At 42.9% G+C, this 63627-nt stretch overlaps 6 protein-coding genes, 1 long non-coding RNA gene and 1 pseudogene across 9 annotated transcripts; 4 read left to right on the top strand and 4 right to left on the bottom strand.

Annotated features, from left to right (window-relative positions):
• Positions 1-11771: 11771 nt before the first annotated feature.
• cdk9 (cyclin dependent kinase 9) lies at positions 11772-14858 on the bottom strand. The gene is made up of 8 exons (XM_089020805.1): positions 14556-14858; positions 14322-14435; positions 13943-14024; positions 13720-13810; positions 13399-13565; positions 13116-13287; positions 12838-12986; positions 11772-12601 (listed from the first exon to the last, which is right to left on the bottom strand). Exons 1-8 carry the CDS (start codon positions 14594-14596, stop codon positions 12236-12238), a joined length of 1182 nt encoding a protein of 393 aa, XP_088876931.1. The 5' UTR covers positions 14597-14858; the 3' UTR covers positions 11772-12235.
• A 124-nt stretch (positions 14859-14982) lies between these two features.
• fpgs (folylpolyglutamate synthase) lies at positions 14983-22508 on the top strand. Its single transcript, XM_089020804.1, has 15 exons — positions 14983-15150; positions 15993-16121; positions 16254-16307; positions 16606-16670; positions 16809-16923; positions 18212-18289; positions 18423-18484; positions 18779-18881; positions 18966-19043; positions 19216-19363; positions 19435-19518; positions 20638-20788; positions 20857-20932; positions 21590-21656; positions 21807-22508. The coding sequence occupies exons 1-15, from the start codon at positions 15007-15009 to the stop codon at positions 22184-22186; spliced, it is 1734 nt and encodes a 577-aa protein (XP_088876930.1). The 5' UTR covers positions 14983-15006; the 3' UTR covers positions 22187-22508.
• A 559-nt stretch (positions 22509-23067) lies between these two features.
• On the top strand, positions 23068-28071 carry skp2 (S-phase kinase-associated protein 2, E3 ubiquitin protein ligase). The gene is given in 11 exon segments (XM_089020763.1): positions 23068-23227; positions 23778-24019; positions 24783-24894; positions 25658-25801; positions 25920-26054; positions 26223-26321; positions 27014-27141; positions 27324-27375; positions 27452-27559; positions 27646-27692; positions 27695-28071. Coding segments are annotated over 11 exon segments (1245 nt in total). The 5' UTR covers positions 23068-23213; the 3' UTR covers positions 27859-28071.
• A 136-nt stretch (positions 28072-28207) lies between these two features.
• nadk2 (NAD kinase 2, mitochondrial) lies at positions 28208-34913 on the bottom strand. Of its 2 annotated transcripts, XM_089020762.1 has the most exons (12): positions 34181-34913; positions 33517-33605; positions 33351-33439; positions 33144-33225; positions 32905-32988; positions 32348-32487; positions 32182-32275; positions 31997-32092; positions 30065-30120; positions 29947-30000; positions 29748-29871; positions 28208-29666 (listed from the first exon to the last, which is right to left on the bottom strand). In XM_089020762.1, the coding sequence occupies exons 1-12, from the start codon at positions 34487-34489 to the stop codon at positions 29528-29530; spliced, it is 1356 nt and encodes a 451-aa protein (XP_088876888.1). In that variant the 5' UTR covers positions 34490-34913; the 3' UTR covers positions 28208-29527. The 2 variants fall into 2 exon arrangements, with proteins under 2 accessions (XP_088876888.1, XP_088876887.1); XM_089020761.1 differs by having other exon boundaries at positions 28208-29871.
• A 369-nt stretch (positions 34914-35282) lies between these two features.
• On the top strand, positions 35283-49008 carry LOC148884299 (excitatory amino acid transporter 1-like). 2 transcript variants are annotated; one of them, XM_089019779.1, is made up of 11 exons: positions 35283-35363; positions 36634-36681; positions 37745-37887; positions 37958-38095; positions 39573-39777; positions 39865-39907; positions 39987-40273; positions 40349-40582; positions 40659-40853; positions 40939-41073; positions 43424-49008. In XM_089019779.1, exons 3-11 carry the CDS (start codon positions 37749-37751, stop codon positions 43632-43634), a joined length of 1587 nt encoding a protein of 528 aa, XP_088875905.1. In that variant the 5' UTR covers positions 35283-35363; positions 36634-36681; positions 37745-37748; the 3' UTR covers positions 43635-49008. The 2 variants fall into 2 exon arrangements, with proteins under 2 accessions (XP_088875905.1, XP_088875904.1); XM_089019778.1 differs by having other exon boundaries at positions 35303-35363; positions 36588-36681.
• Positions 40241-43511, bottom strand: LOC148884300 (uncharacterized). Its single transcript, XR_016118197.1, has 3 exons — positions 43374-43511; positions 40493-40689; positions 40241-40373 (listed from the first exon to the last, which is right to left on the bottom strand). It is a non-coding gene; the product is annotated as an uncharacterized LOC148884300 (long non-coding RNA).
• Positions 49009-51469: 2461 nt separating the features above from the next.
• On the bottom strand, positions 51470-54254 carry LOC148884298 (uncharacterized; annotated as a pseudogene).
• Positions 54255-54986: 732 nt separating this feature from the next.
• LOC148884297 (sepiapterin reductase-like) lies at positions 54987-61083 on the top strand. The gene is made up of 3 exons (XM_089019780.1): positions 54987-55415; positions 59987-60277; positions 60389-61083. Exons 1-3 carry the CDS (start codon positions 55124-55126, stop codon positions 60577-60579), a joined length of 774 nt encoding a protein of 257 aa, XP_088875906.1. The 5' UTR covers positions 54987-55123; the 3' UTR covers positions 60580-61083.
• The last annotated feature ends 2544 nt before the right edge of the window (positions 61084-63627 follow it).

Here is a 63627-nt window from a genome sequence, read left to right as displayed (position 1 = left end):
TTAACATGAATGGTTTTCCATTCCTCGTGTTTGGTAAAATTCCAGGAAAACGATCGGAATGAAATTCAATTTGCCGGTCCAGAGGCGAAGTTACTGCTAGCTAGCCTGCACACGGCTCATAAGCTTCCACACTTGCTATCTGCAATCTACTTCTCGCAGAAGTATGTCGATGCTAACGTTAACATGGGGCTTGTTAAAATGTCACTGACATTCGAGTGTTTCATCGATGGTATTGTTTCATTGCAAATTAGAATCAGAACATTTTCTCTCCTCGCCTAGGTCAGTGTCATCCAATCAAAATTGCGCTTTCCGCCAACTGCAGCCCCAACTGGAAAAATGAACGGCGAAAAAAAACCACGAAACGAAAAAGTAAAAACATATTTTAGTATTATCGGCGAGCCATATGCAATCATCAAAATAGCCATAGGTTCCCGACCCCTGTTCTAGAGCAAGGCGAAGACGTCCTGGTGTGACGTCACAAAACTCGCAATTTCCGGGGTAATTTTGAAGTAGTTTTGGGACACTTTAACTCAATTTTATTGGTGTTTTGCATTTGACTACAAATATCAGCCTGCGTGTTTTGGGTATTTTAGATGCTATAAAACGTTTTTCTGATGTCAGTTAGGAAACAAAAAAATGGTGTCGGTTTTCCTTTAAGTCAAAAATCAAGTCAAAGTCAGCTTTATTGTCAAATATGCTAATATGCATGACATACAGCAGACATGAAATGACTTAATTGTGCTCGCTTCTAATCGCCCTCCAACGAAGGCGGCGGACACCAAATTGAATCTTGAGGTTGCATTTTGTTCTCATTAATGCAAATGTTTACCTTCATTTGCTTTGCTTATGAGTGTAATTACACAACCAAAACAGAATTGCTTTTTGTTTAACCTTCGGCTTGGAACCTCGAGCCAAGGACGAAGGATCCATTGATGACGAAAATAAGCAAGCGCGGCTGATCCGGAGAGACGCGATTCACATTCGCAAAAGATAAAGCAACCATCTGTTGAGTCATTAAGCGTTTTCATTGGATGTGGGATAACGCGGCTTCGTTTAACCCGACGCGATTGTCATCTGTGGGAAATTGCTTTGCCTGCATTAAAAGCTATTGAAGCATTTGAAGAGCAAACAGAAGGTTGACCAGATGAGTTTGCGGCGCGGGAAGAGCAATTCCGTTTTGACCGCGTCTTTGCCGACCATCGGGGTGTGAAATTTGAGCCGTATTCTCTTGACATCTCTTCGGTCCACCTTTCCATGACTGTTGGCATTGTTTAGTTTAATAACTTTTTGCGGAAAATCCTCCTGGACCCTCCGCACCCTGCCCACCACCTTTCCCAGCGACTCCCTTCAGGCAGGTGCTACCGATCCATGCGCACCAAATCCAGCAGACATTTAAACAGATTCTTCCTGTCGCCATTAACTCTCTAAAACAGTAACCCAAATTGAACTGTATAGTGCCTCTTTGAAATTTATTATTTTATGATGATACTAGCGCAGCATGTTCTACCGGAGATAAATTCCTTGTGTGTTCTACATACTTGGCAATAAAGATGATTCTGGTTTTGAAGCAGCTCGCTCCAAGTGCGGCATAATTACTTTTTTTCCTGGAGACGACGAGACTCCCTCCCGGCGGTCACATCACGTTGGCTCCTCTGCATCCAGTGAATTGCAAAGCTGCCATTGTGAAACAGAAAAAGGCATTGATTATTTTCACCAAAGCGCCAAATTACCCTTTTCAATTAGCGTTGGGATGTCGGCGTGTCACGCGTGCAAGCTGGCACATTCTCAATGTTCATTAAGTGTTCCGTAAGATGGCGACATCGTCAATGCCGCCTTCTGGAAGACGCCGATGTCACGAGCAGATGGCGAGAGCGGTCTTCTGAGTCGAGCTCAACTTGTACGAACACACAATGATGAGGACAGAAAAAATACATCAGGAATTACAGGAGCTGTTTCACTAAGGTTGATTTGATTTTTTTTTGTGGGACAATGTGAAAATGGACGTTTAAATCCTGGCGAAAAAGCTAAAAGCGAAGGAAATGAAAGGGCAGTGGCCCCGTTGGCAAACCCAGCTGGCCACCACCAAGTCACTTTTTACGCGCTTGCCTGATAGAAATCTGCACTGACATTTTCCTCTCCTTTCGATCTGAAAAGAGCTCTGGACTGACATTAGAGTTAAGCATTTCAAAGGCCCGCTGAAATTGCTCTTTCTTTAAATTTACCCGGGCCAGCTCTCCTGGGACATGTCACATAAAATAAGACAGGAAAAGGTGTTTCGAAACTCATATTTCCCAACAAAGCTTGGATAAAGTGATCATACATGAGGATGAGTGAAACTGGCTCTGAATGCATACACACACACACACACAAACCATCTTGTGTATGTTTTAACTCAACATCCATAATGCCGAAATAATGCCTCACAATCAGGATATCAATAAAGTTGTATTGTATTGCATACAGGGAGGAAGTCAAAGATGGCGGGGGTCAGCAAGTGCTCTCATGGGCCTAGCTTTTTTTGTTGGTTTTGTGTTTACTTTTATCACTTTGTGTTGTTGTGCGTTGTGTGGAATGGATACGGATTGTTTTTCAGCATTTTTGGCAACAACATTCATCAAGGAGGAGACTCTGTGGCACTGTTGCGGTTTGGAATTGAAGCGGATTTCTCTTTTTTCTCAATGGAAGCTACAGCTTTGTGTTTGCTTTCAACATTTAGTTTGTAGCAGACATGCACATTACACCATGACGTCCCTGATCCACTGGTGAAAAAGATGCATTGATCCTTTCCTATTTCATCTAGAACTGCTTCCTGCAACAAAGAGGGTGCAGAAAGTGCTTAAGATTGAATGACTGTCTCTTTGTGTTGTCATATTATTTAGTTTTTTTGTTCTTTTGACTTCAAGTGGCTGCATTTCCAGCAGTTCCTGTATTTTGTTTTTCTACTTCTTTCTTTTCCTCTTCCTATCATTGCTTTGCTGCTGTGAAAGGTGCGTTTCTCCACTGCGAGACTATTAAAGGCTAATCCAATCTAATACATTACTGTACTGGTAAGAGTATTCAAAATTACTCAATGATGCACTCTACTGGTAAATTACTGTAAAGTGTTCTTGAGAGCTTTGAAAGGCGCTTGAAAATAATAATAATAATAATAATACATTTCTAAGTGCCTTTCACAACTCAAGGACACTTTACGATCACAGGATTTTTTTTGTACGGGTGAGCAGCGAAATAAAATGTATTATTATTATATTATAAATTAATAGCATGACTTAAAAACTGTTCTCCTTATTATTGCTTCCGTTTTACCTCTACCGTAAAGATTTCAGGTTTGTTATGAATAAATTGTCATGTCTTTCATCTCACCAAATTTGAGTATACATATATAAAACACACACAGTATTACTTGATGCCACTCACATGTAAGTATGCGTACGAGATTCAAAGCGCAAAGTCTAGCGTTTTTTGTTGATCGTGCCTCTCTGCCTTTGAGCAATGTAAAAAGAAGAAGAGAAGTCAAGAGCGCACACCAGGATTTTGACAGCCCCGGGTGCGTGCCCTTTGATTGATGAACCCCATTGCAAATGTTTTTGCATCCAAGTCAGTGGGAGTTCAAACGCCTCGCGCATGTTAATACCAAACAAAACATTAGCCGCAGTGGTCCCACTGCTAACTCCCTCTCCGATGATTTCATCAGTCATCTCTCTCTGACGCTCGGCATGACTCCGGGAGACAGACAAGGTGGGGGATAAAATGGAAGGGGAATTGGGAACGCCATACTGGCGCTGATTTCCATAAGTGTCGTCATGGTCAATGTATCTAAATTTGAAACAAAAGAAAAATATATCGATGAATGGTTATAAATAAAAACATAGCAAAGAAATCTTAGTGTATGTCAAGAAATCTTGTATGTCAAACAGGAAAGTGAACTCTTGTCTTGTACGGTACTTAAAAGGACAACCGATGCTTCCGGACAAGTTGTGTCTATAATTTGTAAAATCACTTCAAATGACTTCTACTGAGCGTATTTTACAAAGATTCCATCGCATATAGCTATATTTTACGTTTTAAGACTCTCGCTGAACATTCAGGAAGTCTTGTTTTTGAGTTGGTGACGAGTCCTCACGTTACGTCATGAAAGGACCCCCCCCCCCCTGACCGACCAAAAGACACATTGTAGCAGTCCATCACGTCAATGTATTTTGCTGTACTGTTTATCTGAAAACTTGATGTTCCATCCAAAAGCCGCCAGCAGAGGGAGTCCAAGCTCCATGAAAGGAATCTATCAGCCTGTGGAAACGGCTGATTCATTCCTCACGGGAGCTGGTCGCCATTTTTGGGTGAGACAATCTCCCCCTGCCCGTTTGCCTCAAAATGACACGGAATAAATTGTTTAATCAATTGCAAACATGTTTGCTTTCCTCTTCAGAACTATTCAGAATCAGAATCAGAATACCTTTATTCGTCCCACAATGGGGAAATTTGCAGTCCACAGCAGCAATTGAATTTGAATCATATTCATAACTGGATGTGTAACAAGAAAGCATATTATCCGAATCTGAAGCCATTGTTTTTATTCTCCAGCAATGCAAGACGTCTTGGTGTGATGTCACGAACTGGGGGCGGGACTTTCTGAAAATGCCCAATTCGCAGCTCAATTTTTTGCAGATCTTGGACACTTTAAGTCATTTTTATTGGTGTTTTGCATTTGAAAACATACCTGCGTATTTTAGATGCTATAAAACGTTTTTCTGATGTCAGTAAAAAGGGCAAAAAGTGACGTCGGTTGTCCTTTAAATGTAGTGTGTATAAACCTCATAGCACAGTAAGAACTACAAACCAATTTATTAACTGTCTTTCAAATGTGAAAAATATCCCTGATCAGTTAATAAATTTGTCTCAAGGAATATGCAAGATATGGCGTATACATACTATTTCGCAGACACTGGGAGGAGGAAATGGAAATAGATTAAATAACATATGCACTGTGATTTATCAAGATTGCGTCTGTTTTTAAGGTGCAATCAAAGGTGCAAAGTTAAAGAAATCAACATTTATTGAAATTGGAATCACTTTCAACATTCAAAACATATTATTACACAACGAAATATTCAAGCTCAATAATACCTACTTGTGTTAAATTCCGCAAAATCATGGATGGACTGTCCTGACCGCACGCTCTACAAACTCGCCACGGACGCCCTCGCCTTCACGAGCAAACAGTACACGTGTACCATCACCAAGCACACAGACATAGGCTAACTGCAGTTGAAATTTGCATACTCGGCACGGCAGCCAATCAGAAGCCTGCTTCTTTCTTCCAGACTTTCGCAAACGTTATAAGGTCGTGCATTTGCATATATCATTTTCCAAAATAGATGCACAGAACCTCAGCCCAGAAGAAAGATTAAAAAGAAGCTAGCAATATATGTGACGCTACAAACGTAAATTTACATTACACTGTGACTGTAAAGTGTACTTGAGAGTTATGAAAAGGGCTTAGTGGCTTGTAGCAAGCAATGCAAACATTGCATTGTGCACCATGATGACAAAAGACGACTGCAGCAAAATCTACAGCCATACACATTTACCGTAAATTAAGCAAAGTAGCATTTGTGGTAGGTACATCCTTAATTAAAAAAACTTTATACTTTGTGACAATGTTTTTTTTTTATGTGATTAGTCGTCTTATTGTGTTTCAAGTTGTGAAAAATGGGGCAGGCAACTTTTCAGAGTTATCTGCCCTGTTGTCCGCTAACTTTTTGTCATGAGTTTCAGACACTGTTTTTACTATAAATTGGACAAGTTCGGCGGGCCGGATTGAAAAGCCTAACGGCCGTAGTTTACCCATGTCTTCTAGCCCATTTCCAACGGAGCTTGGGCGCCATCTTCTGCATGTTCTGGGTGCTACACATCAGTCCTGACCCCTCAAAATGACCCGGCAGAACCTCTTTAATCAATTGCAAACATTTAGGCTTTCCTCTTCAGAACTATTTGAATCATGTTCATAACTGGATGAGTAACAAGAAAGCATCTTCTCCGAATCTGAAGCCATTGTTTTGATTCTCGAGCAAGGCAAGACGTCTTGGCGTGACTTCACGAACAAGGGGGCGGGACCTTTTGAAAATGAAACTTTCTCAGATCATTTTGAAGTAGTTTTGGGAGACTTTAAGTCAGGCGTGTCAAAGTCATTTTTTGCCGTGGGCCACATTGTAGTTATGGTTTCCTCTCGAGGGCCGTTATGAATTTGTTTTCTTGTTACTCATCCAGATGAATATTATTCAAGTTCTGAAGAGGAAAGCATAAATGTTTGCAATTGAAAGGAGTCCTCCCATATCAATTCGAGCTGCCAATGACAGCAATGTAGCACCCAGAAAATGCCCCCAAGCTCCGTTGGAAATGGGCTGATTTGTCAGCTGGGAATTTGTGTCAGCGAATATCAAATAGTTGTCTTGGTGCAACACACAACGATTCACCATGGCGTTATTTATGAATTTCGCCATCAACACGAAGTTTTCAGACCAAACAAAGTACCCAAAATGCATTGTGTGTCGCTTTCTCGGTCAGGGGCGGTCCAAACGTGACGTCACATGGGCATCGTCATCAACTCGAAAACAAGACTTAGTGAATATTCAGCGCAAGTCTTAGAACGTAAACTATAGCTATATGCTGTGGAATCTTTGTAAAATACGCTCAGCAAAGTCATTTGAAGTGATTTTATTAATTATGGACATAACTTGTCGGGAGGCGTCGGTTGTCCTTTAATTAGGTTTAGTGAATCCCTCTAACTCTTTTTTCAAATCTGAAGTCAAGAATAATAACTTTTATTGTGGTTGACAACCAAAAATATGAAATTTTGGCTCAGATTTTAGCAATCATCATGGAATTTAACAAGTTTGATTTGCTTTCGCGGGCCGAAAAAAATGATGTGGCGGGCCGGATTTGGCCCGCGGGCCTTGACTTTGACACCTGTGCTTTAAGTCATTTTTATTTATGTTTTTCATTTGACTAAAAATATCAGCCTGCGTGTTTTGGGTATTTTAGATGCTATAAAACGTTTTTCTGATGTCAGTTAGGAAACAAAAAAAATTGTGTCAGTTGTCCTTTAAAGCAGACATATTTTGGATCTGGGGAGTGAATTGGAGAAACATTGCAAGTGGCGGCCATCTTGAACGAAAAAGTCTCAACCTACGACTTGATTTATTTCTAGTCAATTTATTTTCTGTCAAGTGATGATGAAACTAATTAATTTCACAATACGAGATTGTTGCCATAGCTTTTCTTGGTCCTTCATGGTTTCACCTGTGAAATAATAAATATGCCGGCAACAAGCCGGCATCTTTCTGAGACTCTTCTCACAGTTGCTACTCTTAAAAGTTTTGCTCGGTTACTTTTCCCTTTGCCTGACTGCTTTTGTAACGTCTACCACTTACTGTAAAATCCCAAACCCCCAGGGGGTCGCATCCGACCAAATTCTATTGTCTCTGCGATTGTAATCATTGCTCAGTCATCAATGTTGAAAGTCTTCATAGTGAAACATTAAAGTTCGAATTTCACCCTCCGCGGAAAGACCTTCCTTCCGCATATTTGGATGATCGAGCGGGAGCCGCTATCATCTCGGCGCAGCTCTTTGCGTCGCGGCATGTAAAAAGTGCCCCGGGAGCCGAGCAAAAGGGCTCGATTCCCTACTAATGACTTAATGTGCCCCCCTGACTGTGTTCATTTGAAAGCAAGCCGAGCTCATCTTCTCCCCACTGGGCACCTAATGCAATTACACCCTTGTATCTGCAGGGGGCTCCCTCTGTCTCCTCCAGCTCCTCGCCTCAGCCTAGCATCAGCCTACCGCTATGACTTTGAGTGTGTGCGCGCTTGGCGTGAAGGAAGAGGCAGAAACCGAGACTGGTAGGTCTCATGCCCACGATACGGTTAATCAATCATCGCGCCGCCTTAATGACACCCTGCTGCTTCCCTAATGTCTTCTGGCAGAGGCAGCCCGCTGCTGGCACCGAGCTCACGCAGGCACACATATGGTTGTCTCAAATTGACTGACAGGACCCTTTTCATGTGCGCTGCCCTGCACGCCGGTTGCCATCAGCCGCGTATAAACGCCGTTGGCTGACTCGGAGGGTTGGCCAAGGAGCGAAGCAAGAAACCAAAGCGAGCGAAGAATGATGGAGTGATGCAGCCGGCAAAAAAAAGAAAAAAGCCATATTTCCCACCCGATTGGCTCGGCCTACGTGGCTCTCCAAAAAGTACATTGTCAGGAACAAAGGAGTCTGCTATACAGTGATGACCGCTATATTCAAATCCCTTCCCCCAATATAATGCAAAATTTGAAGCAATCATTTTGGGTGATTTTCACAAAGTACAAGAAAGTCTGAATTACGGTGCTTTGCCTTCAGTGTCTTACCTTACCACTTGGTGCAGCGTCATGTCAGGAATCGCTGAGCTCTATATTGGAGAAGAGGAATCGCAATTAACAGCAATAAAAAGAGGCAGAGAAGGCCACCAACTGAGCTCTGGTAATTGTCACTTTTTACAGAGCGGAAAGAATAACTGTAAGTATTGTTATATGTTCTTTGGAAGTGTTGTTGCTTTGTGTGTAAGGAAGAGCAGCAATTTAAAGGTTTAGAATGATTTTAAGATCATGCTAATTTCCATGAGTCTGTCTGTAGGGCTATCATTTTGCATGAAAGTAACCCGCCTTTGTTGGATAAAACTAGATGCCTTGGTGGAGCATGGTGGGGAATTAACATCCAAATACTCTTTGACAGTTTTGCAGTAAACTTCAACTACAAGTAAGAAAATTTTCACCTCCTGGGTCACCAACAATGTGGCTTCCTTGTTAGCTCTCTTACGACTAAACATTATACCTCACAGAACACACAACATGGGTAGAAAGTAGTGATGTGTCCTTCGCAAAGAAACCGGTTCTTAGAGCCGGAAGTTAATGAAGGATAAGGAGCCTGAAATGGGAGCCGACTTTTTTTCCCAGCTATTCCCAGTCTTCGGTTAAAGCCGCACGTGATTGGTCAAGATCCGTGGTAGAGGCGGGACGGGAGGATTACAGACATATGAAGCAGTGAGGAGAACGAGGAGTGGTTAGAGAAACAGAAGCACACTGTGAGTAGCACATGAAACAGGAAAGGGCTTTCTGATTCTGAAAAGACTTTCTCAAAGAATCATACCAGAATCATATATGACAAAAAACGTGCTGCAGTCCAAGAACGGGTCAAAAAAGCCATAGCTGTTTGTCTAACAACTGAGTGCTGGACATCTCGAACCACGACATCCTACATGTCAGTTACATGCCACTTTATTGAAAAATTGTGACACGTCTGCTGGATTTATTTGAGTTCAATGAAAGACACATTTCTGAGAATTTAGCAGAGGAGCTGGGGAGGTACTGCAGGACACATGCACTGTTTTGGAGCCATTTGAGCAGGTCACTGGAGATCAGTGTAGACAGGTGCAGTGGACAAATGTTTTCACATTCTTCTTCTTTTCCTTTCGGCTTTTCCCTACAGGGGTCGCCACAGCGAATCAATGTCCTCCATCTATCCCGCTTTTGTGTTGTGTAATGTGATAGCAAATGTTATCACGTTATGCTGATATTATTATTAAATTATCAAATTTACTAGTTTCGGCTTTTCCCTTCAAGGGGTCGCTACAGCGAATCAGTGTCCTCCATCTTCAGCTTTTACGTCAGATGCCCTTCCTGACACAACCCTCTTTATTTATCCGGGCTTGAGACCGGCCCAAGAAGACTTATGTCAACTTGTGGCTACAGAACAAGCAACTCGCTCAGTAAAAGACTCCCTAATTCTTGTTTTTGCTTGAAACTTGGCAGTTGGCATGGAGAAACATATATTCCACCACTTTTATGAGGTAAAAAAATACAACCTACTCACCTTTAGAAACTATAGTGTTAGCAAAAAGAGCGTAAACTTCAATCCTAGCAGTAATATGAAAAGCAAATCAGTGACAGCTGGTTATCAGACCAGACTAACCACAGGGAAAGTGAAAGTTAGCATCGACTAACACTGTGCACATTTAAATAAAGCAATATAAATAAAAATATTTGATATACGTAGTGTATTTTTTACATGGGTAATTCGTTTTTCACATAATTTTCCATGATTTTTGGTAGTTAATTTAAGCAACAACAACAAAAACTGAGGAGCCATTTGGGAGCCAAAAGAGACGGATCTTTTTCGTGAGCCGAGCCAAAAGAACCGGCTCTCTGAAAATCACGAGTGGAAACATCCATCACTCGTGGAAATAATATACAGAAAGAGGGGGAAAGAAAACGTTGACCGTTATTTACATGACGTCTTTAAAGGCGTCACCGGCAGCAAAAACGGCTCCCCATCGAACAATAATGGCGGCCGTTATTATTGTACGCCGCGGCCTCACACCAGTGACACAAGTAATCAAACGAAAGACAATACGAACGACTGTGTACAGTAAAATCGAAAAGAAACTAATCTTACCTGTAACACAATATGGCGGGACGAATAGGTGAAGTGGGTCTCGGACGCAACATGCAACAGACAAGCAATTTCGATCAACTTAACCTGAAAAAACGTTGACTCTTCAAAAAGTCAATTAAATAACAATACAAACAGCAACACGGGTTCAGAAGGAACTAATTAAACACACCGCACAATAGACAAATAAAACCAAAATGAAATAGTTATAAATACGGACCATCAACGACTTACCAATGTTACTTCCTTGTTAGCAAGCTCTACCTGAGCTACGGCGGGAAGCCTCTGCCATACTTCGTACTGTTGCGGCACTTTCGTCATAATTTGATAATCTTAATAATAATACATGTACAATTAATTTCTAAGCGACTTTCAAAACTCTCAAAGACACTTAATGTACCACTTCGTTTGTATAAATATATTGTTGGGTCTTTTTCATTTAAACTTGAGGGGTTTTCTTTTTAGCCTGAATGTCGATGAGGAAACCCGTATCAATGAAAAATAAATGACATTTATCTCAAATTAGCAGACGGCCCCAAGCAAAGCCAAGTGTATCAAAAAATAATTTAAAAAACAACACCAGCCATTTGGACTGATTTCAAAGTTGAAACTCCTGTGGCACAACCTGGCAAAGCTGACAGCATCAGTTTGCTGCAACCTCTCATCTATGCAGATAAATCGTGCGCCCCCTATGACATCGAAGTTGGAATCCATTTGGTATGCAGGATGCTGTCGGAAGCCCATCTGTCCACTGGAGCACTCTGTAATTTATGTTAGTTGTTTGTCGTTGCTGTCAGCTTCTTCCTCTGTGGATGTGACAGTATCGCGGTGCTTGAATTAAAATAGCAATCCATCATTTGAGTAGAGTTTGAGCTTGACACTCCACAACTCAACAGCCAAGGCCCGAACAAAAACCTATGAGTTGCTTTTGATTAAAAAAATACTTCTTAAATGCGAAAATATGAATACATGTGAGTGTATGTGAACTAATACGCAACCAGGTGAATCAATGAGGTATGACACAAAAGAAATCTACTCATTGACTACCAAATAATTCCAAACTTGACATTTATGCTATCATTAAAGCAACTAAATAGATCAAGTGACTGCCCTTGAAGATTACTGATCGGACTGCAGGCAATCGAGCGGGAAGTTTTTTGCAGAGCAATACTGTCACCTAGTGGAATTCTATACAGTTGAAGCCTTCGGACAAATTTAAATTTGGATGTTCACCATCTAAAAAAGGCTGCTGTGACTTTAAAATGAAATTTCAAAACATCTATGTATTCCAGGGTTTTGATTTTATTTAAAATATATATTTCTGTACAGAACAAAACCCATTATCGCCGCAAACCTTTGTTGTCCAAATATATATTTTGTGGGTGTCACAGTTGCCCATGAGTGGGGTGTGGTTTTCCGCACATGAATCCCTCAAAACACCCCCGTGTCCAAAAATCCCGTAGAGTGACAAAATGTTAAAAAAGAAAGAAAACCTGGCCACTCTGAGTGCAGAACACGATCAGGCGTTTCACTTGTAAACCAAGTCCTAAATGTCCCATGTGCAGGTTTCTGGACTGGACTAACCAGCAGTCACGATGACCTGCAAGGCAGCCATCTTGACGAGCAGGAAGGATGATCTTGTGCAGCAAAGCTGGACATGATACCATCAAGGAACATGTCATTTTACTTCAAATCTTTTCAAAATAATTCATTCATCAACTTGTTCTACTTTAAAAAATAATCCTTGTCTAAAACACTCGATCAAACTCAGCCTGGCTGGTGGTGGCAGGGTTTCTGTTCTGGTTGGGAGGCTGTTGGGGCATGTGACCTCTCCGCCGGGGAGGGGCCAGATATTCAAACATGGAGGTGTTATGGGTGGAAAGCATGTTCTTCAGGTCCGACGGCATCGGGTCGGACCAGAAAAAGTCATGGTTGAGCGCGTCGTCGCTGTCCGTGCGCTGGGCCGGGTCCAGGACTAGTAGCTTGTCGATCAGATCCAGAGCATAGGGGTCTTTGACGTAAGCTTTCAGGCGATCTTTCACTTTCCTCTTCTGGCCTTTGGGTAACTCCATTTTCTGGTACAGCTCATACTTTTTGTCCACGCTTGGCCAAACCTTCACAGAGAAAACACAATCAATGGAAAAACTGCGGTACCTTGATTGAAAAATGCCGTCTTTGCGTTCTGCGAGTGGCAAGGCATCACGAAGCTTTTTGTTAAACGGGGGGAAAATACACAACGGGGAAAAAACTCCCGAATTTATTCAGAATTGAAAAGCATGACATGGACCGCCATTACCGAATTTGTTAAGCTTGGCGTGACCTGAAAAGGGGGTTGCACTCCAAGACGTACCTCAGGCGTGATGGAGCCGCAAAGCTGGCTGATGAGAGTGAGCTGGTGCTGCTCGGTGTTCCCTTGCATAATGGGACTTCTTGTCCACATCTCTGCCATGATGCAGCCTGCCCCCCACAAATCAATCGGGGGGCCGTAGTCTCGCTCACCTTGTCCACACAAAAGCAAAACTGTTCAAAACAATCCCATTCCAGCCTGCGATTGGTGGAGAAAAAAAATCGCCGGGAAAAAAAATTCAGGGAAAAACCTCCAATTAGTATCTCGTGTTGTTTTCTTACCAAGCAGCAATTCCGGAGGTCTGTACCACAGTGTAACCACTCTGTTAGTGTAGCGGTTCCCTTGGCTGTTTTTGGCTAGGCTGAAGGCTCGAGCCAAACCAAAGTCAGCCAGTTTCAGGACGCCATCTCTCGTGATGAGCACGTTGGCCGCCTTCATGTCTCTGTGAAGGATCTGACAACAAACAGCACAGTGATTATGTACTACTTATATTAGGAAGGTTGACTTTGTTGGTCCTTTCTGCTTAACAACAAACATTTTTTCCCAAGAGTGAATTTGTCTTACCTTGTTTCTGTGGATGTAATATAATCCATTGAGCAACATTTGCATAACTTTCTTGATCTCTGCCAGGGTAAACTTCACATTCGTGTTACTAAGCAGCCCGGCCAGGTCGTGCTCACAGAAGTCAAACACCAGGTAGATGCTGCCTTTGTATCGATTATACTGGGTAGCTGGAAGAATGATTGCAGACAAACATCATATAAAAAGCATGATACTCTTATTAATTTTTTTAAAGTTGAATTAAACGTCAGATGAAAAAAAGGGCCGAGCGGTTGATTGACATCACACCTTGAAAAAGATAGCAACGACCGTTTTCACACTGACCTTTAGTTCTGCAGATCTCAATTAGATTGACTACATTCTCATGTTTGAGCAGCTGCAGGATCTTTATCTCTCTCAGGGCAGTGATTGGGAACTGAGACAGCAAACCAGAGAGCAAATTTCATCAGTTAAAAGTTAGTTACTTGGACATTCTAACGCTGAGTAGCCTTGTTGTAAGGGAACAAGAGACAGGCGAGCTTTAAAAGTACGGAGGAAAACGTTTTACCCCTTCTTTCTCATTCTCCATTAAAACTTTCTTCAGTGCAACCTTCTTTCCAGTCTGCCTGTGTTTCGCTTTGAACACTTCCCTGTAAAAAAAAAAAAAAACACGTTATATTAGACGAGTTGATCACGGGTAAACTCATTAAAACTAGTGTGGAGTATTTAAAGTTTTTCATAATAATAAACGCAACACGTTGTTGCGTGTTGTTTTTTTTTAAATCAAGTCTCATAGAAGAAGTCATCGTTATTAGTTGGCCGAATAGATATTCCTTAGCCAGGGCTTGTTTTGTTTACAAATCGTTAGCAGCTAGCATGCTAAATCAGGTCGAACGTGGCGAACTCTCTCTCTCTCTCTCTCTCGTGTAGATACATATATTACTCACCCAAACGTCCCTTGTCCTATTTTTGCTAGTTTCTCATATTTGGAGAACTCGTCACAGAAGGGGAATTCAACCCCATCGTAGTATTTGGACATAATGGCGGCTTCCCGGTCAGGCCTGCAGAAGACACATTGCAGTTGATATCAAACTAACAATGCACACGCTAAACAAACCAATATGCACAGCAGAAGCATAAACAGGATTTTTATTGTGCGCGTTTTGTGTGTGCAATCTTACTTTTCAGCCCCGCCGGAGTTATTGTTTTTCTCTCGCTGCATGACTGTTTTCTCAAGTCCGTTGCAGTGTTTGAACGATGTGTGCGGCACATCCTTCTTGTTTCCGGTTTGCAAGCAGCGGTCATGCGCAACGGCGCCACCAACTGGACCGGAGTGCGAAAAAGTCGCTCTTTGGAACACATCGGTGCGACTTCCGGTGTTGCGAAAACCGACCTTTTGTTGACATAGGAACCATGAGCAAAGTGGAAATACCAGCCGTAGCAATTTCAAAGACAAAACAAGACAAAAGAGATTCGTTTTCAAAGGTGTTGCGTATTTTTTTTGGGTGCGAAAATCTCGATGGAGACAATAAATATACAATGCGCAGTCGCCGACTTCCGTAACGTCACGATGACGCCACGTCCCAACACCATATTTGGCTCCAACTTCCCTAGACAGCTCAACGTGCAATAATGGTTTGCCTGTCTCGCGCGTGGAAGCCGTCCGTGTTAGCGGCGAGTCTCAGAAAGCGAGTCTGGCCGTGCAGGTTGGCGGGCTTTTCGGTTCCACACTACAGCACGAAGACTGCTCCTCATATTCCGAGGATGGATTACCAAGTGAGCGTTTATACGTACAAGCCCTCTCCGACACCGGCACGACGCCCGCTTGGTCGCCGCCGGCTAGCTTCTCCGACAAATTTAAACCGCAACTTTTGACTTGCGTCAAAGTTTATTTTTCCTCAGTTGTCATCATGGCTGACAGGAGTACGCTCAGAATAGGCCTTATTTGACCCCGTCGACGAATCTTCGCGACCGGACGCTCTCAATCTCGTGCGTCGGTGTCATCCGAAGCGCGGACTGAATTTTTGGCTCAAACCGACAGGCAACTGCCACATGGAATGATTGAGACTTAGCCAAACCTCCAAGTGCAAGTGATAAGCAAAGGCAACACGTGCTATATATTTCGAAGTTAAATCGAAAGAGACGAAGTTTTTAACCCGTCTCGGTGATGCGAGAGACTGCTTTGTGAATTCACAATTAACGTTAAATCGCTATTTGGCGTCGCCAGCGCCTCCGCGTGATTACGACTAAGCGTCTCGTATCTGAACGAGGTTTTAAAAAGGATCTAAAATTACGATTTTTTTCCCCCTCAATGTTGCCATTTAATATTCAGTTATCATTTTCAAGGTCCTCTCCCCAATTATGACTATTGTATATTTGGGTTCATGTGTAAAACAATTGAAATATGTAAAATGCTTCATGTAATTGTGGAAAAAAAGACCATTGTTTTGATAACAATGGTCTTTTTTGATACCTCACCAATAAACGATGAGAGCGCAATTTACATCTTTAAAGCAACACTGTACTTACAACTGTATTACATCATCAATGTTGGTGTTATTGCATAACACATTCTAGTAGCAGCATCTTGTAAAAAGCTTTGCGCTTTTGTATTTTAGGATGCCGTTTGTACCCTTAACACACTCCAAACAAACGCCAGCGCACTGGAGCAAGTCCGGCGAGACCGCAGCCAACCCGAGCTGCAACTTCAGGCCATGCGAGCCTTCCTGGAACGGGCCGGCCTCACCGTAAGTGGGAAGCTCAAATAGTCCCAAGGTCACATTGGGTGCCTTTAATCATTGCAAAACAAAGCCCACCGCTGTTTGCTGTCATCCCCTTCATTAATTATTACGTTATCTTGGGTTTTGTTTTTTCAAAAGGTGAAGGAACTGGACCACCTCAACATCATTCATGTGACGGGAACAAAGGGCAAGGTGAGTTAATTTTGTTAAAATACAAGCCTTGTTGATTGATATAGTGCTTTAACAACAACTGAAGCTGAAACAAAGCTCTATCATGGCCAAAAGGTAAATGCTTTCCCCCTCGTGGAACGGAAAATACACTGCCAGAGGTCTGACCAGTGCTTTGTCGGCACCCCGCAAGGAAAACCAAAACCCGAATAAATTTGGGAATTGCGCCCTATGTCATATTTTCAGTTGCCGAATAAATTCGGGAATGGCAGTGAATGAGTTAAGAAGGAATTGCCAAATACAATTTTTTTGTGTGTTTCAGGGGTCAACGTGTGCATTCACCGAGCAGATTTTGAGAGGCTACGGCTTCCGAACAGGATTTTACAGGTATACGTTCACACCGTTGGTCGAATTTTGGCGGATTTGCATTTTTTCTCTCTGTCTTTTTGATTTTGGTGGAATTGAATGCTTGTCAGTGTGTTTTTTTTTTATTTTATTTCACTGTTTTTTTTACTGTGGTTGTAGTTCCCCACATTTGGTGCAAGTCAGGGAGAGGATTCGAATCAACGGACAGCCGATTGGAAAAGACCTCTTTACCAAATATTTCTGGCAGGTTTACGGACGGCTAGATGAAACCAAGGTGGGTCGCGCCACAGTTAACCTTGTTTCATTTCACGTGGTGCCGTTGTTACCCATTGCGAATAGCTAGCTAGATAGCTATTCGCTATCTACGGTCTAGCTGGCTGTCTATTAGCTATCTATTGGGTATCTGTTAGCTAGCTAGCTTTCTATCTGTTTGAGTTAATTCCGGATTGAGTGAACGCTGGCGCGTGTGGCTGCCGCTGCTCACCCACAGAAAAACTTATCCTGTGACTGTAATGTGACCTTGAGAGTTTTGAAAGGCACTGATAAATGACATGTATTATTATTATTATTGCTTGATGATTCCAACTTGCAAAAGACTAAGTTTGGTTGTCTTGTCCAAAAAAGCCCCCCCCCCCGACATGGGGACGAAGATGACCTGCACGTGACAGCCGAGTCTGGTCACATGACTTGCATGAAGTGACTTAGAATGATCTCGTGACGGATTTATTTGGAATTGAGCGCTTGGAAGTGAACAAGCCAAACGCTGCATTCCTCCACTGGGTCCAATTCTGAAATGCTCACATTGACATAATTGAGCCATTCTGACTAAAATGATGTGATATGCTATCACATTTTATCCATTTATTTATGTAGTTATTTGTTGATTTGTCTATTTTTCTATGTATCTGTTTATCTATTTATGTACAGTGAGACCTCAATTTACGAACTTAATTGGTTCCCAGACAGAGTGTGTAAGGCGAAAAGTGTGTATCTCAAAAATAAGTTTCCCATAGGAAACCATTAAAATGGGAGTAATCCGTTCCCGGGTTTCCATAAAATATACTTTTCAACTAAATAAGCCTTAAAACTACACACAACATACCTTATTCTATATATAATAAATGTGCTATTGTAATGAAAGAAATACACTGCATTGTATCATAAAGTCACTTTATTTACATTTGTGATGGTCATTGATGGCTTGATGGAATGGCGTTGGAGGTCAAAGGGAATTGCTGTTTGGAAAGAGAGGCACATTACATGAGGACTGTAATTAAAGAAATAAACTGTGCTGTAAATGTTTTACCTTTTTGATGGTCGTTGATGGCTTATGGAAGGAGAGTCACCTTCCATAAGGACTGTTGGTAACTTAACATCTGGTGCTGTTCGGTCGTGTGCTTCCGCCGAAGATCACTCCGCCAGCCGTGGTGGGTGTGTATTATGAAAATAGTGCTTATTATAAGGTTTAATTTTCATAAATTTGACGTTTGTAAGACAAAAAGTTTGTAAGATAAGGTGTTTGTAAGTTGAGGTCTCACTGTATTTATTTTTGTATTTTGTAGGAAGCCCATGATGGCACAATGCCGGCGTACTTCCGCTTCCTCACCATTTTGGCCTTCCACGTTTTCCTTCAGGAAAAGGTCAGCATTCCGATTGCGGCGCTTTGGAATTTGAAAGAGCAGAGTCGTATTCCGACACGGAAACGTCAACGGCTCCTTCACCTCACTATTTACCCAACGAGGGGGTGGGGGGGGGGGGTCTTCTTTTGTTCAGGTGGATTTGGCGGTGATTGAAGTTGGGATCGGTGGCGCCTACGACTGCACAAACATTATAAGGCAATTTGCAATTCCCAAATATCATGCTCCAATGATTATATTTTGGTTACTTTCAATCAGTTTAGTATACTTTGGCAATCGAGTTCAATCGGGCCCCATCCATTTTGGAATTTGGCCCCCTTTTCGGACACAATTTGGCCCCCTTTTTTCATTTCCCAGATGAATCCCTGGGACATACCGAGCTCTAGTTTTGGATGTGTATCTAGTGTCATGACCGGTTGCCGTTGGCTCGTACTTACCCCAGTTTTTTTTTTTTTTTTTTTTTTTTTTGCTTGGCGGTGCATCTCAAAAAAGGAGACCGTGGGTTTGCGGCATCTCGTCTCTGGGGATTGATCACACGCAGATCCTGGGGGACACCATCCAGAAGATTGCCTGGCAAAAAGGGGGCATCTTTAAGGTGGGGGTTGGCATCACTCACACGGCTCAATTGTGGCTATCCTGGTGTCAAATGTAAAACTAAAGAATCATTTTTTATTTTAAGCCGGGAGTTCCCGCTTTCACAGTCAAACAGCCCGAAGAGGCAATGGAGGTGCTGAGGGAAAGGGCCAAAGAAATCAATGTAAGCAAGCGTCTATTTGGCAAACAGGAAGTGAACGTTTCATCATTCTTGAGCCTTTGTGCATTTTCGCCTTTCTTGATTTGTCGACAGCATTTGAAATTGCGTCAACGTGGGTGTCGGTGTCAATTTTGTATGACTGACCGTGTTGTTGTTGTTGTTGTTTTTGTTGCAGTGTCCTCTGTGGCTGTGTCCGGGTTTGGAGGACTACCAGGCCAACTGCGGACCTTTAAAATTGGGCTTGGCGGGCCAGCACCAGCAATCCAATGCCTCGCTGGCCCTGCAGCTGAGTCACACTTGGTTGCAAAGGAGATGCCGACAAGGTAAAGGGAAGAAATCGGAACCTGGAAAAAAAAAAAAAATCAGAAGATTTTAAGCTTTTTTTTTTGAACAGATGAAAAGTTTTCGGCACCCGGTGTCGAGACCTCGAGTATACCTGAAGCGACTCCTTTCATGCCGTCCCCCATCATGAAGAAAGGTACAGTTTAGAACATTTTTGGGTCCTGTGAAAAAGCCAACTGCACCCCCCCTACCCTCTAAAAATTTAGCAGTCATTTGTGGATGAAAAATCATAGCTGATTGAAAGCAATATTTAGTCAGGAAAAACAAAATGGCTGCTTTGAATTATAAGATCAGTTGTTTCAGGATTGAATCTCTGCAGTTGAAAATTTCTGGTTTCCCGCAGCAAGGAAGGAAAAATTATTATTATTAATGAGAGGAATCCAATTCAACCCTGATCTGTCTAGCTGGCTATCTAGCTAGCTATCTGGCTAGCTAGCTGGCTATCTGGCTGGCTAGCAAGCTGGCTATCTAGCTAGCTCTCTGTCTAGCTGGCTATCTAGCTAGCTCTCTGTCTAGCTGGCTATCTAGCTATCTAGCTAGCTGGCTACTAGCTGTCTAGCTAGCTGGCTAGCTGGCTATCTAGCTAGCTGGCCATCTAGCTAACTGGCTATCTAGCTAACTGGCTATCTAGCTAGCTCTCTATCTAGCTAGCTCTCTGTCTAGCTGGCTATCTTGCCAGCTATCTGTCTATCTGTCCGTCCGTCCATCAGCTCACTAGCTAGCTTTCTATCTATTTGAGTTACTTGGGCTGCCGCTGCTCACCCACAGAAAAACTTATCCTGTGACTTAGTGTTTTGAAAGGTGCTTATAAATGAAATGGATTATTACTATTATAAAACATATTTTATATTTGCCCAGAAAGACCTCTGGTAATGTTTTCCCTTCCACAAGGGCCAGCATTTCCCTTTTTTTACCATGTTAGCGCTTTGTTCTAGCTTCAGCTGTTGTGCTATATAAACCAATAAGTACCATCTACGTATTATATTTTGTGCAGAGGTCCCCATTTCAAGCTCAGATAACTCCAGACCCATATAACTTAGGAATTAACTTTTTTTCCTGATGAAAGAAGAGAGTCTAAGCTTTCTTATGCTACATTGAATGTTTATGTAGTTCTAAAAGTCAATATTCTGTGGGTTCTGGAATTCAAGTGACAATGACAAAAACCCTGGCACTGGAGTGGACACATTTTTGCACATCGTCTGGCTGTGAATGAGTTAATTACCTAACTGCGTATGTACATCTTTGTGTGTCTCAGGATTGGCAGAGACGGAGTGGCCCGGGCGGAATCAAACCATCCAACACGGCGCCATCACGTATTTCCTGGATGGCGCCCACACTATGCGCAGCATGCAGGCCTGCGTCAATTGGTTCCGGGAAACGGCAGCCCGCCACGAATTGAACAGCAGGTGCGCCAACCGGCCGTCTCGCCGGTCAACGCTGGCGGGAAGATGAACTTTGAACTCTTGGGTTGCAGTGGACCTGTCGCAAGAATCCTGCTGTTTAATGCCACGGGGGAGAGAGACTGTGCGGCCATGCTGAAAGTTCTTGCGGTGCGTAGACTGGAGCCACTCCCACTTTGTTTTTAGGCCGCCGTGTTTGAATCAGGTGTGTTGGAGTAGAGAGGGACCTAAAACAGATAGGATTTGAATTCATTGAGTGAATTGATTAAACTTAACTTGATTAGTCTCACAGTGGAGTAAATTCAAGTGACAATGACAAAAACCCTGGCACTAGAGTGGACACATTTTGCACATCATCTGGGAGTCAATGAGTTAATAAATAACTAGTTTTCAAATCTAAAGTCAAGAATTATTACTGTTATTGTGGCTACCATGGGACTATTTAAAAATGTGATTCATACTTTGCCAAACATGGAATTTCACATTTGATTCGCTTTCGCCATCCGAATAAAATGATGTGGCGGGCCAGATTTGGCCCCCGGGCCTTGACTTGGACACCTGTGTTGTAAGAAATTATCCAGCTATCTGAATAGAAAGAGGGCTTGCTAGCTCGCTCATTAGCTAGCATGATCTCTCGCTCGTGTGCTACCTAGCTAGCTCAATAAATGAGCATGGAATTTCCCAAGTTTGATTTGCTTTGGCGGGCCGAATAAAATGATATGGCGGGCCAGATTTAGCCCTCGGGCCTTGAATTGGACACCTGTGTATTACGTGGTTTACATTTCTCTTTTTATTGTTCTGTTTTAGCAATGCCATTTTGACTTTGCCTTGTTTTGTCCAAACATCACCGAAACCACCCCGTTGGGTAACGCAGGTGAGATGGGCACCATCATATTGCGTACAAACGTGGATGCGTATGTGTGTGTTTGTGCATGCGCGCGATTGATGTTGTGTCGTACTTTCACCTTGCTGAAGATCCGCCAACGTTTCCCTTTCAAGTCCGTCCTCCCATTTTGCTTCCCAGACCAGCAGAACTTCAACGTATCAGTGAAGCACATGCTGACTCGCTGCTTGGAGAACGAGCGAAGCTGGCGCCTGCTCCAGAGCGCGGCGAACGCCGGCAGGACGCCGCTCCTCATCGAGGACAGCCTGCTGCCGTTGGTCCCAGAGGAGAAAGCCACCACCTCGGTGTTCCCCTGCATCCTCAGCGCCCTCCAATGGATCACGCAAGGACGGGCCGCGGCGCTGGCGGACCCTTCCAAAAACGCCATGCCCTCGAAAGCCGGCGTGATGGCCAAGGCCGCCTGGCTGCACGACGCCGCCGAGATCCACGTCCTCATCACTGGAAGCCTCCACCTGGTGGGAGGGGCACTCAAACATCTTGTCCCTGAATCCTCCAAGTAGATTTGAGGTTGTTAAAATTGGAATTCCAACACAGGAATATGAATGAAAATGTCCATTTTGGGCCGCCCACAATAATGAGAGCGACATTAACAACACCCTCCTGGCCCGCGTCAGTCCCCGTTCAGAATACCCCGACTGGCATAAAGGCTTTTTGCACAACAGGGCCAAGCTCAAGTCTTAAGTACCACTTGAAGTCAATTGTGTTTACATCAACTGTACATTCGGCAACGCAAGTTGACGTTTATAGTACTTCGCCTATTCCAATTCCTACATATTGTATTTTTGATTAAATAAAATCATGTCTATATCGGAAGAAAATTTATATTTGGAACACATTTGTTTTGTCCATATTTGAATTTCATTTGTTTATGTAAATAAAATATTACATTCTGAAAGGTGTCGTAATAGTTATCCGTCCTGTTTGGTCGCGAGAGGTGATTAAAATGTGAAGTTTTCACAAAACACGGGTTCTACTTAAAATTGGCATTTAGAATTTGGTGGACATCCATTTAAATACATCTTTTTAAAATAACACTGCATTGATGAATACATCTGAGTGCAAGATAAATGACACTTTTCCCCCCTAACATTAGTTCCAAGAAATGATATGTGTTATGAATCAAATGCAAATTACATTGCTGTACTCTCAAATATGTTACTTTCGGGTTCAGTCGACACGTGTCTGGCTGCCGCTGCTCACTCGCAGAAAAACTTGTACTGTGACTAAAGTGTCCTTGAGATTTTTGAAAGGCGCTTATGACTTAAATGTATTATTATATTAATTATATGAATTCGTGTACTGAGCTGCCAAAATAAGGAAAAACTTGAAAAGAGCGCATGCGCGGACTAACCTGAATGAAACCGGACGGAGTTTGGCGCGGGATATTGACGTCACGTCGCTGAGCGCCCTGCAGCTGGCGGTGAGTTTAAACGCGTCGGACTTAAGGGCTGCAGCACGTCAAGTCGTTGCGATTTCCCGTTGCATGCTGTTTTTTTGTGCACTTTACCCCACCCTAAAGCAGAGGCGATGCAAAGAGACAGGTAATGTTATATTTATCATATTATTCCATTTATTCATGCTTGACTTAAGTTTTGGGGCATTCCATCCCCGTGCAAGGCAAGAAAGTTCGTGAATGACGATGAATTTAGTGCTAAACACATTTCGAGGTTCAAATCGTGCAAGACTAAAAGTGTATCTTGTACGAGGTCCCCCTTTTTAAAATTGCTGAAATGCAAAACAAACTACATTGACTCTTTTGCGTCAAGCCCACCGCGCTTCGTCGTCGCGCGGTCTTCTGCTCCATTTACCCTTTCTCCGGAGTTTCTTTAACTTTCTATTCGGGGAAAACTTTGCAAGGAGAGTTGTTTTTACGGTGACTTTTCTCAAAGTCGCGCGTACATGCGTTGCAGTCATTAAAACGACTCGTTCTGACTTTGCGCGGTCAAAATGTTGTGCCAATATGGCGGGCGAATGGATCTTGCAAAGTGGGGGGTGGGGGGGGGGTGGAATATTGTTCGCGGCTCTCGAACGACACTTTGTCATCCTCGATCCAAAGCAACGTGCGTGTTCGTTTGTCTCCCACCCTTGCAGCCTGCCTCTGGGGGGTTTGCTTAGCTTGGATGCGCAAGACTCCACGAGGGGCTCCAAGCGCAAGTGGCAAGAATACTCGCTGAGCGACGAGGGCCTGGACACGGAATGCACCCCAACGGAGCTCATCCAGCAGTGGTCGCCCGGGCCTAAACGCCAACATTCGGGCTGGAAGGGCAAAGAGAACGACGGGAAGCCCTTTGTCATTTCCAGACGATCGAGGAGGAGTAAAGAAGCTGTACTCGGTAAGAACCGACCAAAGAAGAAACAATTCAAGTGGGCCATTTGCAAAACAGTTCGTTGGTTTCCAATGCTTCGTTTTAGTGTGTTTGTGACAGTAACGACACCCCCTGATCGAGACCTACTTTTCCAGTGAGCTAATGTGCAAAAATGTGTCCACTCCGGTGCCTGGGTTTTTGTCATTGTCACTCGAATTCCAGGACCCACAGAATTTGAATTTTAGGACTACATAAACATTCAATGCAGCATAAGATACCTTAGATTCTCTTCTGTCATCAGAAAAAAAAAGAGTTAATTCCAAAATGATATCGGTCAATTGAGTTAGATGATCTTGAAATGGGGGCGGCTGTACAAAATACAATACATCGCTATTGATTTATATAGCGCTTTAACAACAGCTGAAGCTGGAACAAAGCACTAATATTGAAAAAGGGGAAATGCTGCCCTCTTGTGGAATTGCCAGAGGTCTGACCAGCGCTTTATCGACACGCTATCAAGAAAAACCAAAACCCGAACAAAGTTGGGAATGGCGCTCTACATCATAGTTTCAATTCCTGAATAAATTTGGAAATGGCAGTGAATGAGTTACATTTTTTTTTAGGTTGAGAATAATAGTTTGGTGAAACATTTAGTTTCTATTTTATTTTGTTAACTAGTCTTATTTTGAGTTATTTGGTCGTTTTCCTGAACTAAAATAACATTAGCAGACCCGGGCGCTAATCGTCTGTGTGGTACCTTATTGCTCCATGTGTTGATGGTGTCCCTCAGGGCTTGCATGGGACTACCTTCCCGACGAGCTGATTCTCAGGATCCTCTTCTTCCTTCCCTTGCGGGACCTCCTCAAGACATCCGTCACTTGTAGGCGATGGCATCGTTTGGCGTAAGTTTTTTCAAGTCATTCATTGGCAGACGATGTGCAAAAATGTGTCCACTCCAGTGCCAGGGTTTTTGTCATTGTCACGCGAATTGCAAGACCCAGAGAATATTGAGTTTTAGGACTACATAAACATTCAATACAGCATAAGAAATCTTAGACTCTCTTCTTTTAGAATAATACATTTAATTTCTAAGCGCCTTTCAAAACTCTCAAGGACACTTTACAGTCAAGGGATTTTTTTTTTGTGCGTGTGAGCAGCGGCAGCCATTCGCGTCAGCAATTCCTAAATAATAATAATACAATGAATTTATGGGTCCGGACTTATGAGCTTGAAATGAGGGCAAATGTACAAAATATAATGCAAATTTGATTTATATAATAATAATAATAATACATTTCATTTATAATCGCCTTTCAAAACTCTCAAGGTAACTTTACAGTGACAGGATCACTTTTTCTGTCATATTTTCCATTCCCGAATACATTTGTGAATGGCGGTGAATGAGTTAGCTGAGAACGATACAGTAAAGTCTCGTTATATCGATATCGGATATATCGATAGTCCCGGTTATATCGATACTATTTCTATGCACGCACAGAGAAAATTACATGCAAACAGGGTCGGATATATCGATAGTCCCGGTTATATCGATATTTTTTCGGACTCCCTTGAATATCGATATAACGAGACTTTACTGTATTTTCAAATTTCTCAAACCTGAGTGGCCGGTTTGAGGATGTCTTCACTTGATGGTCTCGCTTTCAGCTTTGACGAGTCACTGTGGCATAGCGTGGACCTGGAGGGGGTGACCCAGATGGGTCCGGCGCTGCAGCAGGTGTTGAAGGCCGGGGTGCGCAGGCTACGATGCCCTCGCTCTTTCATCGACGACCTGCAGTTAACGGGCATGTGGTGAGTTCACTCGTTCATTCGGATCGTCTGTAGGAGTTAACCAAAATGGCCGGAAATCAGTTGGGAACTTTTAAACTGATCAAAGTACAAAAAGTCAATTAGGTTTTTGTCCTCTTAGCGCACTGCAGATTACGGAAATGGACCTTTCCAGCGCTATCATCAGCACGCCCGCCCTGGAGAGGATCATCGGTCACTGTCATCTTCTCCAATGTCTTAGTTTGGAAGGCCTTCAACTCTCTGATAGCATCATCAGGTGACGTTCTCGCCTCGCTGCTCAGATCGCTGCTTGCTACAGCTAATAACCATTTTTTGATAATTGTGAATCGACAAATACGCTAAAACAAGCGTTGCTAACACTGATGCGGATTTGTCTTTATGAAGCGGGAGTATTCGCGTGTTGAGGCTTGAATTTGTCTTGCAGGGGTCTAGGCCAGAATCCGTATCTGCGGCAGCTCAACCTGAGCGGCTGCTCCGACTTTGCTGCTGATCCTCTCGCCGGCATGCTGCAATCCTGCTTCAGGTTCAACCACGAGTGAAATGTTCAATGAAGCTTTGTGATAAATGAAGCTTCATGAAGCGCTTTCTTAAACTCAGCGAGGTGGCGCTTTTGGTTAAAAGAAAAAAAATGCATCTTTAAATTAACCCGTTCACTGCCATTCCTGAATTTATTCAGGAATTGAAAATATGACAGAGCGCCATACTCAAATTTGTTAGGGTTTTGGTTTTTCTTGCTGGGGTGCTGATTAAGCGCTGGCCAGACCTCTGGCAATTCCACAAGGGGGCAGCATTTCCCTTTTCCATGTTATTTTCGCTTTGTTCCAGCTTCAGCTGTTAAAGCGCTATATAAATCAATATGGATGTATTGTATTTTCTACATCCACCCCCATTTCAAGCTCAGATAACTCCAGACCCATATTGTTTAGCAATTAACTTTTTTTCTGATGAAAGAAGAGAGTCGAAGGTTTCTTACGCTGCGTTGAATGTTTGTAGTCCGAAAAGTCAATATTCTGTGGGTCCTGGAATTTGAGTGAAAATGACAAAAACCCTGGCACTGGAGTGAACACATTTTGGCACATCATCTGCAAGTGAATGAGTTAAGGATGCCATGTAGAGGCATACAAAGAAATCCAAGGTGCTTCATGAAGCTTCCTTTTCCACCACGACCGGCAGGCACTTTCATCTTCATTTCCTTTGGTTGTCTTTTCGCGACAGAATCGAACAGTTGAACATCTCCTGGTGCCGGTTCAGTAACAGTCACGTGAAGAGCGTGGTCCATCATGTCAGCGCCAACGTGACGCACCTCAACCTCAGCGGCTACAGAGACGCCCTCGCGCTAGATGGTCAGATCTTCACATCTTTTAAGGACGAGTCAATCTTGGAGTTGAATAAAAATTGGGTCTTGTCTAACAAGGGGTTGCTTATTATTTTGATGTTAGTCATTCATTGATTTAATTTTTTTTAATGAAAGTGAAACCGATATGATGATGAAAAATATAGAATGTTTCTCTTGTTTTCTTTGTAGATGTGAAGGTCTTGGTGACAAGATGTCCTAATATTCAAACACTTGACTTGAGGTAGGTTCAGTGGGTTGATCGTGTTTACCTCAAGATGGCGCCGGAGAGTACACCAGGCGGATTTTGTCGTTTGCAGCGACAGCACCCAGCTGATGGCCGACTGCCTCCCGGTGCTTTCCGAGCTGCCGCATCTTCACCATCTGTCCTTGAGCCGCTGCTACCACATCCACGTGGCCGCCCTCAGGTGGGCTCCGTCCTCCATCCTGCGCCCGCCGTCCTTCCCGAGCCGCCTCCTGTCCGTCAACCTGGCCTTTGTGTTGCTTTTCGCAGCGACCTGGGGAAGACCTTCCCCGCCCTGCGTTACCTGGAAGTCTTCGGCTGATTAACGACAGCCATTTGTCCTCCTTGAGGAAGGAAAGCCCCGGCGTTTCCATCAACGCCATGCCGTTCTCCGCCGTGGCCCGGCCCACGCCGGCCGGCGGCGGCAACCACGGCATGTGGAATAGGAAAAGTCGGCTTTGTTTCAAGGCGACGCCCTTTTGACCTCGGCGATGCCGATAAGGATGTTCTCAATTCAGAAACAAACATTCTGTAGGTTGCTTCAGGGGAGGTTGGAAATGGACTCGTCCAATCTGTGAAAAGGCTCAGAAACATTTTGCGTGACCTCCTGCGATATTTATCAGTCGGTTTTCTATTCAGTGTTGAAATAATATTTTTCTACATGAAACTTGAGTACAAATCGCACATCTTGTGTCAAACCTGCCGGCGCCGCAGAGTGCGTTTCGAACCCAAAGGGGTTGCACGACCATAAAGTCGGACCCTTGTTGTCGTTTATTGTTGTTAGTATTTTGCTATTGAAATGGACTTAATAAAAACAAGAATTCCAAAGCCATTCTGACCGTCATTTTCATTTTATTCCAGTACGTCAAATGTGCTCACGTTTGACCTTTTTTTTCTGTGCACACGGGCAGAGCAGCTAGCTTGCGCCATCACCAACTTTCCACTATTGCAGGGGTCGGGAACCTATGGCTCTTTTGATGATTGCATATGGCTCGCCGATAAATATTACATATTATAATACATATTGTCGTTTTTTTTCATCGTTCCTTTCCCGTTGGGGCTGCAGTTGGCGGAAAGCGCAATTTTGATTGGATGACACTGACCTAGAATGGCCGAAAGCGCCATGTTGATTGGAAGATAGTGGCCGTCATGTTGAAACAGGTAAACGCCCCTTTAAATGAGCCCAACTAGTGCACTTCAGCGTGAATGCACCGGAGCATTAGAGGAGAGAAAATGTTCTGATTCTAATTTGCAATGAAACAATACCATCGATGAAACAGTCGAATGTTAGTGACATTTTAACAAGCCCCATGTTAACGTTAGCATCGACATACTTCTGCGAGAAGTAGATTGCTGATAGCAAGTGTGGAAGCTTATGAGCCGTGTGCAGGCTAGCTAGCAGTAACTTTGCCTCCTGACCGGCAAATTGAATTTCATTCCGATCGTTTTCCTGGATTTTTACCAAACACGAGCAACGGAAAACCATTCATGTTAACGGTGAGTACTATCACAAAGTTATTTTAAATAATACATTCTGATATTTTGTTGAAAAGTGGCCGTGCGTGCGCGCGTGGCTCTCGCTGAAAAACATTTCTAAATACAGTAAAGTCTCGTTATATCGATATATCGATAGTCCCGGTTATATCGATACTATTTCTATGCACGCACTGAGAAAATTACATGCAAACAGGGTCGGATATATTGATAGTCCCGGTTATATCGATATTTTTTCGGACTCCCTTGAATATCGATATAACGAGACTTTACTGTATTTTACTTTTATGGCTCTCTTAGTCAAAAAGGTTCCCGACCCCTGCACTATTGGATGTGGTGGCAACGTGGGCCACTCCAGCCAACTTTAACGTAACAGTCGCTTGATCTCAGAATCACCGAACGAGATGCTTTTTTTTCTACTCTATTTGACCCGGAACACCCCCACCCCGCTGCGCGCTGTTCAATCCTCCACATAGCGAGCTAAAATCTGATAAGATGCTAACAACTACAAAAATATATTCTCAAACAAACCATCAAAAAACATACTTGGGGGTTGGTGGGATGGCTCTGAATGAAGACAAAAAGTATCCCCCATGGTTTGATTGGTCGACCTGTCACCAGAGAGAATCCGATTTTACGCACGACGTACTGGCTAGCTTCAGTTATCCAGAACGAGCGTGCGCAGGCGGTCGTCCTCGCTCATGCCGATGGTGGCGATGGCGCCGTCGTTGAACTCGAAGGAGCTGCCGCCGTCCACCACCATGCAGGCGTCCCAGCAGCGAGAGCGGACGCACACCCTGAAGGGAGACCACAGTTGCATGAAGTGGATAGGGGGGGGGGGGATTGGGAGGCGTCGTGGGAAACAACGGGCCACCGACTTGCTAGCGAAGCCTCTCTGCCGGCTACTGGAGAAGACCCGGTTGACGATCGGCTCGCGGATGCTGAAGAACAAGTGGCGGTCGTCGGGACTGAACACCAGCGACTCGTTGTACTTGTCAGTCACTAAAAGTGCACAAAGACGAAAGGACGGCGTTAACAAAAAGATAAGCGTCCAACTGGGGTCTTAGACAAGCTCACCTTTTTCGATGAATTCACGCTGGAGTGGAATGTCCAGGCCCGTTGGATATTTCCCTGAGAAAAAAATGAACGACGCGTTGACGGATTTGGTTTCAAACACTTGAAAATGATCACGTACCTATTTTTAAGATTTCCTTCACCGCTTGCTCGGCAAGTTTGTTGATGTTATAAGACCTGGCGGGGGGAAAAATTAGACTTCAACAATCAATACAACAACGCTCGAGCATGAATCAATTCAAAGTTGCCCAAAAATGTGGGACAGGAGATGCGAGACAATCTCTTTTCGTCAATGGGTGATACAGCTGCGTGTTTGCTTTCAACAGTTAGCTTGTAGTAGACGTGCACATTCCACCATGATGTCCCTGATCCACTGCTGAAAAGGACGCTTTGATCCTCTCTTTCATCTAGAACTGCTTCATGTCACAAAGAGAATACAGAAAGTGCTAAAGAATGAATGACTGTGTCTTTGTGTTGTCATATTATTTGTTATTTAGTTTTTTTTTTGTTTTTTTTTTACTTTATGTTACTTCCGGGTTGAGTGAACGCTGGCTCGTGTAGCTGCCCCTGCTCACCCGCAGAAAAAACATCCTGTGACTGTAAAGTGTCCTTGAGAGTTTTGAAAGGCGCTTATAAATGAAATGTACAGTGACCTCAACTTACAAACACCTTATCTTACAAACTTTTCATCTTACAAACGTCAAATTTATGAAAATTAAACCTTATAATAAGCACTATTTTCATAATACACACCCACCACGGCTGGCGGAGTGATCTTTGGCGGAACCGCACGACCGAACAGCACCAGAGGTTAAGTTACCAGCAGTCCTTATGGAAGGTGACTGTCCTTCCATAAGCCATCAACGACCACCAAAAAGGTAAATAAAACTTGATTTTACAGCACAGTTTATTTCTTTAATTAGTCCTCATGTAATGCGCCTCTCTTTCCAAACAGCAATTCCCTTTGACCTTCGACCTCCAACGCCATTCCATCAAGCCATAAATGACCATCACAAATGTAAATAAAGTGACTTTATGTGGAATGCAGTGTATTTCTTTCATTACAATACCACATTTATTATACATAGAATAAGGTATGTTGTGTGTAGTTTTAAGGCTTATTCAGTTGAAAAGTATATTTCATGGAAACCCGGGAACGGATTATTCCCATTTTAATGGTTTCCGATGGGAATTTTTTTTTAGATACACACTTTACGCCTTACACACTCTGTCTGGGAACCAGGGAGGGATTGATCTTTTTCAGACCGTCACCCCTCCCTTTGAATGACTGCCCTAAATGTTACGCAAGCGCCTCCTACTGTGCCAAGCATTATCATTCATTTTGATTTTATTTTAATTCTTTTGCGTTTGACTTAACATGAGACCCGCCATTATTTCTTTGTTTTATGTGTGTAATGTTGCTCGTCTTGTAGCCACAAAGGGACATATGTCTTCTTGTGCCGGTCCCAAGCCTGGATAAATACAGAGGGTTGAGTCAGGAAGGGCATCCGACGTAAAAGCTTGGCCAAAACAAACATGCGGATCAAACCTCTAAAGATGGAGGACACTGATTTGCTGTGGCGACCCCGTCAAGGGAAAAGCCGAAAGGAAAAGAAGAAGAAATCTGGCCCCATTTGCAAAAACGTTTGGAGAGCGCTAATTTATGGAGAACCAAAAGAAACAAAGAAGCAAATGTCTAAAAACCCCTTTGTCGTGTATACACACAAACAAACACACATTCCTGTTTGAACGTTTTTGTGAGGTCCTCAAACGTCTGCAAAGACCTTTGTCGTGGAAACACACACACACACACACACACACACACACACACACACACACACACACACACACACACACACACACACACACACACACACACACACACACACACACACGCGCACACACACGCGCACACACACGCGCACACACACACACACGCACACACACACACGCACACACACACGTTCCTGTTTGAAAGTTTTTGTAAGGTCCGCAAATGTATGAAAAGCAATTTGTAGTGTATACACACACTCACAGAGCTCAGTGCGCTCACCAGGCTTTGGATCCCGTTCCTGTACAGATGCTGAGCCCCGAACTCTTCTGCTTTTCCCATGGTCCGTCATCCACCGAGATCTCATAGTAGGACGCCCTGAAGGAAGAGAGCAAGTCAGAAGAAGCCGAGACGGACAACTAGATGGGGGGGGGGGGGGGGGGGGGGGGGGGGGGGGTCTGCGTCACCTGGATGAAAGAGACTCTCCGATGAAGATTTCATTCAGGCTCCTGACGGGGAGTAGACTGGCCTTGGAGAAGCTTTCGTGGGGGGTTCCCGTTTCTGAGAGAAGCCGAGTTTCAGAGCAAAGAAAACACTAGCCAGAAAGTACAGCAATCAAGACAAAAGGCGCACTCTGTCGGTCGGCGGCGGTGGTGATGCGATGGGCTTGGCTGTGCTGCTCCAGACTCAGCTGCTGCTCGTGCAAGTCGAGCGGCGTCGGGTTGACGCCGGTGCCCTCCAAGTGCAGTCGAAGCCTTTGGCGCCACTGCCACCTGAATGCCACATTCACAAGCTTTGAGGTGCTTTTTTGTAGTTAGCTCGGTCTCTATAAATTTCATGCTCAATAGATGAGCATGAAATTTCACAAGTCTGATTTGCTTTTGAGTGACGAATAAAATGGAATGGCAGGCCTGATTTGGCCCCCGGGCCTTGACTGGGACACCTGTGATGTATGGGAGTTGCCAGCTATCTGAATAGAAAGAGAGATAGCTAGCTCACTCACTTGGTTGCTAGCTCCCTCCTAGCTAGCTAGCTCAGTAGATGAGCGTGGAATTTCAAAAGTTTGATTTGCTTTCGTGGGCCGAATAAAATGATGTGGTAGGCCAGATTTGGCCCTCGGGCCTCGACTTTGACACCTGTGGCTTACGGCTCCATAAACGTCATAACGATGGCCAAGAATAGTTACGCACCTGAACTCACCACGGAAGAGTTTCCCCAGCGCCTCAGGGAATTTGTGAGTGTACTTGACAGGCAAGCACAGATGACCTTCTGACCTTGATTAGAAACCAAAATACAGAGTTTTTGAATTATTTTTGGGGGGGCGGGGGTGACAAGGCAACAATTTGTAGCAGAGCCACAGATGAAAAACATTTTGGAATAAATTGTGTTTCAAAGTTGTTCGTAAAGTATAAAAGTGGTACTGTGGTACCTCTCCGGGTCTGTGTTGACGCCAACAACCGGTTTGTCCTTGCTCAAAACTTTACTGGCAACAAGCAGCATTGTCCCATCACCTAAGAAAAAATAAGCTGCGGTTAGCGAAAATGTCACTTGATGAGCTTTTTGAAGTTTTAGGAAGCAGGCAGCCACCACCATGCTACCAGTGTTGCTTCACAGTTCGATGGCGGCGCAAACTTACCTCCGGCGGATATGATGGCATCTGCCCATTGCACGACTTTGGTATCGTATTCTCCCCTTCTCACCACTTTGACTTCAATTCCTTCTTTCCTACAAATGCAGATTTCAAAGTGGCTTACACGATAAAACAAAATGACCTTCTCTGAGTGTAGCAGGATTTTACTTACTGCAAGCTTTCCACAATGTGTTCCACGTTGCTCGTGTGGATGTTGTGTCTTTCCAGCAGGCCGCTGTAGCTGGAACCTTTCATGGCAAGCTGCAAAACACACTTAAAGTTCACGTTGTGTGTTTTGTTAATCTTTCATCATGTCAGAGATGTTTGTTCGGACACTGCGAATATAGGCTCGAACACAGGAAGATTGTCTTTTACTGCCGACAGGGGACGACGCACAACCTCAGCAGCACTCTGCCAAGCTATTTATTGAGAGTATATGCAAATCTAAGTGATATATCAGTAAAACACACTCTTTTTTATTTGAATACCACACCCTTGGATGTCCCAAGCACCAACATCCATAAACCAACAGATCATAGACATTTCAATTGTTTGTCTTTCCATGAACTGATCGATTTGTAACCTGGCTAATGAGCTCTTCCTGTGAAGGAGTTTAGCAAGTCCTAAATTCCGCCCAAGGCCAGATCTCCTACATGAAGATGACAGTTTAACAGACTGTCAGTTCATCTCAGATTGACCCCAGATTTTTCCGTTTCCATTGTGGGCCTTGTGTTCGGACAACAGCATGAAACATTTAAAGATGATAACTTCTATTCTGTCTATTCTCCATTAAATCGACATTCAGCATCGGGCAAGAACACCCAAGTCTTACTTACCAGTTGCTTGAGATCCTCCTCGGAGAGTCCGGCATAACGATAACGTTGCTGCTCGAACTCGTATCGAGTCGTCTTGGTGACCACCGCGACTTTTCCGGGTTTGAAGCCGTCGCTCGGTCGGGTTGAAGATATGCACGACGAGGTGTGAATTGGGCGTAGGGAAGTTCGACTCGTCACGTGACGCCCGAGACACAGCAACTTGGTCACCGAACGGCAAGGCATACTTGAAGAAACACAAAAGTACTCAACTACCGAGTCCTGAACGACTCGCGTCAAGTGTTCTCGTCCACTCGCGTCAAGTGTTCTCATCCATCACTTAGTGGAAAAGATGTCGTCAAAAAAGTTGGAGGACGCCAAATCTGGAAGGTCACCGAGTCCTCGGGCTCACATGAATTATGGCGAGTTTTTAATTGTCGTCCATCGACTTTCCTAAGATGAAGCACATGTCATAAACGAAGTGCTTTTCGTGCCCGTCTATGTTATTGTGGGGGCAAGCCCAACATACGTCAATAGCTAAGCAAAGCTAGCACGTTGGTAACACAAGAAGCCCCATTTCTCATGTAGCTAATGGATTCAATCAAATCGTAAATTTCACTCCACCACCGTCCTACGCGCACACACTCCCGACAATGGCTTTAGTAAACGACGGGAAAATTAAAATTCCAAAACAAGCATGGACATGACGGGTTGATACGACCGCGGAGCTCTCGCCCACTGCAACCTAGCAAGCATTTACCCGACGTCATGACGTTGACACATTTTTATTGGCTACGCGGAGGGTGACGTGATGTGGAGGGGGGTGTTCTCTGTTTGTAAACTTGATTTTATGGTGCATTCAAATGCAGTAGGATAATTACAATTGTAATAAAGAATACGTGGGTTCCTTACTCTTCATCTTACTATTTTGAGTTTGAAAAAGTTTAGGAAAATCTCTGTAATTGATTAATATTTATTTGATATATTTTTTTTTCAACGTGCCAATTATGTTTTTCTGCAGATACTACATTCGATTAAAATTTGGATAATCTAAAATACAAAATACATTGAACTCTCATGACCTCTGTCACTTTAGTACGAAAGTTCGTCCTGCCAAAAGTGATACCGACAGCACTATTTTCTCAAATATTTAAGAAGAATCATCCCATATTGATTATTCAGCATGTTAAATTTAGTGTTTGTGGAGGTTTGTATGCAATATATATATGTGTATTGTTTTATCTATTTGGATGGATTGGATTGGATTGGATTGGATATGCCTTTATTAGTCTCACAGTGGAGAAATTTACATTTGATGGATTGCGTTTTTGAAATGGTCACAAAACATTAGCAAGAAACAGGATTTTTCAAGTTGTACTTTTTGTAGAGGATTTTAAGATCGGAGAAAATGTCTGCGTCATTGTCCAAGATGAATACACTTTGTATTTTTAGTATCAGGAAAATATGGCATACACTACCTACATAAAAACATGAGACACAATTCATGGGCGAAGATCGACTTTTTTTGATTGTTTTGAGCTAATTGCGGCGTGGCACACTCTCTGTGGAAAGGGATCAAAGTACAGTGAGACCTCAACTTACAAACACCTTACTTATCTTACAAACTTTTCGTCTTACAAACGTCAAATTTCTGAAAATTACACCTTATAAAAAGCACTATTTTCATAATACACATCCACCCCGGCTGGTGATCTTCGGCGGAAGCACACGACCGAACAGCACCAGAGGTTAAGTTACCAACAGTCCTTATGGAAGGTGACTGTCCTTGCATAAGCCATCAACGAGCATCAAAAAGGTAAATAAAACTTTATTTTACAGCACAGTTTATTTCTTTAATTACAGTCCTCATGTAATGCGCCTCTCTTTCCAAACAGCAATTCCCTTTGACCTTCGACCTCCAACGCCATTCCATAAAGCCATAAATGACCATCAGAAATATAAATAAAGTGACTTTATGATACAGTTCAGTGTATTTCTTTCATTACAATAGCACATTTATTATACATAGAATAAGGTATGTTGTGTGTAGTTTTAAGGCTTATTTAGTTGAAAAGTATATTTTATGGAAACCCTGGAATTCCCATTTTAATGGTTTCCTATGGGATTTTTTTTTGAGATATACACTTTTCGCGTTACACGCTCTGTCTGGGAACCAATTAAGTTCGTAAGTTGAGGTCTCACTGTATAACACCTTCCCAGTGTCGCTATGTGTATCCTCTCAAAGTATTTTATTTCATGTAGTTCAAACGACGACAGGAAAACACCAAGCAGAAGGTCGAGTGTCAGAGGGATACCCGACCAATGGGAGATAATTTTCCATTTTCCAATTTGTCTCCTTTGCTGTACCGCCCTGTCCCTTTTTTTACTCTCTCTCTCTCTCCGTCCCGATTCTGGATTCTCGTATGGGTAGGAGTTCACCATCTCTCCTCATAATTCCACCTTCTGCTGTTTGACAGGCTGCTCCTCAAAGGACCCTAACGGAGTTTTTTCACAACACCTGCAAGGTAGGCCGTAGTGAGCTGAGAAGAATTTAGCCCGTAGTGAGCTGAGAAGAATTTAGCAGCATTTTTTGTTTGTTTTTGAGATGACTTCCTGATATGTTGTGTATTGCTTAGGTGCTTATGAATTGTTAGTATTTTATTTGTGCATGCGGGCGATCTGATGCGTTCCAGCACGGTTGAGCAAGCTGAATAGCCAAAGGTTCCGAGTACATAGTGTCGTGTAGATATTTTCAATGTTACAAAAAAGAAGCATGCAGATGACCTCGACTGCAAGTTAATTGCCTGGAGTTCTGAATGTGAATACGTCGTCTTATTCTGCACAGTAGGATAATTTCAACAGGCTTATTATAATTTATTTTTGCCGATTATGGACAAAGGACACACATGATACTTCAATAACAAAAGATTTTTATGGGAAAAAAATGCAAAAATTTGATTTTTGCACTTGATGTTTTTATTTTTGTTCAGCGGTTTGTGTCACCCTTGAATACACATTTTCCGGCAGGAGGGCCGCCCTTTGCAATGGGGAAGAAAATGATCATTGAGAGACATTTATCATGAAAAACTAACACATGTTGTGCATACTTTTACTCATTCATTGTCAGACGACGTCCAAAAATGTGTCCACTCCAGTGCCAGGGTTTTTGTCATTGTCAATCGAATTCCAGGACCAACAGAATATTGAGTTTTAGGACTACACAAACATTCAATGCAGCGTGACAAAACTCAGACTCTCTTTTTTCATGCGAAAAAAAACAAGTTAATTCCTAAATGATATGGGTCTGGAGTTATCTGAGCTTGAAATGAGGGCGGCTGTCAATAATACAATACATGTTGATTTATATAGCGCTTTAACAAGAGCTGAAGCTGGAACAAAGCGCTAACATAGAAAAAGGGGAAATGCTGCTCCCTTGTGGAAGGGGAAAAATATTACAAGAGGTCTGGCCAGCGCTTTATCGGCATCAAAGCAAAAAATAAAATAAAAAAATAAATAAACCCGAACAAATTCGGGAACGGCGCTCTCCATATGGACTTGACGGAGTGTTAAATTTGTTCTTGAGCGCAGCAGGATGCAGCGTTTCAGAGAAGGCATCCACATCCGCACCATGAAAGCCAAAAGGAAAGTGGAGGAGATCTCCAAGGAGGACATCCAGACCTTCTTCAAAAAGAACGCCTTTGTTCTCTTCACAGTTGCTGCAGTGATTGCAGGTGGGGGGTTGGGGGGGAAGGGTTGCATTGACATGATACGGAGATTCAATGACCTTTGCTGCGCTTTTAGGAATCATTTTGGGCTTTGCATTGCGTCCTTACAAGATGTCCTATCGAGAGGTGAAGTACTTTTCTTTCCCTGGAGAGCTTCTGATGAGAATGCTGCAGATGCTCGTTCTGCCATTATTGGTCTCCAGTCTCATCACAGGTAAAAATGTCCGTCAGACAATCATATTTTGTTTTTTTAGGTTACTTACACATTTTGTTTGACTGTTTGGATTATAACAATAATAAATTTGGGTTAGCAGGGGCAGCCATATGCGCCGGCGTTCACTCAACCCGGAAGTAACATAAAGTAAAAAAAAAAAAAAACAAAAACTAAATAACAAATAATATGACTACACAAAGACACAGAGTCATTCATTCTTCAGCCCTTTCTGTACCCTCTTTGTGACATGAAGCAGTTCTAGATGAAAGAGGAGAGGATCAAAGCATCCTTTTCAGCAGTGGATCAGGGACGTCATGGTGGAATGTCCATGTCTACTACACGCTAAATGTTGAAAGCAAACACGCAGCTTATGGGTAGTCGACTGGTTGAACACTTCAAAATTATCCCAATTGTCGCTGGAAAAGGTGGTGGGCAGGGTGCGGAGGGTCCAGTAGGATTTTACACACCTTTGTCTTGATTGTTGCATGTGCAAGTCCTCAGGGTGTACCCCGCCTTGTCCCTGAAGACAGCTGGGATAGGCTCCAGCACTTGTCCCCCAGCCCTGCGACCCTAATCAGATTTAAAAGACAACTGACACCATTTTTTTGTATCCTAACTGACATCAGAAAAACGTTTTATAGCATCTAAAATAGCCAAATCACGCAGGCTGATATTTTTCGTCAAATGCTAAACACCAATAAACATGAGTTAAAGTGTCCCAAAACGATTTCAAAATGACCCCGGAAATAGTGAGTTTCAGAAGGTCCCGCCCCCTTGGACGTGACCTCACGCCAGGGCATCTTGCCTTGCTCTAGAATTAAAACAATGGCTTCAGAGTCGGAGAAGATGCTTTCTTGTTACTCATCCAGTTATGCATAGGATTCAAATAGTTCTGAAGAGCAAAGCATAAATGTTTGCAATCGATTAAAGAAGTACTTATCATTTTGAGGCGTCTGGACTCCAATGTAGCGTCCCAGAAAATGCACAAGAGGCTGCCCAAGCTTCGTTCTAAATGGACTGATTTGTCTGCTGGGAATTTGTGTCAACTAGTATCAAATAGTAGTCTTGGTGCAACACACAACGATTCACCATCGCATTATTTACGTGTTTTCCTTCTAATTTCGCCATTAACACGGATCAACACGAAGTTTTCAGACCAAATAAACTACCCAAAATGCATTGTGTGTCGCTTTCTCGGTCAGGGGTGTTCCTGACGTGACGTCACGGTAGGTATCGTCACCAACTCAAAAACAAGACTTCCTGAATATTCAGCGAGAGTCTTAAAACGTAAAATATAGCTATATGCAGTGGAATCTTTGTAAAATACGCTCAGTAGAAGTCATTTCAAGTGATTTTTTAAATTATGGATACGACTTGTCTGGAGGTCGGTTGTCCTTTAAGCGGTCTGGAAAATGGATGGACGGATGGGTTATAAGGAGCTTTCACGTCTTTGTTGTTTCACCCTTGTGCGTTTTAGGAATGGCAGCACTGGACAGCAAGGCTTCAGGGAAAATGGGCATGAGGGCTGTGATTTACTACATGACCACCACCTTCATCGCTGTTTTCATCGGGATCCTCATCGTCCTGATCATCCACCCCGGAAAAGGATCCAAAGACGAGTTTGGGAAGCAACAGATGATCGAGCAAGTCAGTCCTGCGGATGCCTTTTTGGATCTGATCAGGTAGCTTGCCAATGAAATAGAAAAAACAAACGATTTGGACGCCATTTGAAACCTTGTTCAAGCCTCTCTAACCGATTGCATTTTCAGGAATATGTTTCCTCCAAATTTGGTGCAAGCGTGCACGCAACAGGTGAGCCACTGGAATAAGAAGGTGGCGCCAAGTCGTGTCAGCTAACGTGCGCTAACACGCGATCCGTTTCTTTGTCCAGTTCAAAACCAAATACGGAAAACGAAGCATTCACGTGAGCGTCAGCGTGAGCGTGAACGACACCCTCTTTAATTCCACCAACGGCACCGAGGCAGTCGCGGAATTCACCCGAGAGGAAGTGATCCCCGTGCCCGGTCAGGTGAACGGAGTCAACGCGCTGGGCCTGGTGGTCTTCTCCATGTGCTTTGGCCTGATTATCGGCAACATGAAGGAGCACGGGCAACTTCTGAGGGATTTCTTTGACAGCCTCAACGAAGCCATCATGCAGCTGGTGGCGCTCATCATGTGGTGGGACTTCACTTTTGTGTCTTTTTTCCACTTCCTGTTGACATCTCTGTGAACTTGACCTCTTTCTACCACCAGGTACGCTCCCATCGGGATCCTGTTCCTGATTGCAGGGAAAATAGTAGAGATGGACGATCTTACGCAAATGGGGGGCCAGTTGGGCATGTACACCATCACGGTCATCATCGGTCTGATGATCCACGCCCTTCTGGTTCTGCCCACCTTGTATTTTGTCATCACGCGACAGAACCCTTTCATTTTCATTGCCGGGCTCTTGCAAGCTCTGGTCACCGCCTTGGGCACCTCTTCCAGGTAAGAACTTTCCGGAATGGTGCAAATCATCTCCCATGTTGCTTCCTTCGTGGTCACCGCGTGGTTGGTCCGGCAGCTCGGCCACCCTCCCCGTCACGTTCAAATGCCTGGAAGAAAATAACAAAATCGACAAGCGCATCACTCGCTTCGTCTTGCCGGTGGGCGCCACCATCAACATGGACGGCACAGCCCTCTATGAAGCGCTGGCGGCCATTTTCATCGCCCAAGTCAACAACGTGGAGATGAACTTTGGTCAGATCATCACTATCAGGTAAGAAAAGGGAAAAAAGGGGTGGGGTTAGATACAAAAATGACCAAATCTCTACGGAGAAATTCTCCGTCCCTTTGTGATGAAGCATTACGGCGACGGCGGCGAGCATCGGAGCCGCCGGCATCCCCCAAGCGGGTCTGGTCACCATGGTGATTGTGTTGACCTCGGTTGGACTTCCGACGGATGACATTACTCTCATCATTGCGGTCGATTGGTTTCTGTGAGTATCTCGCCCGTTTTAAAAAAAAACATGCAAAGAACCAGACGCAAACGCGTTGGCGCTCCAGAGGCCCAAAGTATCTCCATCTTCATCTCCATGTCGACCAGCACCTAGTGACACACTTTGTCATTCTCCCACAAGTCCTGCTCCACATTGTTCCCTTTTGTGTTGAATATTTTCTGGAGTGAGTTTTAACATAGAAACGTAATTAGGTTTCCTAAATTAATCATTCCAATTAGAAAGAGCCGCTTTGCGAACTGGGGCAATGTGGAAAAATCCGTCTCCTCGAAGAGGATGGTCCAAATATGAACATCTTTCTTTTTTTTTTACAGTACGCTGCAGAACAGGCGAGCATTGAGCAGGATTCACAGTGGCTTGAAAAAGTATTCATACCCCTTGAACTTTCCTAATTGGGGGGGGAAAAACATGTATAGTAAGGCGTTTTCCCAATTGGGAATGTTCAAAAAGTAGGAATTCTTTTTCAAGCCACTATATAGTAAGTTCTCCCCGGACTCGCGTGGGTTTTCTCCGGGTCCTCCGGTTTCCTCCCACATTCCAAAAACATGCATGGCAGACAGATTGAACCCTCCAAATTGTCCCTCGGTGTGCATGTGACTGTTGTATGTCTTTGTGTGCCCTGTGATTGGCTGGCAACCAATTCAGGGTGTCCCCTACCTCGTGCCCGAAGACGGCTGGGATAAGCTCCAGCACCCCCTGCAACCCTAATGAGGATAAAGCTTTCTATCTATTTGAGTTATTCCGGGTTGAATGAACGAGTTTTGAAAGGCCCTTAGAAATGAAATGTATTATTATTATTATTATTATTATTATTATTAAAGCGGTACAGAAAATTGATGTATGGATAGTAAGGCGTTTTTAGCTAGAAAAAAAAAAGCCGGCCATGTATATAGTAGTAAGGCCTTTTTAGTCCGAAAAAAAAATGACCTTGTACAGCACAGGTGTCAAAGTCAAGGAACGGGGGCCAAATCTGGCCCATTTCGTCATTTTATTCGGCCCGTGATCGCAAATCACATTTGTGAAATTCCATGATGCTTGCTAAAGTCTGAACCAAAATGTCAAATTGTCTGATGTAAACCACAATAACAGTCATTATTCGTGACTTCAGATTTGAAAAGGAGTTATTCATTAATTCGTTGTGTGTTCTGTATGTAATAAGTGGAGGAAATAAAACATTCGAATGGCTTCCCCAAATTCATAACTGCCCTTGAAACGAAACCAAAACTACAATGTGGCCCAGCGCAAAAAAATTAGTTTGACACCCCTGATGTATAGTACGGCATTTTTAGCCGGAAAAAAAACGAGGATGTATAGTAAGGCGTTTTTAGTGCAAAAAACGAGCATGTATAGTAAGGCGCTTTTAGCCGAAAGAAACCCAGTATGTACAGTAATAATAATAATAATAATAATAATAATAATAATACATTTGATTTATAAGCGCCTTTCAAAACTCTCAAGGTCACTTTTCAGTCACAGGATCTGTTTTTCTGTGGGTGAGCAGCGGCAACCACACGCGCCAGCGTTCACTCGACCCGCAATAACTCAAATAGATAGAAAGTTAGCAAGCTAGCTAATAGATAAGTGATAGATAACTAGCTAGCAACATCATTAATAGAAAGAGAATATATAGCTCGAGCCGCTTGTAGCTGAAAAAAACGACCATGTATACTAGTAAGGCGTTTTTAGCCAAAATAAACTACCATGTATAGTAAGGCGTTTTTAGCCCAAAAAAACAACCATGTACAGCAGGGGTGTCAAAGTCATTTTTTGCCGCGGGCCACATTGTAGTTATGGTTTCCTCTCGAGGGCCGTTATGAATTTGGGGAACCCATTAGAATGTTTAAATCCCGTCAAATATTACATATAGAGCACACAGCAAATTAATGAATAACTCGTTTTCAAATCTGAAGTCAAGAATAATGACTTTTATTGTGGTTGACATCCAAAAATATGAAATTTTGGCTCAGATTTTAGCAATCATCATGGAATTTAACAAGTTTGATTTGCTTTCGCGGGCCGAAAAAAATGATGTGGCGGGACGGATTTGGCCCGCGGGCCTTGACTTTGACACCTGTGATGTACAGTAAGGCGTTTTGGCAGAAAAAAAACAACCATGTATAGTAAGGCGTCCTAAGCATGAAAAAATGCATTTTGTACACAAAAAACGACCATGCCATTTGTAGCGTCAAAAAACACCATGTCTCGTAAGGCGTTTTTGGGCGTAAAGAACGTCCATGAACATTGTTATAATCTGAGAGCGATGAATGCAGGTGGAAGCGTACCCGTCTCATCCGTTGATTGACGTCCCGTCCTCTTTATTTTTGTCCGCCAGCGACCGCCTGCGTACCACCACCAATGTTTTGGGGGATTCCATCGGAGCTGGCATCATCGAATTCCTCTCTCGGCACGAGCTTCGCAGCAAAGACGTGGAGATGGGAAATTGTGTCGTGGAAGAGCGAGAGAGGAAGAAACCGTATAAACTCATTTCACAGGATAGCGACTTGGAAAATGACAAACGTGGTCACAACGAATCCAGCATGTAGTTCTTCATCATCGATTATCGCGCTGGCTTTTGAACTTGCGGAAACGACGCCGCTTTGTGCTGCCAAGTCTTGCTTTGAGTTCGCGTGACCATTTTGGTTTTTTACGTTGTTGCACAAAAGGCACATTGAGTACATTTTCAGTACAAATAACCCAGACTGTTGGAATAATCTCGGACTGCAATTTTTTTCCTAACATTTATGACACGAACGAATGCTCATTCATGTAATTAATATCATATGACTTTCATGCAAGCTTTGTGTGTGTGTTAGATCATTGGAGTGAAATGCCGCTATGTATTTATAAAATAAAGCCAAAAATAATGAAAAAAGCAGGCTGAGGGTTAGAACAGTATCAGACAATTTATTGTTTTTTTATATACCAGTCGTGATTATCGCTTGAAATATTGTTCGTTCCTGAAAGGCTTTATATTACTCTAATATGGGCTCTGATCTTCTTCTTCTTCTTTTCCTTTCGGCTAATATGGGCTCTGATAGCTATTTAATATTGCGATGTTATAAAAACACATATTTGGACATTGACATTTTTAATCAACACAGACAAATAAATACGATACGGGAGGAAATCACTTTCAAGACTGTTGGATAGAAACTACTGTATTCATATTTTATCGCAAAATAAAGTTGTTTACCTTGTATTCAATGGCCGAGCTGCTGGTTCTTTAAATTTCTTCAGTTGTGGAACAGCACCTCTAGCTAGCTCGCTAGCTAGCTATCCATTAGTCATCTATTAGCTAGCTAGCTAACTTGATCTATTTGAGTTATTCCCGGTTGAACGGGGTCACCATTGCTGGCTACCTAGCTAGCTATCTATTAGCTGTCTAACTAGCTAGCTAGCTATTAGTCATCTATTAGCTGGCTAGCTAACTTGATCTATTTAAGTTATTCTCGGTTGAACGGGGTCACGTTGCTGGCTATCTATTTTCTATCTAGTCACTATCTATTTGCTAGCTAGCTAACTTGATCGATTTGAGTTATTCCCGGTTGAGTGAACGCTGACACGTGTGGCTGCCGCTGCTCACCCATAGAAAAACTGATCCAGTGACTGTAAAGTGACCTTGAGAGTTTTGAAAGGCGCTGATAAATGAAATGTATTATTATTTCTGGGGCCACTGGTTTTCAACTGTTAGCACGACATCCCGATGAGCAAAATGGCCGCTTTCTCATCATGGCCACAAGGTCGACACCAAGATCGAGATGTCATTAACATTAATCTGAGAAGCTGATCGTGATGATTATTATTTTCCAGTTGCGGGCCGTGCGGGTCAGTCCTCGGCCTTAAGTAGTGCTATGTCTGAATCAATCAGCTGCGAGTCTGGTGTGGTATTACTACAAGTCCACTAGAGGGTACCATTGGCCATGAAATAACTTGTGACTTGAAGAAACTTAACAAATACTGTCATTAAACTGTTGGAATCTTGACTATGAACGTGTGGATTCATGATAACCTCATAATTTGCTATTTTTGCTAGCTTCGGAGCTGTCCAACCTAAATGATGTCCATCTATTCTTGAAGGGTCCGTCTTGAAAATGGCTTTGACAGTATATCTGCATTCAAATCCACTTATTCTCCTCATACAGCCATTGTGGGTTGACACACCCGCTATGAAATCAACACAAAAATGTATTTGCTCAAGCCGCTCGCTACAGAGACAGTATGCTAGCTCTGGTTAGTATTTTGTTATTACTAGCGGCTAGTGATAGTATTATTGGTTAGTCACTTTCCAATCATGTGACCAGCCAATCATAATTTGCGAAAACTATGACGTGTCCAGCCCATTCTAGCAGATGTATCCGAATCAGAAAACCTTTATTCGTCCCACAAGGGGGAAATTTGCAGTCCACCTGCCCACCGGTGGGGGGTGAAAGGATAGAAAAACAAGATATTCTAAGCACAGTAAAAAAAAATATATAACAGCAGACTGAGATGTATACTGAAATTGTGCAAAACCGTTTCATAAAAAAACTGTACAAAGTCCAAGTATCAAGAAAAGGTATATTGATATACGTAGCTGTATTGCATTAACCCATATTTACAGTACAAGGGTCCAGTTTTTTCTTGTGATTATTGAGAAGCCTGACAGCAGTCGGTCGGAACGAGCGGCGGTACCTCTCCTTCTTGCAGCGCGGGTGTAATAGTCTCTGGCTGAGGGAGCTACCCAGTGCTGTCAGGGTGGGCAGGAGGGTGTGGGAGGGGCTGTCCATCATAGCTTTTAGTTTAGCAAGCGTCCGTCTGTTACCCACCTCCTCCAGAAAGTCAGGGTTGTCAACAAGAAATCTGATTGGTTAAAGCAACACTTTGATTGACACATTTCATGCGACAGGGCCCACATAAGCGATTGTGAAGGCGTCCGGGCAGATTTTTGACCCTGGTAATAAATGATGGCAGAAATGTGATTGGTGAAATGTTTAAATACGAAAACATACACATGGAAGCATCACAACAGGGGAAAATTCATGAAAGGAAGCTGAATGACAATTTGGAATTATTTAAGAAGAATTCATGGACAAAATATCATTCTGTGAGGCCAGCAGTGAAGGCTTTGCAGGCCTTGACGGTCCGCCACTGTGTAATATGTCTCTATTGATGCAACATTGTACATCAAATAATAATACAACAGAACACATAACATCCGCCAAATGTGCTATTAAAATATTCGGAATACAGTAAAGTCTTGTTATATCGATATCGGTTATATCGATAGTACTGCTTATTACGATACTATTTCTATGAACGCAAGGAGAAAATTACATGCCGCAGGATCGGATATATCGATAGTCCGGTTATATCGATATTTTTTCCGACTCCCGAGAATATCGATATAACGAGACTTTACTGTATTTATGAAGACTCGGGAGGAGCCACGGATGGATTTTTTTCTTCTTCTCTGAAAAGTCAAAGCTGTTAAATTGCAAAGTGTGGAAAAATCTGCAAAATCGCCATGCTTTTGTCGGTCAGAATGCTAACGAATCGATTAAAATATTTCCAAAACTTTAAAGCCATTTTCGTACGGAAGAGGATTAGGGCCACTGAAGGAAAAAAATATGGTCAGAAATATGACATTAAAGAAAGGACATACAGTAATGTCGTCACCTATCGACTTTTTGCGTGGCCGAGGAGTGTCGGAAGACATCCTTTCTCTTTTGGAGGAGCAGAAGGTGAGTAAACAGTGCGTTCTGTTTGTTTCATTTAATGGCTGTTGCGTCCATAGTTAACGTGCTTCGCGGAGCTGATAGCTCCGTTGCGAGCGCGAATATCATAAATAGATGAACCCGGTTTACAATCGTGAATAAATAGAAAGTAACCATTTAAATTGGTACTATGTCACCGTGACGCCACATAACGTTGTTTTTAACAACACCACTGCTGATTTCGCACCCCATCGTGTGGAAGACAGTGACCGGCTGGAGAGTCACTGCAGTTAAAATCATTGTGAACTGAACACACTTGATTAAACCGTCGCACAGTATGTGCACACGCCCTCTACTGTATTTACTTTTAGACTGCTTCATGAATATGAAGTAACTTACGTTTGAACTAACACTATCGTAAGCGAAAACATTATTAAACACAACCATATACAACAAGCATACTGTCATACAGTCATGTTTTCAAAATGCCCACTGGTGTTTTTGTCAGATTGTAATTGTCGTCTTTCTTTTCTTGTGCAGATAAAGTGACTGACGGAGGGTGCAACCCAAACAGTGGCTGAAAATCCAGATTTGGATGACTTGATCAAGCTATGCTTTAGACTGGGATTCAGCAATAAGGAAATACTTGCAATTTTATCGCATAATGCTCAAATTATTTTAAGTGTTCGGATATGCAAAAGACTAGGTCTTTTTCGAAGAAAGAACCAGTCAGACCTGGGAGATGTGTTGCCTTTTGTCCATCACGAGATCCTGACTAGTGGACAGATGCAAGGTAATCGCTGGCTACATCTGTGTGCCATTCAAAAGGATTTGTTGTGACACAAGATACAATAAGACATATTATAAAATTGGCTGACCCTGTATAGGCGCAAGCCTATACCACTAATAGTGATCCTAAGGTGGTTGCAAAACAACAGTTTCACGTGTCTGGGGGATGACCAGAGAGGATCCGTGCTGACAGGGGCACAGAAAACGGTTGTGTCGAACAGATGCAAATGTTTTTGCGTCGGAACCACTCAGACAATTTAGCTCCGGAGAAAAGTTTCCTTTTATGGAAGAAGTACACCCAATCAGCGCATTGAAGGGTGGTGGTCCACCCTTCGCAAATAGTGTACAATTTTGGATCAGTTTATTTCAAACTCTTCAGGATGATGGCCAATTTACAGGAGATTTTCTGGATAAAAGTCTTATCCGTTTCTGGTTTCTTAATCTTGTGCAAGTCAGGTCGAAAAATGTTTTTGGACTCTTTTTTAATTTGATGAATGGTGAAAATATCATACTCAAACAATGCTGCTTTTTGTTCAGGATGAGCTGGATGAAGTTGTGAACACGTGGAACTCACACAAAATAAGACGAAGATTGCACAATGATACAGCTTCGGGTCGACCAGTGATCATGAATTCATTTCCTGCGATGCACAGTGCGGAGGAGCAATTAAAACCTGTTGGAACAGAAGAGATCACTGCATGTATGGAAGAGTGCACGACAAAGGGCGATGTTCCATGTGATGAAACTGTATTTGAACTGTGGTGCCTGCTTATGGAGGAAAATGAATGGCACACGCCATCAGATCCATTGAATGCGAGTGACTTGTATGTTAAGTTGAGAGAGGAATTACGAGGTATATTTGACGTGTCTACTGATGCAATCTTTGGACTTTGTGCTGATGTGAAAACGAAGCTTCAAATTTACTCCACAAACCAGTTTTTTTTTCAACTCCTTTCAATGGCATTCGGTGGTAGGTTGGAAGTACACAGACATTATTTTAAAAAACGTTGCCATGCCTCTAGCATGCCCTGTGACCCTTGTGAGGGTGACTAGATCACAAGTGGATGAATGTCGTAATTGTGATATAAAACCTCTCCATCCATTTTCTGATCTGCTCATCCTCAAGGGTCACGAGGTGTGCTGTTTAGCCTATCCCAGCAGTCATTGGGTAGTAGGCGGGGGACACCCTGAACCAGTTGCCAGCCAAGCGCAATGCAGACGAACAACCACCAGTGCTCACAATGACAATTTAGTGTGTTCCATTAACCTTCCACGCATGTTAGTGAAATATTGGCGGATGTGGAGTAGCTGGAGACTCCAAACAGGTCAGAACCAGAATCAAACCTTGCACCTCTGGATTGTGAGGTCGATGTGAGAATTAGAAAGCCATTAGAAAATACATGTAAAATGTTATTAAACCACCTTTACACACAAAGATATTAACTTTCAACATTCATGTGGAGTCAAAAATTGAATGCAATGATATCTTTTATTTTGAATAAAAAACATGCAGCTAAATAACACAGCAAAACTGTTGAAACAACCATCTGATGGTTATGCATAACTTCTTAGGCCTTTTTGTATAAAAAAAAGTCCACAGAACTATTACTGTAATATAACACCAAATGCAAGTGATTTGTATACAAACCATAAAACAGCAAAAATGCAAAGATTGTTTCAACAAACGTATTGATGACACAAAACAATATACTGTAATGTAGTGTAAAAGCAATGTAGTGCTGATGCAACCTACGATGGCTTAGTCACAGTTTATTGATATTAAAAAGCTACACAATGTCAATCATCTAGATCACAGGTGTCAAAGTCAAGGCCCGCGGGCCAAATCCGGACCGCCACATCATTTTTTTCGGCCCGCGACAGCAAATCAAACTTGTGAAATTCCATGATGATTGCTAAAATCTGAGCCAAATTTTCATATTTTTGGATGTCAACCACAATAAAAGTCGTTATTCTTGACTTCAGATTTGAAAACGAGTTATTCATTAATTTGCTGTGTGCTCCATATGTAATATTTGAAGGGATTTAAACATTCTAATGGGTTCCCCAAATTCATAACGGCCCTCGAGAGGAAACCATAACTACAATGTGGCCTGCGGCAAAAAATGACTTTGACACCCCTGATCTAGATACTGCTTTCAAGGACGGCGTTGAATTCAGATCGGAAATCTGGGAGATTATCATAGCTGTCAGCAATATGCAGAACATTTCCACATGTGTGCCCCACCAGCCTTCTACTAAACCAGGGGTCGGCAACCTTTACGACTCAAAGAGCCATTTGGACCCATTTCCCACAGAAAAGAAAACACTGGGAGCCACAAAATCCTTTTGACATTTAAAATGAAGACAACACTGCATCTTTTCATCATCGTTTTTTACCTTTATATATTGTGATATCATGAGAGGCTAGCTCTCAGCGGGACGGGACAAGAAGTGCAATGGACGACAGGTTTGGATACAAACAAAAGGTTTTAATCAAGGGTTCCAGGGGGAATTCACAAGCAACAAAGGTTTGAATAGTGTTTCTTCCAATGCTTGTCAAAATAAAGTCTCTTCTGATACTTAAATCCAAATAAAGTCTCTTCTGAGGTAAAACTGAAGACGGAGTTCTTTACAAATGTCTCTAGGTCTCACCCCTCTTGACGTCCTCGTCATGTAGCCTAGCCACCTTAGCTAGGTTCAAATCCAGTGTCCAGTCGTGGGGTCCCAACTGGCAATGAGTTCCACGCAGCAATCAACTTCTCCACAGAGCACAGCAATCGAGCTTGTCTTTCCCCAAGCTGCACACTCAGAGGCTCTCTGCCTTAAGAGCCCTGCTTTCCAATCAAGCCCCGATCAGCTACAGGTGTGTGGGTTTAATTGCTGCCTTCCACCAGGTGGGGCCAACACTCTCTCTGGGTGGAGCCATCTTAGGGGGATGTATTTGCCCTCCAGCACACAGCCACTCGTGACATCACAATATGCATAAACAAACTATAGTGTGTTGCATTTATGAATCAATGAACTGTTACAGAGAAGCGAAATTACATTTCTGCAAGCAACAAAAACATTTTAAACTCCGAAAAAAAGACGTTGGGTTGAAGATTACTTTAAAATATAATACTCAATATCTCTTTGACGGCTTCCCGTGCCTGACTATTTCCTGAGCGGCCACAAAACTAGCATATGTAGCTGAATTTGTAGATTTCATCCACTTCATAAAATGAGTTTTGCTCTGATCAGCCTTCCGCATCAGTTCCGAAACGGCTCTTTTTCTCTCATCTCCATCCGGATATTTTTGAGCAAAGACTGTGTGTTTGTTCTGGAAATGTCTTGCGACATTTGACTTTTTGTTGTTTGCTAACTTCTCATTACATATTAACCACATTAAACCCGTCTCGTCAGCAGTGAAGGCGAACGAATCTGCCCACGTATCAACCGTTCCGTTTTCTTCAGACACTTTTCTTTTCTTAGATTTATCCATAGTAAAAATTCAAGAAATCGTGCGCAATTTGGCGGTTGTGACCGGATATACGTCCACTGTCGATGGTTGTGACGTATATTATGAGCGACAAAAAAATTGAATCCGTTTTATTTTGTATTATTTATAATCACCATAATCTTCAAATTTAGAATTACATTTTAAAAACGAACGAACTAAAATAATATACATAAAATTAAATACTCATTATTTATTTTCTAAAGCCGCAGGGAGCCGCAGCAGGGGGGTGAAAGAGCCACATGCGGCTCCGGAGCCGCGGGTTGCCGATGTCTGTACTAAACTGTCATTTCCTAAAACTCCACAAGAATGGCGTTGGTTACAAGATCAGATCCAGTACAAAAACGGAGAAACTTTTGAAGCATGATTTCATCCAATTCTATAATGATGATTTGCCACATCCTTCTGCTTTGGAGTTAAATCAGTTGCAAATTTCAGCAGTTGGCACACCTTTTTTGAGGTAGGTTGCAAGTCCGAGCACCACTTGTTCAGTTCTTCTGGACTGATCAGGACACGGTAGAGCAGGACTGGCTAACCTGCGGCTCTTTGGCTGATTTCAGGCGTCTCTTAAGGGCCGTCCACATGACAAGCGTAAAAAATGTTTGGCGCTGGCGCTGCCATTCATCCTCTATGGACCGTAATTTCGCGACCATAGCGCGCGCTGCACGTTTTGGAGAAAATGTACGACTTTTGAGGGCACCTGAGAGTCGTGAAGACTTTTAAGTCATAGTCGTGAAATTACGGTATCAAGCTGACCATGTGACGTTAACACGCATGTGCGTGAGATGAAAATCAATCATTTATGTCGTAAACCACGGGTGGCCAACCAGTCAGAGACTCGACACATATTGTTTACGATGTAAACAATTCATTTGCGTCAAGTTCGCTCTCAAAATGGCAGGGAAAAAAATGCACAGCAAAACGAAAATATGAAGACGAACACAGGACGTTTTTAACAGAGTGGGAGAGTTTATATTTTTTTGTTGAGCGTAAGGGCAAGCCATTCTGCCTTATATGTCAGGCGTCATTGGCGCATTTCAAAGCGTCAAATCTTCAGCGCCACTTCAGCTCACTCCACGCGAACATCGACCAAGAATTCCCCAACCTCAACTCAGACTGAAAAGCAGATATTTTTTTCTGAAAAATGTACCAAGCACCCAGAGACCGTAACGCTTGCATCATGCCGTGAAACTGTTCATGGAAGAGAAAGACAAGGACTATCCCGTGCTCTCGGACCACGAGTGGATTATGGATCTGGCTTTTTTGGTCGACATGCTGTGTCACTTGGACAAACTGAACCTTACCCTGCAGGGTAAGTCAAAAATTGTGTGTTTGCGTTTGTCAACAAACTGAAGCTGTTCAGGGCGCATATTCAAAAGGGAGATTTAACACATTTTTCCACACTGCTAAAAGCCAGCGGGCATGTCATCAGCGCCGCCCTGAATAAGCACAGAGCCAGATATGCAACACTGGTTGAAAACCCGATTCCGTGGTCTACGTTCCTTGTCGACCCGTTTAATGCGGAGACGGACTGTTTGAAAGCCCCGCTAGTAACAGATGAAGCTGCGGCTGAGTTAGAGATGATCGATCTTTGTAAGGGAAGGGACCATTGAATTCTGGAAACGCGTGCCAATGGAAAAATACCCCAATGTCAAACCGGCTGCGCTTAAAATACTGTCAATGTTTGGGTCAGCATACGTCTGCGAGTCTGTTTTTTTCTACCCTGAAACATGTGAAATCAAAGCATCGATCGGTTCTGACTGACACTCATGTCAAAGAATTGCTTCGAGTGGCAACAACAGAAAGCAAGCCAGATTTAATGATTGTCCAAGACAAAGAATGCCAGAAGTCCCATTAAGCAACATGCACACCATTGTAAATTATTATATTTTTGTTTGTGAACTTGGTTGAACTGAGTTTGTGTGTGTAAAGACAGTGTTCTTTGTTGCCTTTAGTACTCTCTGAGTCAATTTCCGATATATTTATTGATTTTGTATTTAAAAGGTGATACTTATAATAAATCTGTCTGAGCAGAGGTCTATGTGTGTGAGGGATGGGGCGATGGGGTGTTCATGTGTGCCCATGTTTATCAAAGTCAGCATTCTTGTCAAATATGCTCATATGCATGACATACAGCACAGATGAAATGACTGTCCTCTCGGACCCAGCGTGCAAGGAAGGCACTTATAATGACTTTAACAAACATAATAAACACAAAAAACGCCAATTTGCCGGGAGAGAGAGGGGAGCCGCTGCGTGTTCACGCGCCGCCATCTTAATGTGGCTCTTTGCAGTAACATAGTAAACAATGTGGCTCTTAGTGTCTGACTGGTTGGCCACCCCTGCGGTAGAGCATAACCTCCCTCCAGCAGTCAATCACAAACATGGGCTTTTGGATCAGCTCTTTGTGTGCTATTTCTTGCAGTATATTGGGAACGCTTTCAGCAGAGATTCTTTTTCTACAGCCGTAGTTGTCAAGGACATCCACAAGATCATCTAGGTCCACTTCTGAAAAGTCCTTCATTGCTTCCATCGGTACTTCACGCTCCTGGCTGCTCAGAAACTGCAGAAAATGTGATTTTAGATCACTGTAGACCGAGTTGAAAAGCACCTGCTCAAGGAAAGGAAACAAGTTTGTTTGGGAAACAGCAACAATCTTGGTAACCCTTCACAAGGATTCTCCCAACTGCTTTCCACTTTTCGACTGGAAAATCATGGCGAATAAATGGTACTTTAATTGTTGTACCAAGGGATGCATCGGTCATAGAATTCTTGCCAGAAGCATGTGATAACATCTCTCAATATTCCAGATCCAATGCCAGCTTCTTCTGGAATAACTGGAAGTATGCGTTTCACAATGAGTGATTTGTTCAAGATAGCATTTTCAGAGAATGCTATGATCAAGGGACATAATTGGCAAGCGTGGAATCGTCCATCAGAACTATGACATCACTGTCAATCTCTAAAGGAACAAGGCGAATAAATTAAAAAAAAAAAACATTCAATCATCATAACATATAATCACTTCATTTTAAAATATGAAGCACAAATGTAATACTGATCTCAACAATTGTAAATCAAACACATGCAAACATGTTGCAACTCTAAAATGTTGAAAACTGTTAAGAATGGACAAAGGTACATTGATGCTTGAAAATGACTGGGAAATATTTGCCTTACAACATGCAACTATCAAAATTAAGTCCCTATTCAGACAGCAGTTCATCAACTTTTGACTTCGTTGATGCGTGCGTGTGCCTAAACAGTACTTAAAACGATGCACACACAGACCTACGACAGAACGTGTGATCACAATGTGTTCAATTCACGATGATTTTAACTGCAGTGATTCTCCAACCGGCCACTGTCATTCATAAATGGTTACTTTCTATTTATTCGCGAATGTAAACCGGGTGCATCCATTCATTATACAGTATTCGCGCTAGCAACGGAGCTATTAGCTCCGCGGAGCACGTTAACTATGGACACAACGGCCATTAAATGAAACAAGCAGAACGCACTGTTTACTCACCCTCTGCTCCTCCAAAAGAGAAAGGATGTCTTACGACACTCCTCGGCCACGCAAAAAGTCGATAAGTGACGACATTACTGTATGTCCTTTCTTCCAAGCCACACTTAGGTACTGTACACGCTGACGGGGCCAAAAATGAATAGCTCCACAAACGTCAAAAAGTCAGAATTCTGAGAATAGTCAGAATTCTGAGAATAAAGTCAGAATTTTGCCAACCATATTTTTTCTAATCCTCTTCTTCGAAACGTGCATTCAAAACACTTTTCGAAACTCATTGACGCCCTCTCCAGTGACGTTTTCTCCGAGAAACTTCAGTTGGGGTGAGCGCGTGTCCAAAGTAGCGTGAAACCGAGAGATGGCTATAGGCCGTCAAGTGGTGTCGAGCCCCGCCCCCTCCTCCCCGGAACAAAAGAAGAAGAGCCCCAAGTATGCCTTGCAAACTGACACCCTGGACGAATCGTTCGGTTCCGGCCCATTTGACAATTGTCCCCCCTCATCGTGTTCCAGTGCGCCGCCTCGACAATGGCGACTCTCGGCCGAGCTCTGTGCATCATCACCGGGGCCTCCAAAGGTTTCGGGCGGGCCGTCGCGAAGGAGATGGCCCGGCTGGTGGAGCCAGGTTCGGCCTTCGTCCTGGTCGCCCGATCCGCCGACGAACTTGGGACTCTTCAGGCGGAGCTGACCGAGTCGGGCCTGGAGGCTCGTTGCGTGGTTTTGGATCTGTCTCTCAACGAAGCACCGGAGATGGTCGTCCGAACCGCCGAAGAGCTTTTTTCCCCCGACATAAAACACGTCATTCTCGTCAATAACGCCGGTAAGCAAGCGCATCTTGTAATCTTTGACAGATGTTCCTTTGGAATCCAAATGTTTGTTTGGAACCGACATCGGGAATTTGAAGGTGGTATTTATTTACAAAAATACTCAACAGGTCTCAAAGTGTGATAACACACAATTATAAAGCCTTTGTGTGTGTGTGTGTGTGTGTGTGTGTGTGTGTGTGTGTGTGTGTGTGTGTGTACATATACACATATACACACACACATATATATATACACATATATACATATATATATACACATGTATATACATCTATACATATATATATATATATACATATATATATATACACATGTATATACATCTATACATATATATATATCAGTGACTTGCGGTGAGGTTCATGGCTGGTGAGGCACTGACGTCATCGCAGTAAGATTTACAAACATGAACTCAACAGAGTATCTTATTCGCCATTTGATTGGCAACAGTTAATGTGTTTTGTTTAAAATGTCATGTCAGCATTCTTTATATACAAACTGTTGCATAGAAAAAACAGAATAAAAAAAAACAATGATATCGTGTTACCTTTACTTATAAATGAAGTCCATGTGCCGCTCCTTCTGAAGAAAGGCATCAATAACTTCTTTGTAGAAGCCTTCCTTCTCTTTCTTCAGTTTTAAAAGTCTCTCTATTTCTTTCAATTTCGATATGTAATCCTCCATTCTGAAAATAAGGCCAAGCAACACGAAAAAATGCACTTAACTTGCTAACTAACTGTTTACTGTAGCTTGCTCTCAGTAATTCTAATATTCTGCAGCCGAGGAGGCGCAAGAAGAATCTGTAATCACCAGCGCCTCACCTGACTCACCTATGCACACAGTTTTGATACAAATAAAATAAAATCAACACTGTAGTACAGTGTTTATAATGTAAAGTGACTCTACACTATATACACCATCTAAACTGTAGAAATGTAGTTCATATACTAAAAGTGTTTGAACGCTTTAATAGCGATATGCAGAGGGACAACAATGTTGTCTCACTGCAGAGCAAGCGAGCACAGTTCGCATAGTCATTGCGCAATCCATGGTGAGGCTCAGCCGGCTGCTGCCTCACCGCTGGTCTCTACTTAGTATTTGAACAGTAAATGTGAACATTCAGCGATTTTGAAAAAAAAATCCAAAAATGGTGACGTTAAATGGAAAAGAACTTTAAAGTACAAATCACTAAATAAATATAACTGTTTAATTTATTTTTTCATTTGATATTTCCATGATGACAGGTGAGGCACGGCCTCACCTGCCTCCCCTGACTGCACGTCACTGATATATATACATATAGATATACATATTGTGATATCACGAGAGGCTGGGTCCTGGAGGGCAAATACAATCCCCTAAGATGGCTTCACCCAGAGAGAGTTTTGGCCCCATCTGGTGGAAGGCAGCAATTCAAACCCCACACCTGTGACTGATCACGCCTTGATTGGCAAGCAAGGCTCTTAAGGCAGAGAGCCTCTGAGTGTGGAGGCCGGGGGAGACAAGCTCTGTTGCTGTGCTCTGTGGAGAAACTGATTGCTGCGTGGAACTCTTTGCCAGTTGGGACCATACGACAGGACACTGGATTCGGACCCTTGCTAAAGGTGGCTAGGCTACATGAGGAGGACATCAAGAGGGGTGAGGCCTAGAAACTCATGGAAAAGAACTCCGTCTTCAGTTTCACCTCAGAAGAGACTATTATGATTTAAGTATTGGAAGAGACGCTATTCTTGCCTTTGTTGCTTGTGAATGCCCCCTGAAACCCTTTATTAAAACCTTTGTTTGCATTCAAACCTGTCGCCCATTGCACTCCTTGTCCTGTCCCGCTGAGAGCTAGCCTCTCATGACATTACAATATATATATATATACCAGTGTTTGGAATAACGTCTGCCTGATGGCCCGGGGCGTACAACTTTTACGTCGGCCGGACAACTTTCAAAACGTCTCGGCCCGGATGGCCAACAACTTCAAGAAAAATAAATACAATTATTTTTTTTTTCAAATCAAACGTTTGTTTTATTCATTAAAGCAAAAGCTACACGCAAACCGCTACAAGCCAGTTGGATTCCTCTTTCTAAGCGACTTTCAAAACTCTCAAGTACACTTTTTTTAGAATGGTAGAGTATGCAAATTGTCAATTTGCTTCAGGCTATACCGTGACTGCAAAGTGTACTTCAGAGTTTTGAAAGAGGAGTCCACGTGGCTTTGAGTAGACAACGCAAACATTGCATTGTGCACCATGACGACCAACGACAACTGGAGCAAAATCTTCAGCAAGGAATATTTACCATAAATTAAGCAAGGAAGCATTTGTGGTAGGTACTTCCTTAATTAAAAAAAATCCTTTTATACTTCGCAACAATGTTTTTATATATATATATACAGTAAAGTCTCGTTATATCGATATCGGATATATCGATAGTCCCGGTTATATCGATACTATTTCTATGCACGCACGGAGAAAATTACATGCAAACAGGGTCGGATATATCGATAGTCCTGGTTATATCGATATTTTTTCGGACTCCGTGAATATCGATATAACGAGACTTTACTGTGTATATATACCGGGATATATATATATATCCGATATATATATAATATAGATATATTACTGTATATACACACACACATAGGGTTTTGCAATTAAAATCCACATTGTTTTAACATCAAATTTGAGTAGCTGATGGAAGAGCTCTGATTTAATATTTTTACTCATGTCACTCAAAGACTGCATCATCCACATTTCTTGGCTGCAATCCGTAATTGGAAGTTCTTGTGTTTTTCTGTTTTCTTGATATTTATGAATTATTATATTCATATTAAATACAGTAAAGTCTTGTTATATCGATATCGGTTATAACGATAGTACCGCTTATTACGATATTATTTTCATTTCCCTTGCACATTTCTAGTCTTTTTATGTATAATTAGTACCGTTTAGTACGATACCCGGTTGTTACGATAATCCGGTTATTACGGTGCTCCTTTTCATCCCCCGCCGGCCATTTTTGTTGTTTACATCGATATATCCGTCGCGCCATTGGTCAACTTGGTCACGTGTCTTGTTACGTGGCAGCTCTCCCGAGCAGACGCCATTTTCAGACGGCAGCTCGTGTGTATCAGACGGCTGCTCGTGTGTCTTCAACAATGGACTGTTTTGGATGCCATCAGAGCAATTTCCAAAGCGTGGAGCACGGTGTCCGAAAACACCATCAAGAACTGCTTCCGTCACTGCAAATTTGAAAATCCAGGGTGCAGTGAGGAAACATCTGCAGCTAACGAAGAGGATGACGACAACATTCCTCTTGCAGTGTTGGCTGAAAAGCTAAAAGTCGCCGACATTGCATCGTATGTCGCAGTCGACAAAGACATTGCGACATTCCCAAGCTCATCAGATGCGGATATCGCAGCGGAGGTCAAAGCCAAGTATGCCACAGTAGATTCCCGTGATGATGATGATGATGCTGATGACGATGAAGAAGTAGCGACTGAATGCACACCTTTTGCAACTTCGACAAAAGCGTTGCAAGGGGTTGCGGACACGCGATCTTTCTTTGAATCTGTAGAAAATGCATCCGTTTTTTTAGAAACGTTAAACAAGATGGAAGTGTTCATATTAAAATATAAAAATGGGAAGCAGAAGAAGATTGATGACTTTTTTAAATAGCTTACATACATACTAATTGCAGTGTTATGTACATGTACTGTTACATGAATGCAAGCGTTTTTTGCAACAATGTTTGTTGTGTTGTCTGCTGAAGCGTCATGATTTTGAAAATGACTGTACATTCCATACTGTGCATTAAAGGGCAACCAACATCACTTTTTGTGTTTCTTGAGTCAGTCAAAAAGCTGTTGTAACGTCACAGCTGCGCGCCGGCATTCTATTCAGCCACTCTCGAACGTCACGTAAGTTATGTAAACGTTGCAGTTTTTCATCCATGTACAGTATTTAATTGTGTTGCATCCAGATATCTTTATTGTTTGCAACAATCACTGTTTTTCATATGATTGTACATGCTGGCGTTCGTGACTTCGTGTGAATAGAACTTGACGATTTAGCATTGGTTGGTTGCATTTTTGAAAGGAAATAGTCATTAAAAAGTGTAAAGACGTTTTTATTTTATGCACAACTTTATTTTTCACTTCACTACTGTACAAAAAACATGTTAGATACGCAATCCATGAACCCAATGATGAAATTACATGCCATAACAAAGATGCCGCATTTACGCACTCCCCCCCCCCCCACAGGATCGGATATATCGATAGTCCCGGTTATATCGATATTTTTTCGGATTCCCTTGCGTATCGATATAACGAGACTTTACTGTATATATAAAAGGCCACGTTTAAACATGAAGAGCGTTATGGTTTGTTATAAACTGTATCTAAACTGTACATGGATAGTAAATAGAAAAGTGTAAAGACGTTGAATGAGCATTTAAGAGCCAACAGCTACTCCGAGTGGCAAAGCAAATGTAGAGGCCAACTTTTTGCCAACGCTGACAAACTTTGTGGGCATGTTCAATATTCCCGTTGTGCCTCCTTGTGTGTTGTCAGCCTCACTAGGTGACGTGTCTCGTTTCGCCAAAAGCTTCACGGGCATGGTCGAGGTGGACTCGTACCTGTCTTTCAACGTCAGCTCGGCTCTGTGCCTGACGGCCGGCGTGCTGCAGGCCTTCCCCAAGCGGGCGGGCCTTCGCCGCTGCGTGATCAACGTCTCCTCCTTGTGCGCCCTCAAGCCCTACGCCTCCTGGGTGCTGTACTGCTCAGGCAAGGCCGCCCGAGACATGATGTTCAAGGTTCTGGCCGAAGAAGAGCCGGACCTGCGAGTGCTCAATTACGCTCCAGGTGGTCCGCCGTCGCATTGCTCTCCATGACTTTGTCCAGGCTGGAAAGTTTTGGAAAGTCCTTTCATTGTCTGCCTTACAATCTGTTTTATTTGTTTTACCTTGGTACCAGGTCCTCTGGACACAGACATGCAGATGTTGGCCAGGACGGAAACGGGGGAAGCCAGCTTGAAGAAAACCTTCTCAGAGATGTTTGACCAAGGCCAGCTTCTCACATGCGAGGCCTCGTGCGCCAAGATGATGAAGCTTCTCCTGGAAGACAAATACAAATCGGGAGATCACATTGACTTCTACGATGTTTAGAACAGGCAGCCGAGCACCAAATAAAACGCAACTTTTAAGACACGTGAAAAGTCAAACACCCAAAACGAAGGAACGAACGGGTGCTCGGCTGCCTGTCTTAAAAGTTGCGTTTTATTTGGTGTTATTATCCATTAGTTATCTATTAGCTAGCTAGCTAGCTAGCTAACTTGATCTATTTGAGTTATTCCCGGTTGAGTGAACGCTGGTGCATGTGCCTGCCGCTGCTCACCCACAGAAAAATTGATCCAGTGACTGTAAAGTGACCTTGAGAGTTTTGAAAGGCGCTGATAAATGAAATGTATTATTATAATTATTATTATTAAGATCTGTAAATGTTCCATCCCACTCAGTGATTTTAAACTTGGACCAAAGCCTTAATAATGTCTTTGAGGTTTTCCTCTCATATGATGTCGCACTAAAGACTTTTCTTGATCCACGAGTACTGTACTACATCACCAAATCAATAAAATTGCACAACTGACCTGAAAACTTTCGTGTAAACTGCTTTTGTATTTTTGGAGCAGCAATATACTAGCACCGTTTTTGATCGGGAGGACTGTCATCGTCGGACAGCTCTGAAAAGTCGATGCTGTTAACACAGTCTGCCGTTGGATGGAGGCATGGCTGGAAAAGGCCCCGATGAAATCCAGCAGACATTTAAACAGCTTCTTCCCCCAAGCCATTAACTCTTTGAACAGTAGCCCAAATTGAACTGTATAGTGCCGCTTTGCAATTTTTTGATGATGATACTAGTGCAGCGTGTTCGACCGGAAACAAATTCCTTGTGTGTTCTACATACTTGGCAATAAAGATGATTCTGATTCTGATGAGAAGAAAGGAGCGCCGATGCGTACTGTTGCGGCTTGGAATTGAAGAGGATTGACGTGGGAGAGGAGATGTGAGATAGTCTCTTTTCATCAATTAATGCTACAGCTTCATGTTTGCCTTCAACAATTAGCTTGTAGAAGATGTACACATTCTCCACCATGACGTCCCGAATCCACTGGTGAAAAGGGCACTTTGATCCTCTCCTCTTCCATCTGGAACTGCTTCATACAACAAAGAAAGTGCTTTAAATTGAATGACCATCTGTTGCCTGTGTTGTGTCACATTATTTATTTTTGTTGTTTTTGACTTCAAGATGGCGCCACGAGAGTGGCTGCCTTTACAGCAGCTCCGGTATTTTGTTTTTGCTGCTGTGAAATGTACATTTCCCGCCTGTGAGACAAATAAATCATCTAATCTAATGTAACCTATTTTAAGGAGCCACCCCCTTCAACGTATCTATAATCCTGTGAGGACCTCGCACTGGCCAACTTTGACATTTTTCTTTATTTATTCTTTATTCTCAGCACAATGGGGGACAGAGCTTTCAGCTGCTCTGCCCCTGTCACGTCCGCTCGAGGAACCCCCAAACTCTGGAATTCACTTCCTCCCAACATTCGTAACATCGATTCTCTTACCACCTTCAAGTCCCATCTCAAAACCCACCTATTTAAAATTGCGGATGTTCTAAGTACCAACATCTGTGAGCAATAAAACATATATCTTACTTGGTTGTCTTTTCCATGAACTGATATTGTCACGCCGCTCGAGGCTTGATGACAGGACTCAAGGGGCGACGGAAGGTGGTGCGGGTAGGATCCGAAAGACACGATGAGACAGATTTCCAACAAAAGGTCTTTACTGAGACACGCATCAAAAATAACAAACAGTGAGAAATGGCAAAGGTAGCTACTAACTGGACCGACCTGACGACGAGGTAGTAGCAAGGGGGGGGGGGGGGGGGGGGGGGCGCGGACTTCCAGGAATACTCCGACAGAGACGGTAGAGTGAGAGCGGCATTTATAGCCAGAAGGCACAATCAAGGGAATTGAACACAGGTGCGGGAGCCCGGGTGATTCAGGAGGGGAGGGGCCGTCTCCAGGGAGCAGCGGAGGAGGTGACAGGAGGGGAGGGCGCACTCAGGACGGCGACGACGATGTGACAGATATATTTGGAACCTGGCTCATGAGCTCTTCCTGTGAGGGAGTTTCAAGTCCTCCTGTGACGAAGGAGTTTCCCAAGTCGTAAATTCAGTCCAAGGCCAGATCTCCTAGATCAGGGGTCTCAAACTCAATTTAACGGGGGACCGCTGGAGGCAGAGTCTGGGTGAGGCTGGGCCGCCTCATCATTTCCACAAGAAAAGCACAGATAAAACATTCCAATGTTTTCAAAATCTTTCCAATCCAATTTTTAATACACAAAAAATGAATTAAATGAATAAATGGAAAAATGAATAAAAAATAAATTAACCAGTAATAAATGAATAAAATAATTATAATTATTATAAGGCAGATACAGACGACTCATAAAACAGCAGGAAAACTAATTATTTTAAATTTCAAATGTCTGTATTCACAGTTCTTTCACCTTTACCTTTCTTAACATAAAGAAAATATTGAACATGAACTGTCCGAAACATGGCTTCTCTTGCCTACTTGTTCAGTTCCACACACGTTTCATTCATATCAATCATGCGGGCCGCACTAACATTAATCTTTCATATCAAGGCGGGCCGCAAAATATTCTTACGGGGGCCGCAGTTGGCCCGCGGGCCGCGAGTTTGACACCCATGCCCTAGATGAAGATGACAGTTTAACTGGGCTGTGTCTGTTTCACTCAGATTGACTGCGGCCATCTACGCCTTTACTGTGGCCCGATTGTGCACTCGAGTCACACATGTTCACTAACCATATAACATGACACTTTTAAATATGATAAACTGTATTCTGTCTAATCTCTATCATTTATACACTGCAAAATACAGTTTAAAAAAAAAATATATATATATATATATATATATATATATATATATATATATATATATATATATATATATATATATATATATATATATATATATATATATATATATAAAATCCTTGTCTCACCCACCATGGGTGGTGTCTGTCCCCCATTTCAGCTCGGGCCAGGAAGCTTGAGGGTTCTGCGCAGTATCCGTGCTGTTCCCAGCACTGCGCTTTTCTGGACCGAGATATTCGATGT

The sequence above is a fragment of the Hippocampus bargibanti genome, linkage group LG18 (genome assembly GCF_051943395.1).
Source record: "Hippocampus bargibanti isolate YZ-2025 linkage group LG18, ASM5194339v1, whole genome shotgun sequence".
NCBI classification, from domain to species: domain Eukaryota; kingdom Metazoa; phylum Chordata; class Actinopteri; order Syngnathiformes; family Syngnathidae; genus Hippocampus; species Hippocampus bargibanti.
The sequence above is the reverse complement of the archived record's forward strand: the minus strand, read 5'-3'. Positions and strand labels throughout refer to the sequence as shown.

What these genes read in the sequence shown, in the direction of transcription:
- cdk9 (XM_089020805.1), bottom strand. Translation starts at nt 14,596, where the DNA reads ATGCAGCGAGAGAAAAACAATAACTCCGGCGGGGCTGAAAA. An exon ending in TGGAGAATGAGAAAGAAGGG is followed by an intron (nt 13,811 to 13,942) that starts GTAAAACGTTTT and finishes TTGCTGTCTCAG; the next exon opens with TTCCCAATCACTGCCCTGAG. An exon ending in ATTACATCCACAGAAACAAG is followed by an intron (nt 13,288 to 13,398) that starts GTAAGACAAATT and finishes GTTTGTTGTCAG; the next exon opens with ATCCTTCACAGAGACATGAA.
- fpgs (XM_089020804.1), top strand. Translation starts at nt 15,007, where the DNA reads ATGGTTTGCCTGTCTCGCGCGTGGAAGCCGTCCGTGTTAGCGGCGAGT. An exon ending in AAAAAGGGGGCATCTTTAAG is followed by an intron (nt 18,882 to 18,965) that starts GTGGGGGTTGGC and finishes TTTTATTTTAAG; the next exon opens with CCGGGAGTTCCCGCTTTCAC. An exon ending in GTCCCCCATCATGAAGAAAG is followed by an intron (nt 19,519 to 20,637) that starts GTACAGTTTAGA and finishes TGTGTGTCTCAG; the next exon opens with GATTGGCAGAGACGGAGTGG.
- nadk2 (XM_089020761.1), bottom strand. Translation starts at nt 34,489, where the DNA reads ATGAGAACACTTGACGCGAGTGGACGAGAACACTTGACGCGAGTCGTT. An exon ending in GAAGGAAATCTTAAAAATAG is followed by an intron (nt 30,001 to 30,064) that starts GTACGTGATCAT and finishes TTTTTTTCTCAG; the next exon opens with GGAAATATCCAACGGGCCTG. An exon ending in GCGTGAATTCATCGAAAAAG is followed by an intron (nt 29,872 to 29,946) that starts GTGAGCTTGTCT and finishes GTGCACTTTTAG; the next exon opens with TGACTGACAAGTACAACGAG.
- LOC148884299 (XM_089019779.1), top strand. Translation starts at nt 37,749, where the DNA reads ATGCAGCGTTTCAGAGAAGGCATCCACATCCGCACCATGAAAGCCAAA. An exon ending in AGTTGCTGCAGTGATTGCAG is followed by an intron (nt 37,888 to 37,957) that starts GTGGGGGGTTGG and finishes CTGCGCTTTTAG; the next exon opens with GAATCATTTTGGGCTTTGCA. An exon ending in GCCTTGGGCACCTCTTCCAG is followed by an intron (nt 40,583 to 40,658) that starts GTAAGAACTTTC and finishes TTGGTCCGGCAG; the next exon opens with CTCGGCCACCCTCCCCGTCA.
- LOC148884297 (XM_089019780.1), top strand. Translation starts at nt 55,124, where the DNA reads ATGGCGACTCTCGGCCGAGCTCTGTGCATCATCACCGGGGCCTCCAAA. An exon ending in CATTCTCGTCAATAACGCCG is followed by an intron (nt 55,416 to 59,986) that starts GTAAGCAAGCGC and finishes GTGTGTTGTCAG; the next exon opens with CCTCACTAGGTGACGTGTCT. An exon ending in AGTGCTCAATTACGCTCCAG is followed by an intron (nt 60,278 to 60,388) that starts GTGGTCCGCCGT and finishes CCTTGGTACCAG; the next exon opens with GTCCTCTGGACACAGACATG.